The 72,089-nt window shown below is 43.6% G+C and overlaps 3 protein-coding genes and 1 long non-coding RNA gene across 5 annotated transcripts; 3 read left to right on the top strand and 1 right to left on the bottom strand.

Moving 5' to 3' along the window:
• Window positions 1-12,412: 12,412 nt before the first annotated feature.
• mmp2 (matrix metallopeptidase 2) lies at window positions 12,413-24,748 on the top strand. The gene is made up of 13 exons (XM_076993296.1): window positions 12,413-12,709; window positions 13,134-13,360; window positions 14,214-14,362; window positions 14,830-14,958; window positions 15,230-15,403; window positions 15,604-15,777; window positions 16,689-16,862; window positions 17,780-17,935; window positions 18,027-18,153; window positions 21,692-21,828; window positions 22,670-22,829; window positions 23,109-23,218; window positions 24,280-24,748. The coding sequence occupies exons 1-13, from the start codon at window positions 12,554-12,556 to the stop codon at window positions 24,378-24,380; spliced, it is 1,974 nt and encodes a 657-aa protein (XP_076849411.1). The 5' UTR covers window positions 12,413-12,553; the 3' UTR covers window positions 24,381-24,748.
• Window positions 24,749-24,990: 242 nt separating this feature from the next.
• On the bottom strand, window positions 24,991-31,562 carry LOC143497384 (uncharacterized). The gene is made up of 3 exons (XR_013125869.1): window positions 31,280-31,562; window positions 27,160-28,285; window positions 24,991-26,822 (listed from the first exon to the last, which is right to left on the bottom strand). It is a non-coding gene; the product is annotated as an uncharacterized LOC143497384 (long non-coding RNA).
• On the top strand, window positions 25,897-33,821 carry lpcat2 (lysophosphatidylcholine acyltransferase 2). Its single transcript, XM_076993297.1, has 14 exons — window positions 25,897-26,036; window positions 26,417-26,559; window positions 27,145-27,362; window positions 28,009-28,121; window positions 28,580-28,640; window positions 29,256-29,314; window positions 30,240-30,274; window positions 30,784-30,838; window positions 31,311-31,393; window positions 31,524-31,649; window positions 31,954-32,107; window positions 32,221-32,319; window positions 32,512-32,653; window positions 32,895-33,821. Exons 1-14 carry the CDS (start codon window positions 25,929-25,931, stop codon window positions 33,032-33,034), a joined length of 1,536 nt encoding a protein of 511 aa, XP_076849412.1. The 5' UTR covers window positions 25,897-25,928; the 3' UTR covers window positions 33,035-33,821.
• Window positions 33,822-41,335: 7,514 nt separating this feature from the next.
• On the top strand, window positions 41,336-68,216 carry slc6a2 (solute carrier family 6 member 2). 2 transcript variants are annotated; one of them, XR_013125863.1, is made up of 16 exons: window positions 41,336-41,627; window positions 42,033-42,575; window positions 43,497-43,628; window positions 43,873-44,110; window positions 54,777-54,915; window positions 55,234-55,368; window positions 55,716-55,819; window positions 56,754-56,878; window positions 57,255-57,367; window positions 60,313-60,441; window positions 60,885-60,984; window positions 62,498-62,598; window positions 64,367-64,534; window positions 64,775-64,846; window positions 65,480-67,221; window positions 67,382-68,216. XR_013125863.1 is itself a non-coding variant. In XM_076993280.1 (15 exons), the coding sequence occupies exons 2-15, from the start codon at window positions 42,272-42,274 to the stop codon at window positions 65,501-65,503; spliced, it is 1,884 nt and encodes a 627-aa protein (XP_076849395.1). In that variant the 5' UTR covers window positions 41,336-41,627; window positions 42,033-42,271; the 3' UTR covers window positions 65,504-68,216. The 2 variants fall into 2 exon arrangements, 1 of the variants encoding a protein (XP_076849395.1); XM_076993280.1 differs by having other exon boundaries at window positions 65,480-68,216.
• The last annotated feature ends 3,873 nt before the right edge of the window (window positions 68,217-72,089 follow it).

Genomic DNA, 72,089 nt, shown 5'->3' with positions numbered 1-72,089 from the left:
TATGGATATCATGTACATGTGTAGGGCAGCCTGGTGAAGACGAAAGATGGGGAGAATGGGTCGGAGGACAGAGTGAGACAGAGTGAGACAGAGTGAGACAGAGGGAGACAGAAGGAGCACTTTCAGAGTAAGGGAATGGGGTATGAGGAGCGTCATCATGTAGTGGGTGAAATGGGAATAGGGAACATCAGAGAACATCCGGGAACATCCAGGAACATCCGGAAACATCCAGGAACATCCGGGAACATCCAGGAACATGCTCCACGCCTGCCAGCGTCCGGAAAAAGTGCAGAGGCAGCCAATAATTCCCTGCTCATTCATTACGGTGCGGAAGTCCCGTCCAGCTGAACAAAGCATCGACTTTGGAGAATTGATGGCTATAAAAGAAAACGTCGGGGCAGAAAGGTTTGCGTGTCGGCGTGGGGGTCCACATGTAGGAACTGACAGCCATGATTGATCTGACACGGCCGGCCAGATTTATCTTGCAAATGGAATAATTAAAAGAGTGGCATAGAGGCTGGCGTGTGGAGCAGCTGATAATGCAGAGAGAGAGAATGCGTGTTGGGGAGCCAGCCCCAGAGGAACCCGTCTACGCCGCCGAAGATCCGCCTGAACTGTTGTGGAACAGACTGTCCCGGTCAAGGGTATGATGCAGTCATTCGTCTTAAAGAGTGTGTGTGTGGCATATTGTGTCCCTCTCTACCCCAACCAAGTGTGTGTGGCATACTGTGCCACCAACTCCCCCCCCCCCTTCCAAAAAAAAAAAAAAAACAAGACCAGGCCTCTTCTGAAGGTGACTCGATGATACAGACTGGCGAGGGTAATTATTTATAATGGGAGTTTACGGAAGTGGGACAGTGAACAGGAAGACTAGTGTGGACAGACAAAAGAAACAAACACAAATTGAGTTTGTCGTCTTGGTTGGTTGTGAGCCCCTGATCGTCAATTCCACCGTATTCTGAAAAGCCCACATGGTAGTGATTTCAAAAGCAGTCAAGTTCAAACTCAGCTCTCTGTTTTTCTTTCGCACACATACACACACATACACACACACACGCACGCACACACACGCACACCATGCAAATGCATAATGCGTCGTCTCAGAAGAGTGGGTTTTCATCACAGACTGGCGCCCTCCTGGTTCCGCTCAGAAAGCTCACCAGTCTCCTCTCCATCCATTTATAATTGAGAACGTGTTCCCAGAAATCGACATCGTAAAAATATCAACAGGATTTCCACATCACAACATTTTAGCTTGGGTGTTGTTGTTTTCTAGGACCAGGGGAATAAGGTAATTCCTGGGGGTTGTCTCTGATAATGTTTTGTTTATAAAACTTTGAAAAAAATCTCAGGTCTCAGAGGACAGAATGTGTATCCCAGGTACCCATCATTCACCTGTCAATCTGGCCAGCACATTTCACACTCCACCGATAAACACCCTGGCCTCACGTGCCCAACACTTGTTCTGTCTTCTCTTTTCTTTTTCTCTCTAACAGACACACATACCACTCACTCTAACTCAAACACACACACCACTCTAACTCAAATGCACACACCACTCTAACTCATACACAGCACTCACTATAACTCACACAAACACACGACTCACTCTAATTCATATACTTACACACACAGCACTCACTCTAACTCAAACGCACACACCACTCACACTACAAATACTACCTTTATAGGAATATATTCCAGCTTCTTTCACCAAAACATTTGTGACTGTATGTTGGAGGGAAAAAAAAACGCGTTAATACCATGCTGTGCAAAACCAGCTTAGAATTTTAATGGACAAGTGCACACTTGAAAATCAAACACATCATCATGAAAACTCAAAATAACGTAACGACATTTCATTTGGACGTCCTGTAAAGTAGAGAGGCCTTGTGAGGAAAGCTCAAATTCTGAGGCATGATGTGTAATTGTGTCATTTCAACATGCTTTAGTGACAAGCCTGTCATCACCGTTGCTATTCTCTAATCTTCTGCATGTGGCTTCTTCCACGTCTTGGTGTCAGCGGTCGTTCACGAGGCGTCAGACGTATTACCGTGATCCGCTGCGTCCTCGTCTGGGGCTGCCGTGGCCAAGAGGAGCGCTGCTCAGCCAGGAATCTCACACGAGGATATCTTAAACCTGCTTTAGCCCTGCTCACGTTTCATCTGCAGCCGCCTCTCTAGCTGAGACGCCCCCACAGGCCTCGGACTCCATCTCTCTGTGCTGTTCTCCGCCCTCCTCTCCTTGTGGGCATAAACCGGTCAGGAAGTGGCGTGAATGGTGGAGTGAGCTGGTGTGTGTGCCAGCGGAGCGTGGAGATGAGCGCTGACCTTGGACACAGCCTTTGGAAGGAGAGACAGAGGCACAGAGACAGAGAGACAGGGAGATAGAGAGACAGAGTGTTCCTCTGAAGGAATCCCATGTAGGACACTTAAATCCTGCTGGAGCACAGTGCGGAGGTCCCTCACTGGGTGGAACAGAAAGGCTTCGTGAGCAGATTAGGAATATGAACAGTAATATTCCTGCCGGCAGCATCTCCATGCACCGTGGGATTACAGAGCTCTCGGGAGATTACCAGCAGGGGGAAAAGGGTTACACGTCCGGAAAACTTTTCATCTTTGCCAGGCCATGGAGCTTGTGTGTCACACGTGCACACACACATGCATGCGCGCACACACACATAAGTGCCCAAATACACACACAAACACACACACACACACACACACACACACACACACACACACACACAAACACACACACAAATACCCAAATATACACACACACACATGCACATGCTCAGACACTCTTTGACTAAGACTCACAAATTGAGTGGTGTGTGTGTGTGTGTGTGTGTGTGTGTGTGTGTGTGTGTGTGTGTGTGTGTGTGTGTGTGTGTGTGTGTGTGTGAGTTTGAGTGCGCATCATGAAAAAAATATATAAATAGCTCACGTGTTCTGTCAGAAACAGCTAGAGTAGTTTATGTTTTTCCAGGGCTTAATCTGGTTCCATATGCAATGTTTAGACACAGTGATTAGCACCTCCGCCTTGCCTGATGTGCACACTCCAGACCCCTCCGTCAGACGCAGTCCGGGCCCCAGCAACAGAGCCCATGGCCCCAGCAACCACGCGAGCCGAGCAAGCACAGGAAATCATCGCCAGCAGGCCCCCTGTGGCCCGCCAACTCCTCAATTTCCCTTCACACACCTTCCTTGGGAGGGAGACACACAACACACACGCACTCCATTCAGCCTCCATGTGCTACTGATCTGACACCGTAATGAAGACCATTTGGGCGGCGAGACGCTTGGTGCTTGCTTGCGCATGTGTGTCTGTGGACAGCTACACCCTGGGGGGCTCAGGCATCCATCTCACCACCCACAGGTAAATAAGACTGACATTTTGGCACACCAGATCAAGAGAAAGGCAGACAGACAACGGTGTTTCTACTGAGTCATAATCCGAAAAGCTTAGGAGAGAGAGAGTTAGGCAGAGAGAGAGAGAGAGAGAGAGAGGGAGGCAGAGAGAGACAGAGACAGGGAGAGAGAGGGAGAGAGTTCTCTAGTGTTGAGGCATTGACACTCCACTCAGCCCTGTTTTTGTAGCTGCGTCCCAGGGCCCCAAGGTCTCACGGGAGGAAGGAAGGAAGGAAGGAGGGATTGAGGCGGCCCGGCCCGGCCCGAGCCACGTGCTGCTAAACCTCCAGTGTCGCTGCTCCTCCGCAGGTTCAAAGAGCGCCTATAACCCCCCTGTCTGGGCCTTTCCGCTCAGCCTGTCTTCCACACACCCGCCAGTGATCAGGCAGCTGAAGCCCAATGCTTGCAAACACGCACAGGTGTGCACACAAATACACCCAGTGTTTAGGACTCGTGGGCCCCTTAATACGACCTGACGCCCCACGCAGACACAGACGCCACCCTTTCACAAGCAAGAACACACATCTCAGAATAAATAGCCAAGAAACTCTTTGTCCTCTGTGCACATTAGCAGGAGATCTGTGTCCAGAACGTCAACGCTGCTTTGAAGGGAAATATCTTTGTGGTCAAAATGTGTGACTGTTCAGGAAGTATGCTGTTTTAAGATAGTGGTGTTATGATGGTGATTTGAAGCTGGATTAAGCACACCAAACCACAAGTCACAATTATAGGTGGTTTATATCATTTGTGGTATTTTCACTTTTGATATAGCTCCCTAATATGCAACCAGGTACCATACATGTTCACTTTAGCATTTAATCTTACTTATCACTGCCTTTCTAAATACATTGATCCATTAAAGAAATAAATAGACCATTCAATAAATTACAGAATTTAGCATTCACCATGTGCTACTGACTCTACCTCAGGTTTTAACTAGTAAGGACGGCGTTTTCCCAGTCAACTCACTCATTACAATTTGAATATAATTCGCAGTGTGGTCTCTTTGCCACCACAAGAACCTCAGAGAGCAAAAGTGCCCAGTGAGGCTTCCCAAACGCCGCTTAAATCACCATCAGGGGAAACATCTCCGCTCATAATCCTGGACATATATCATGATTGAGATGGCACAGAGGATGAATTACAGCACACGGGCGAGCTATGCGGGCACTGACCCAGGAACAGCTGGGGAGGGTCTGAGGAATTCATTTTCATAATGCACACGGTTGCCTTAGTCACCACGCTTTATTGTTGCATGGAGACTCCCAGGGCAGGACCATGCGGGGGTGAGTCACCAGGCAGGAACATGGAGCAGGCCTGTGCACCGCCGCCGGACCGAACCATGCAAACACACACCACACCTCACCACCAATCTCAACATTTCTGCTATCAGCACTATTACATCCTCATCCTCACATCGCATCAAAGGCCAACGTGTGTGTTGTTATGTACTAGAAGGCATATGGACATTTGAAAATGCATATCAGAATACACGAGATCTTTGGCCTCAAGTCAAACAATTTTCATGATGCTAAAATCTATTGTGTTGAATGATATTCCACTCTGGCGCTCAGTGGGTCATTAGGAACTAGGTACTATTCTGCGTCTAATCCCTCTGAACAGGAATCATACAATAACACACATGGAAAGAGAATCTGTTACTAAACAATAGGTCAAAGTGCTCTGGTGCCACAGCAACTTGGCTGTGTTGTGACAAAAAGGATCAGTGGATGAAATATGCTACTTCCTGTTTTGGGTCAAAGTACTTGCTGAGCTGCTGTGACTCTAGGGATGGATATAGGTCAACATAATGGTGACCTTTGATTTGTCTATTTTAACCTCTCCCCCACCACCCCAATATACCTACAGAAACATGCACACATGCATACATACACACACACACATGCACACAGACACACACACATGCACCAAGTCTGATCTGATCCCCTTGGGAAGGGGATGGAGCTCTTAAATGATTTAGCACTGTGATCTGGAGACATGCAGAGCAATTTCATACGCCACTGATATTCACAAAGCAGCACATATGGGGTTTCAGACACACACGCGTACACACCCATACACACCCACACCCAAACCACAAAAGCCAGTCTGACACTGGTATAAGACGGGAAAATCACTGTCCCAGATACATTACCGAAATCTCGAGAATAAAGCAGCGGATTACGTCCCAACACTCGGCCTTATTTACTCAGACTTGTATTAGGAGAAACACCTGGCTCCTGCTCCAATAGGATCAAGAGATTAATCTTCGTAAGTCTTAATACATACAGATGGTCAGACAGGAAAAATTAGAAAAATATGAAATACGAATACATTCGTCTTGTATAATTTGAAATATGATTCATCTGCTTGGGAGATTACGGCTTGATGTATTGGTGTACTTAGGAAGGAGACAAAGTTAATTTCTTTATAGGCCAAATGTTGCTGGCAAGATCCCTGGAATAATAATGGTTCTTTGGGGAATATTATATAAATTAAACTACGGCCGCCTCTGCGGTTTGCATATTAATGGCTGGCGCAGCAGTGCTGGGCTTTGATGCATACGCTGTCACGTCCCTTGGCAGCTGACACAATGTGCTTCCCGTGAGCGCCTGACAGCTCAGGACAAGCTATTTATTCCGCACAAAACCTGTCGCGCCTTTACCGTGGGTGAGCAGGGAACAGCACGGAGATGGGGAGGAGGTCAGCTGCTCGAGGAAGGCCTGTGTTCACTCACACTTGGGTCCATGCCAGAAGAGCTGATCTGGGATCAGGATCTCGCTTTGTCCTTGTTCAGGTGTAGCGGTTCAGATCCGTTTTGTGAAAGTTGAATCAGAATCTGAATCAGTATCGAAGTACAGAGCAAACTGCTTCCTCAATTATCTCAAGATCTCAGTGATATTATATATTCTGGTGGAAGTGGAGTTTTTCATGTCAAGAAGTGATTTTCCTTTTTGTGGAAAGTAAGAAGTTGCCCCTGTGGAAGCGAGGCTGAGTGTGAAGGAGTTGAGCGTGAAGTGCTGAGTGGGTCTGTTTGTGGCTCTGCTCACCTCTTGGACCAGTCCTGACAGCTGAAAGGTGATCCAGTAATCTATCACAGTGGGCTCCGTACGGTTCATCACCCTGCAGGCCTCCCCTTCCTGAGAAAGGTCTTTCTCAATATCCTGAACGGAGCCGGCGGAGGTGGTGGGGGGGGTGGGTTTAGAGTGGGGGGTGTGGTGCGGGGGTGTTAGGGTGAACTCCAGCGGAGGAGGAAGGTGGCGTGCCAGGACGTGGTTAAAACAGGGGAAAGAGCCCAGCTAGGCCTGAATTACATCACACACTGCAGGAATCGAAGGAAGCAAGGCTTCATACAGGAACTGGCAACATACCTGCGTATCAGAGCACACACACACACACACACACACACACACATACACACAGACACACACACACACACACACACACACACACACACACACACATACACACAGACACACACACACACACACACACACACACACACACACACACACACACCATCAGTTTTATGCTAGAAGCATGTAGGCAAAAAAGAAACCCATTACACAGACAGAGGTGTAAGCCAGTATTTGAGTTTGAAGGCTGCAAGCATGTAACAGAACACTGTGGTAGTAATAAGGTGAGAGAGGAACCGTGCCAAAGCCTCGTGTTGAACCCTGATTGGATCTCACAGTCTTCAGGCCTCAACATCATCCCTCAGTGTTCCATCTACAGAAGAGCACATTCACTTTGGTCTGGAATTTGGGACAGATGACAGTAATGGATTGACACCTATAGGTTTAACAGAGAAAGTTTTGCTGAGCACTACAGAATGTGGTTGAAACTCAAGGAGAAAAGAAAAGTTCAAAAGACAGATTGCACACAGCTGTTTGCACATTCCATTTGATGCATACATGTGTTACAACCATTGACATGTGCCGTTTCGGTAGTTTGTGCTGGAAGTATCCTGGATGTCTCAACGTTATTTCTAGATCCAGTTATTTTGCTCAAATTCCAGGGGCACTGCAGGGTTAATTGGAGGAGGCTCTTCCCATTGCAAGGTTAATTAGTGTAGGCCCCTCCCATTGGAGGGTTAATTAGAGGAGGCTCCTCCCACTCGTCTGCCATCTACACTATCCAATTATGCTGCCATAGATTCCTGATATCTTTCCCATGTCATGTCCTGAGCATGTATCATTCCATGGAACATTCAGGATCGTTGTTTTGATAGCTTCTCTCTTTTTTACGTCAGGAAGGAGAAGTGTGAACAGGAACTGGAGCTTTAGTGGCTCCAATTAGTCTCGTCTCACTCTTCTGCAGTTGTCTCTCCTGCAGATGCTATAATCCATAGCGAGGCCTGAGGCTGGTGTGGTGTAATCTGGCAGTGGTGGATTATAACAGGACTTGAGAGCACGCATCCTGGATTAAACCAAAGTCACCTGATTATCGCTGTATTGGGGTATGACTGATGGTTGTTGCCACTAAGACTAATGAGGAAAACTACAGGGTGTGAAATGCCCAGTGTAGGAGACCCAGATGAGAAGGGTTAGCCCACATGGAGCTGATGAGGTAATCTACCTCTTACATGCCCATAAAAACACACGCTTACACATCTAAGAGGGAACACGTGTGAGCATGAATGCATTAAACCCAGGTAGAAAAGAACCCCTGAAGGGATAGAACACGCCTGCACTCTGTCGGCCTAGGAGAGAGATTTGAGTGCTCATGAAAAGAGGGGGGGAGACAGGGGGGGGGGGGGTCCGACTATATTCTGCACACTTCTCTCCATGCAGCCCTGTGTCTGATACCTGTGCAGGTGAGTTCTTCTTAGCCTACAAATGACATTAAAGTCATTAATATGACTCCATGTCTCCTCCTGTGATTGTGTGCGTGTTTGGCGTAAGCGATCAGGCGGGTCCCTGTGCCTCTTCAGCAGGGGTGAATCTGCACCGCTCTGACACATGCATCCCCTGTCAGCGTCCATATATTACTGCACCCCTTGAACACCTGGGTTTTTACAATAACTTAAAGCAATTCAGGGTGGCCATACATATTTCATCTGCATCTCCAAGCACATACTCTGACACACATATTCACAGACACAGCCCCCCCCCCCCCCCCCCCCCCCCCCCCACACACACGTCCTGACACATTTGAGAATAATCTGTCCATAGCTTGAAAAAGCATTAATATTTCAATTCGGTAAAAAGTAAACACAGATTCAAAAATGGCCATGAGTTGCTCCTCATTCTCAGAGCTAATTTCTTTCACTAAACCCGCCCTGAACAGACATCTCTGTACTAGCGCAATGCTCACTTTCACTATTAATATGGATGTGTCTGCGTTTAGATTAAAATCTGTTGCGAGCTAATCTAAATGTCAGTAACACTCTGATTGTTCTATGATTGAGAGCTCTCTCTCTCTCTCTCTCTCTCTCTCTCTCCTCTGTGTGAGTGTATGTGCGCGTGTGTGTGCCATGGCATGCAGTACACTGCCAGAGGCAGCACAATCAAGGCGGCTTGTTTAAACACACGCGCGTTGCGAAGTGCAGTCACAGAGAAGCGCGCGCTCCAGCGGAGAATCACAGGCTGACGCGTGTCCCCTAATGACACACAAATCATTTACACGCGCCTCTCATCAAAGACTGCTCCTCTCGTCTCCACCGAGACTTGCCGCCGAATCTGAAGGCTCCAGTTGCATCTGCAGACGCCGCGGCTAACCTTTGCGACTTGCCAAGAAATTTGATTAATTTTTTAAATACAGCTGTTGACCTATTATTGAGACCGAAAGCAGTCACGAGAGAGGCGCGACGCGTTCCCGCTAGTAATGAAACGCGTTATTCCATCAGTGTTTACAAGGCGCCGCTCAGAGGGAAATAGAGACGAGCAAAAAGCGTTAAATAAAAAAAAAGTTTAAAGTTGTTCTGGGTCACATTTGCGTACAAAACGTCAATAAAATTGCGCAGTCGGCCTAGATCTATCATGTTCTGCTTTCGCATCATAGTCACAACAGAAAGGAATGCAATGACACAACAAAACAACAATTACGCAGTAGGCTTTGGGTCCCTGCTCTGATTAACGCATTCATAAATAAAAGATGAACGATTCATGTTCAATAATTAATCATAATATTTCCATCACACGATCACAGCAAGGTGTAAATCCGCGCTGTTATGAAGTACTTAGCAAAATTAAGTTCTGTTTCAAACAGATTTATTGGACGTGCCAAAGAACGACTGCTTTGTTAAGTGTGATGCGCACTACATAAAAAGTGAATTTAAACCCCAGTCAGCATGGCTTTTAAGACCTCTCTCAAACAAAGTAAAACATGTCCATGGCAAACGTCCAGTTCCTGCAGAGTACTGGTGACTTAAAAAACTGCCAACATTTACTTTGTAGTGTAGACTGGTACTACATATATGCTTCGGTTCGCTTTGTAGTGCGCTCGCGTGCTCATCCGCGTTCAAACTGGAACGAGACCACAAGGGCTTCAGTGCAGCGCGAGCGCGTGGAAGCAGCGAAGGCGCACAATCCCTACGCAGCGGCACGAGCGGACACGCATGAAGCAGCGCCCGGACAGATGAGGGTTTGACACAGCTTCTAACATGACCCAGATGAACAGGCCAGCACACGCCGAGATGCCAAAAGCCCCTTCTGGCCCACCCACGAGCCTAGTAGTGCCAGTCCAGACTGGGATACGCAGAGCCAAAACAGAGCCTGGCGCTCCAAGAACACAGAGATGTGTTTCAGAGGTCTCTCTGAGTATTCCCTTTCTACCCTACACGTGCAGGAGTCCAAAATGAAACTGGCGCCATGGCAGCTTCAGAGACAGAGAGAGAGAAAGATAGATAGATAGAGAGAGAGAGAGAGAGAGAGAGAGAGAGAGAGAGAGAGAGAGAGACGAAGACCTCAGTTCAACCTAAGGAAACTCAAAATCACAGAATAAAATATAATTTGCATGCTAATCAAAGTTGATCAGTTCCATCTATTTTCACCTGTTCTTGGTTAGATTTGCATTCATAAGCTCCAAGGTATTCATATAGGCTCGGGACTCGGGAGCCAGTACACACACAGGATGCACAGGGAAACAGGAGATGAGCCAGAGACAGAGGCGGAGAGAGGGTGAGACAGAGAGTGGGAGATGGAGATGCAGCAGGAGATGAGAGCTTGTGTCCTGTCAGCTGCATGGCACAGCTGCATGTGATGGAGCATGAAACTAAGAGACACGGCACAGCCGAAAGGAAAGAGAGCTCGTTCTTCCGCGCGGCCTGCCGGAGAACGAACTCCCTCAATGCACGGAGATCTACAGGACGAGATAGGAGACCGAAATCCTGCCTGAGAGCGCTTTGACTGTTAGATCTCTCCGCTAAGTCCTCCGGCTTTCCTTCATAAAGAGTGCACATCAATATGCTGTCGAGTCTAATCCTCCGCGCGAGGAAAGAGAGAGATGTCAAGAGGAGTTAAAAGAAGTCCAGGAGCGGATGCGCAGGCCTAGTCAAGCTCAATAAGCCCTACTGATCACCCATCAAAGGGTGCATTGCTTTCGATTGCCACAAGAGGGCACCATTGACGTCTTTGTTCTAACAAATCACCAGTCAATCAAGCAAAAGACAAAAGTATTTCCAAGATGGATGAAAGATGAAACAAATGAAAGGTGGATCATAAATACAAGTTATAAAGATGTAGAACTTTTAAAATTAATTTACACATGTTTTATTACTTTAACAGGGTGATTGTGACACCACAGTGACAAAGTCAATGATAATATATTATCATCATCTCACAACCGTCATAATCATTCGAAAATTCTAATTAAACATGTAAAGAGGGGAAAGCTCATCCTTTTCATGGTATTACGTTACATACAATTCATTTACAGTTAGCCTTAAAGTGTCATTGTGCCACGCTGCTGAAGCCTGTGGATTAGGCTGTGCCATGTATTACTCGCATTATAGCAGTAATGGCTTACTCAGTCAAAACTCAGTCTCACATACTGCATAGGAATGCTCTGTAGCTGTATTAATGAATCACAGTATTCACACAGCCCAAGAAAAATAACACGAGACCAGCCTCTACAATGTAACTATAAGGGTTCACCAATGTCCGGTATATAAAAACAATGATTTATATCATTGCAATATCAAAATGCTAAGTAATCACAAAGTAATTGTTATTATGCTAGCAAATGCGCAGTATGCCTAACTATATGGAGCCAAACGTGTAATTTCGCTCATGTACCACCAGAGGGAAGCATTTTCCTTAGTAGACTGCTCAAGAGTTTGTGCAAGGCTTTTCCACACTAGTCTTGGACATGTACATCAACGGGTTAATAGATTTAAACGTTCCTTCAAATTGCAAAATCCTTGTTAAAATGTATTGCTAAAAATAAACAAGTTACTTTGACCCACAGTGAAATAATCCATCTTTGTCCAGTCACCAAATTTTGTTACATTTGCTCGTCCACTGGTTTGTATATGCAGTACGGTTAGTGATCAACAGGTGGCACTATAAATCAAACTTAATTTTTGCACGTCACCTTGGAAAGTCCAAAATGGCACACAAACAAACTGACTTTTGCCCGTTTAGCCAAATATATGAACAAGGGGGAGGGAACATGAGCATTTTTGTAGCGTCCTGTGCTGAATTCATGTTGTTTGTGTCTTTAATTCTGCACATATTTTATTATGTTTCCTTGACGTAAACTGGGATTTGATTGTGGTTAAAAACCGCGTCCAGGCGTTTCACTCTTGAGATGTTTACTATGTGGTTTAACGTTCTATTGTCATTTTCCTGCTATGCTAATGTCTGTAATCACGAGTCGTATCGGGGCTGTACCTTTGGCACATCTGTCTGGTGTGGTCCCAGTGTAGCGCAGCCTGCACGAGAACGCGTTAACGCACGCGCGCGCCTCCTATTTCAGTTTCCTCCTGACGACCAAAGCGGGTTACGGCGCGCGCGCTAGCCACTGAACCCCGCCGTATGTGAAAAGTGCGTGTGCAAGCACAAGTGTTTTCAGTCGAGCTCCCGGTCAGGATGTGCTACTGAAGACACGCAGTGCATACGTTTGGAGCGCGCGGTGCAAAGCCTTGTTGAAAAGGCTTCTCTGCCGTTAAAGTTCAGGATCTTCGCAATCGAGTCAAAATGAAGTGCTTCAGGGGTTTCAGCTGTAGACATGTTGTACTTAAAGTGTTTCTGGTTCAGTTCTTTGCTTTTTTGGAAACTTTCGCTGCGCCGTCGCCAATTATTAAATTCCCAGGCGATGACACTGTACCTCGGACAGACAAAGAAGTAGCACTGGTGAGTTTATTAACCCAATGTTTATTTGCTTCACTTTTGGGGTTTTTTTGTTTGCTTTGATTTTTAAGAAACGTTGTGCAAAAATCGCACATGTTTACATGAAATATCCATTAAAGGATAACACGATGCTGCTTTTATCACTTTCTAATACGATGCCAAAGGTATTTCAACAACTAAATTACCGTTATTTTTAAAACAGACGTGTGTTCTTGTGTTATACACGAAAACGTACTGTTTCTAAATACTGTATAATAGTAAACGACAATCTAAGTATTGTTTTTAACTTTAAAGTTTTAACACACTGGGGGTCCTGGGGGTCCAGAACACCGTATGCGGTGGGATGAGGGTCGAGAAGCTTGGAATGTGGGTATGAGCGTGCAGCTAGGTTAACTCTGTCTTTGTTCTTTCTTCCTCCGCCGTGAAGCACTATCTGAATAAGTTCTATGGCTGTCCTCAAGACCGCTGCAACTTGATGGTTCTGAAGGACACGCTGAAGAAGATGCAGAAGTTCTTTTCTCTTCCGGAAACAGGAGAGATTGACCAGAAGACGGTTGAGATTATGAAGAAGCCACGATGCGGAGTGCCAGATGTTGCAAATTACAACTTTTTCCCCTCAAAGCCAAAGTGGGAAAAGAATGATATTACATACAGGTTGAAAAACTTAGTAACTTTGTGTGTGTGTGTGTGTGTGTGTGTGTGTGTGTGTGTGTGTGTGTGTGTGTGTGTGTGTGTGTGTGAGACAGTGCTGAGCTAAGTCATTGCTTGTCCCTGTTGTTGTTTTTGGAGACAGTGGCCCTAACTCCATCCACTCTTTGATATCCATCACATTTCACGTGCTCATGTATATTCCACTTCAGATTTAGTCTCTTTGGTGGGTCATAGATTTATTTTCTAAACAAGAATAGGTCACAAAGGGAAGATCTGAATGACCAAATATTCAACACTCTTCAAAAAACAACTAGCCGTCAAACAAAAACAACATTAGCAGTGTTTAAAGGAAAGTCCTGAACAGGCAACATCTGGCGGGGACTGTGTTTGTGTCATTAGACAGTCCTGTACAGCAGTCCATAGTGCTATGTTAACACCTAGAGTACTTATTTAATTCAGATCAACACTAATGAACAAAGTGTAGGGGAGTTTGTTGTGTGTGGCTGTGTTTTAGCCTAAATGAACAAACATCTTAGGGGTGGTCATGAATTTAGGTGATTCAGTGTATTTTTTGTATGTGAGTGTATATGTTTCAAGTTAGAATAAATCAAAGTATTGCAGAGTAGTAGACGTTGTTGTTACTGGCTTGAGTAATAGCAGTTAAAATGAGCACTTGGCGAGTCTGGCCTCAGTAGCATTTCCTGTGAGTCCTGGCCACAAGTATGTCTCGTGAGTCTAACACACAGCTTTATCAAAGAGGCGCATAGCTGGTGTACAGTTTCAGTCCATGAACGTTCTGCTGCTTCTAGAAACTTCTGTTTGAACTTTCAAGGTTGACTGCTTCTTTCCTCTTTAGGATCTTGGGCTACACTGTAGATCTGGATGAGGAGACGGTAGACGACGCATTCTTTCGTGCTTTTAAAGTCTGGAGTGATGTTACACCTCTCAAATTCACACGCATCATGGATGGAGAGGCTGACATCATGATCAATTTTGGCCGCAATGGTATATGCGAGGATTCATTCTCTAGTGTGATTTTGTCTTGATAGGATCTTTAGTCTCTTCAGAAGCACATAATGCTAGATATAGGCTTGATATATTATAGCTAGACAAAAGTGTCAATCTGCACATTTTCAAACAAGTTTAAATGATATGGTGAATGGTGGCATCTGTAATGTTTACAGCAATCGCAGTTACCACACACGTATAAAAACACATGCAAATCACAGCTGAAGACCGTGTTAACTGATGACACCCTAGAACCTAAAGGATGGCATCATAATGACATCAGGTCGCGATCCAACTGGCACACAAGTCACTGTCTGATTTGAGGGCCTTTTCTCACACGACACAGAAACACTGGAAAAATGTTCAAATTCAACGCCCTTTGTGCTAACTGTCATAGCGGTGCATGGTTTTGCGGGATGTTGTGGGTACAGGGTATGTGCTGACTGCTGTGCTTTGATCTGTAGAGCACGGTGATGGTTATCCATTTGATGGGAAGGATGGTCTCCTGGCCCATGCGTTCGCTCCTGGCCCGGCGATTGGAGGAGACTCCCATTTTGATGATGATGAACAGTGGACACTTGGAGACGGACAAGGTATCTCGTCTTCATAAAGAAAATCTTCAGGAAGAAGGCACACTACACTGGTTGCTATATGAGCCCTTTATACCAAAATCTATTACAATTGTTATGTGATTTATTCCAAGCAGAACTGAAATTTTTCCATTATAGATCCAGAATATAGATACAGCCATGTGTACTTGAACTTAGCAATAGTTTTCCCTTGTGACACTAATATTCTCTCTCTCCCTCTCTCTCTCTCCCTTTCTTTCTCCCTCTCTTTCTCCCTCTATTTCTCCCTATCTAGTTGTAAAGGTGAAGTTTGGTAATGCAGAAGGGGAGTTCTGTAAGTTTCCCTTCCTCTTCATGGGTAAGGAATACACCAGCTGCACATCACAGGGACGGGACGATGGTTTCCTCTGGTGCTCCACTACCTACAACTTTGATGAAGATGGAAAGTACGGCTTCTGTCCTCATGAGCGTGAGTACGCTGCTGTCTAGAATGGCCTGTTTTACAACATCTAAGATTTTACCTCAAGCTCCACCAAACTTGTTTTGTTGTGTAATAAAATGGCAGCCACTGAAACTGACAGGGAAACCCAGCCAAGAATTGGGATTTGATCAAAACGCCTCACTGTGCATTGTTCGGATTCAACATGCTGTACCTTTCCTGTATTGCAGTGCTGTTCACAATGAGTGGGAATGCAGATGGAGCACCATGTAAGTTCCCCTTCATGTTTCAAGGGGACAAATATGACGGTTGCACCACCGCAGGTCGTGATGACGGGTACCGCTGGTGTGCCACCACCGAGGACTACGACAAGGACAAAACCTACGGCTTCTGTCCTGAGACTGGTAGAGCAAAATCTTTCTTCTTTTCTGTTGCCCACATGTTGTTATGATACATCGGAGACACAACAATATTAGTTTTTTAAGTCACAAAAATGGCACATCTGATTAAAAAAATTAATAAATAAAGGAAAATTTACATAAGATTTCGTGTGCAACTCAAGTGCATGTGTGCGACATCACCACACAGCTTCAGAAGTAAAGGCTTTTTTTTGTAGTCTTGTAGAAAGCTGTAAAACCCTCACCCTGCTTTTTCAATGTGGGTTGGCATAGGGGCTTTTTCCATTGTGTCAGGAGGCTGGCTAAGACTGCCCAGTAGAGAAGGCCTCTTCATCTGGATCTAATTCACCAGGAATGTAGCTGTGTGTGTGTCTGTGTGTGTGTGTGTGTGTGTGTGTGTGTGTGTGAGAGAGAGAGAGAGTGAGAGAGAGTGTGTGTGAGTGTGTTCGTTCATACTAAAAACTAATAGCACCACAGGAAAATAAGACCCTGCTATTTGAAGGTTTATTTTTTCCCTAAAACTTCTTGTTAATGTCTAAAGAATCTGCTAACTGATCTCTCTCAGTTTGAGTTGTCTTCTCATCTAGAGAGTATTCACCACATAACAGGATGGATTCTTTCTACTCTTTCTGACCTCTCACTCTGTTTCAGTTCCCATTGCTCCACTCTGGCCTAAAATACACCCTTCTTGTTAATTGTGGGTGCTTATTCGATTCATCTCACCCTGGATACTAGAATGCTCTAAATGTAATTCAATTTTTAGCATTTAGCATTTAGCAACAGCTAACAGACTAATATGACTTCTGCTACTCCACAAAAAACAGCCCTGCTAACAGCCTTTATCTTTGTTTCCTTATGCTACTCATTCTTAAGCGTTTTTAATGTTTCATGAAGCTCCTCCCATGTTCCTCCTGTAGCCATGTCGACGGTGGGCGGGAACTCGGAGGGTGCGCCCTGTGTCTTCCCATTCACATTCCTGGGAAAGACCTACGACACCTGCACCACCTCGGGACGCAGCGATGGGAAGATGTGGTGTGCCGTCACCAAGAGCTTCGATGATGACCGCAAATGGGGTTTCTGTCCTGACCAAGGTGACCAATCGCATGCCTTCTGTTGTTACAGATAGAACATAATATGCAAGACATTCTGATTGGCAAACAAACGTCTGGCCTAGTCATTCTCAATCTGAGAAGTGTTATTTGAACTCAAAGAACACCTTAAACCACTTGGGCACTTTTGTACTGCAACCATGTTTCCATGGGAGCAGTCCACTGGCAGGGCCTTGTGATGAGGAAACAGTGTTTCCATGACAGAATTGGTGATAAGTGACAGTCTCTTAAAAAGCATCCTCAGTCACTTGACACTCTCTTGTCAATGTAATATGCAATTCTTCACAAACAGCCTAATCATGAAGCCCAGTATTGTTACCTAACAGCCAAATGTTCAGCTTGGTGTAAGAATGCTCCTGCAACATTGTTCTGGCCCCTGTTCTCCAGGTTACAGTGTGTTCTTGGTCCCTGTTCTCCAGGTTACAGTCTGATCTTAGTACCTGTTCTCCTGGTTACAGTCTGATCTTAGTCCCTGTTCTCCAGGTTACAGTCTGATCTTAGTCCCTGTTCTCCAGGATACAGTCTGTTCTTAATCCCTGTTCTCCAGGTTACAGTGTGTTCTTGGTCCCTGTTCTCCAAGTTACAATCTGTTCTTGGTCCCTGTTCTCCAGGTTACAGTCTGTTCTTAGTCCCTGTTCTCCAGGTTACAGTGTGTTCTTGGTCCCTGTTCTCCAGGTTACAGTGTGTTCTTGGTCCCTGTTCTATAGGTTACAGTCTGTTCTTAGTCCCTGTTCTCCAGGATACAGTCAGTTCTTAGTCCCTGTTCTCCAGGTTACAATCTGTTCTTGGTCCCTGTTCTCCAGGTTACAGTGTGTTCTTAGTCCCTGTTCTATAGGTTACAGTCTGTTCTTAGTCCCTGTTCTCCAGGTTACAGTGTGTTCTTGGTCCCTGTTCTCCAGGTTACAGTCTGTTCTTGGTGGCAGCCCATGAGTTTGGTCATGCCCTGGGGCTGGAGCACTCCCAGGACCCAGGTGCCCTCATGGCTCCAATCTACACGTACACCAAACACTTCAGGCTCTCCGCTGATGATATGAAAGGCATTCAGGAGTTGTACGGTGAGGACAGAGACTTGCGGAAAAATGTTTTGCTGGCAATGGAGCCGCAATGACAGGGTATTCTTCAATACCTGCACTCCCTCTCTTACAGGTGTGCCTACAGACAAGCCCCTCCCTCCAACCTTGGGCCCAGTCACACCTATGGATATCTGCAATGAGAATATCATATTTGATGCGGTAGCCCAGATCCGGGGAGAGACCTTCTTCTTTAAGGACAGGTAACTGTCATGAACGTCTTCATTTGAGACATCATGCCAGAAAAACAGACAATCAATCAGGCTGACAGAATCTGAACTTTGAACTTAACTTTAACAAGTAGTGAAATAAGTTGTTTTTTTATTGAAGGAAGTAGGCCTGTCTGTATGGATGTGAATTTGAGTGTACATCTGTACCTATCCTCACGAGGTACTGCATCGTGCAGTCTTAGCACATATGAGATCAGTCCCATTACCCAACAGATTACTGATCTTATTCAAGCTGTATATTCTATGAAACACAAACACAAAAGGTGTCAGTGGTCAATGTAAAAAGGTCAATGATATATGAAGTTATTTCAGATCTTTATTATACACATGCACACTGATCTGAATTGAGTCCAATTATGGAGGGTTCGCTTCGTGACTCCAGGGAAACTAGAGGGGATTTTTTTTAGCTCAGAGCAAAGGCTTAAAACAAAAACCATTTGTGGGTTTGCATGCAGTTTGTGTCTTTGAGCATGTAATGCACGACACACCACAACTCAGAGCTGTTTCACACATCACTGCATCTGCTTTTGAATGACAAGTTTAGCATCTGTTTGACTAGTCAGAAAGAACTCAGTAAATAGGAGAATTGGAGATCTGGGAACGTGTTATGAAGGCACTGGGGGTCTTAATGACCAAGATCATGGAACATCTGACTGCCAAACTCTTCATCATCAACACATCTTTGTCAAAAAATACAATAATTGGGCCTGCTACCATGCCAGGAAAAATCTTCCGAACAAAAATTCAGAAACAGTAATGTACTAAATGCATTAGCGAGCAAGGGATGTTGACAGGGTCCCGATTGTGTGTACTAAGGTTTTTGAGGTGACTTGCATAGTAGAGGGAAATTGTTGTACAGAAGTGATTGTGAAAGTCACAGGATTTGGGTGCATAACTGATTAGCTGTAGTGTGAGTGGGTGTAAACTCCTTAATGCTGTGTGCGCGTACACACACACACACACACACACACACACACATCCTGGCCACCCCTCCACCACCCTGTCCAGATGCGCTCTCTTGGGATGGACTCTGCCAGGAGCAGCTGATCCTAATAATGCACTGCTCTGTGCAGACATCATTGGTGTGAAGACACACATACTTTCATACATACAAATCCGCTGCTGACAGAGAGAGATTGTATCTGATGGACTAGATGCTCACACACGTACACACACGCGCGCAACATGCAAGGTGGTGTCCAATGCCAGCAGCAGCGTCTGAGCACAGTGCTGTCATTGAGACCGGCTCAGGTCTCATCCCAGCAGAACCTCCAGAGCGAGGGAGCACACCACCCCCTCTCTCCCTCAAAGAGCCACCTTTAGTTTGGGTTACGTCATTACCGCTGCGTGGTTACCAGCGGTCAGGAGACCACACACACACAGATGAGGAAGTGTCTTTTGCTAGGAACCAACTGAGTGTAAAATTAAGTTTAGCTATGAAGGTTCATGACATGCTGCAGGCCTTATGGCAAGTATCCCTGGCCTATTGACTTCTAGACATTGTGTTGTTGGTGTTACGAAGGCATTTGTGGGTTCCTTTTTCCTTCTGGGACTCTTCTGCTGTGGTCGATGAGCTAATCAGCTTTCCGCACTAGTCTCACTTTCGTTTCCTTTGAGTATTTTGAGCCTGCCACACCTGTACGTCTAAGCATCAAAGCTCCACCCAGCACTAGGTGAAGCATCTTTGATTGGTGTGGGCATGTGACCTTCTGAACCCATCCATTATCAATGTTGCCCTGCTAGGTTCAAAAAGTTCTGGTTGCTAAAAACTTCTGAAAGTTCTGATCTACATTATTCTGATTGAAAGTATTGGCCTGTTATTAAGGAAAATACATTATTGGGTTAGAGGATTGTTTCCAAAAATTACTGGATATTTACTGAATTGCCCAAATGCTCTTTGAGGAAGCTATGATGATGAAGAGTGACACTATGAGTATGGAGGCTCAGTCTCCAGTCTCTCAGTCTCCAAAGGAGGGATGACCGAAGAGCAGTTATTCACGCAGCTGGGTCACACTTAGCAGCTGCTTAAACCATTGAGGAGTAGAGAAAGTTGGCCTGAAAGAGAGAGAGAGAGTTGCAGAGGGAGTGGGAGGGAGAGGGGAGAGGGAGAGAGAGAGGGAGATATACAGAGGTTGAAGATTCTTGTATGCCCATTGCCTTTGTTTATTTTTTTAGTTCAGTTGTATCTGCATAAAAAACTATCATCATTCATCCTGTGTCATAGTATATCATCTTAATTCATGAATACATCCCTCATCTGCAGTCACATCCTGGTCTTTTCCGTTGAGTCACAGCACGCCCGGCAGCCGCCCCGATCCAACGTGCTGACGCACAGGGAGAAAGTGCTGACAGCGCAGGTCTGGGTTCCCCGGCCTGGGCGCTAGCTCAGAGATCCCAGGGCGTGGAGCCTGGAGGCTAGTCATTTGATCACCTCTCATTAGATCCCCACCTTCTACTCCGAGCCCTGGCTGCAGGTACAGACAGATCCAGACCAGGTACCGAGTCTGAGTCACTCTGCAAACAAGGAGAGGCCCTGCTGTCTGAGCCGTGTATGCAGATTAGTTCTGTTCCTATTTTGTGTTTATCTTTTAAGCGCAACATAGTGCTCTTTATCAGTGTTTCTGTAGCTGCGTGTTTTCTCTGGTTAGATTTGGGTTATTCCAGGAGGACTGTGTGAGGGTTTGATTTCATTGGACTCAGAATAACCTAAACGATCAGGAACTGATTGGAAAGATCACCTCACCGCACGCTGTTCCGCCGCCATCAATCACGTCAAAGGTCACCACACCCTTCCCCCCGCATCCACAGTCCTGATGTCTGCAGAAGTCAGTAAAGACATCAGATCACTAGATGGACAGCTTAAAGGGAGTCAGCAGTAGGAACGCTTGGACTCGTGCTTCCTGGTTCGTCGCACTGCCTGTGACTCCAGGAATGGACGCACAGGGCCAGAGCTCTTTGTCACTTGCAAGCAAGTTTCTGCCCCAGGCCGGATTTGCTTTGCCTGGAAATGCAGCGGGAGGATCTGGCCTTTTAGAGTATAGCATTTTTTTAGCCTTTGAAAACTAGGTCAGTGGGAAGGGGGCTGGGGTGTTTGGGTATTGTTGGGGCGTTTGAGGCCTGGAAAAGCGGGCACGTTGGAGCCTGCACCACTGACTCCACTCTCTAGCACTGCCATAACGAGAAACAGATGCTCCAGTGAATCACCCCATTGTGGTCAGGCTGTATATCTGCTAATCCAGCCACTCTTTCCCTCCCTCCCTCTCTCTCTCTTTGCTCGTAAAACATAATCTCACTCCTTATCTCTCCTCCGTAGCCTTCGACTTCTGGTGGATCTTGTTCCCATTTCTAAGTAATGCTGTCATATTACTGTCATCCTGGGTTTGTCCATTTTGATTTGTTTATAATGGCACGCAACTCGAGTCATTTCTTGGTCTCTCCTTCTCTCTCTCTCTACCTCTCTCTTTCTCTCAATCTCTCTTTCTTTCCCTCCCCCGTCTCTCTCTCCCCTCAGGTTCCTGTTCAGATCAGCCAATCCACACAGTAGGCCAACAGGTCCCATGCTTGTGGCCACATTCTGGAGTGAACTCCCTGAGAAAATAGATGCAGCATATGAAAACCCTCTGGAGGAGAAAACAGTGTTCTACGCAGGTATGTTTCTAAAGGCATAAGAGGACAAATAACAATCCTTTTTTTCTCCATCTGTGGTGTTAACCTGTAAACTGTATTCATCTGTGCTCACATAAAAAGTGTCAAGAAGAAAGCAACATTCTTGTAACACATCAGTACACCTACTGCATGCTACATTCTCCTTTCTGAGTCTTGATGTCTTATAGTTGTCTTAAGTCCAGGCTTGGACGGCCACAGTCCAGGAAGGTCAGACAAACCTGCTAAGCGGAAGCAGATGTGTTAAACTAATATTAGTTAGTGTAACGCTGTGGTGTCAGAGCTTGGTCGGTTTGGACTTGACCTGATTCAGTGCATGCTGCACAAAGCTGCATTATGCAACATTAAGTGAGGATATTTCCTGCTGGACTGGGGTTTATTTATCCACACTAGCGGATGCGAGTGTTGTAAATACGTTTGTAAGCATTTCATGTCCTTAAGCCCTCTGCCAAACTACTCTCAAGAGGTTAGGATGGGTTCAAAAGTGCCTAGAGTCTAGAGATTTACAGCTAGAGCAACTTGTAGTGTGATTTTGTAAAGAGGTGTAATGTTAATAACATGAACATCTTGACTTACAATGAGTATGCGCTTAATATTTGGATTAAACACCAAAAGGAGTAAAGCAGAGATACTGACTGGAGGAAACAGTTACAATTCACTAAAACGATATGTAGCATATGTATATAAACAATATGTATAATGTATATGTACATAAACTACTCAGAGTTGTAAAAGAAGGTTGATGAAAGCAGTTTTACTTCATAGAATATGTATTCAGGTCAAAGATGGGGTAATATGTGTGTATGTGTGTGTCCGTCTGTGGTAGGTGATGAAGTGTGGGTGTACACGGCCAGTACTCTGGAGAGGGGCTTCCCCAAGAAGATCTCCTCCCTAGGTCTTCCATCTGACCTCCACCGCATAGATGCAGCCTACTCGTACCACAAGAGCAAGAAGACGTATCTGTTCTCTGGAGACAAGTACTGGAGGTACCAGACTAACTATGCCATTGAGATGTTTTCTTCAGGTCCTAACAACGTAACCAGGGAGGGCAGAGTGACTTCTGTATTCCACATCACTGATTTCCTACTTAAAACTCGTTTATAAACTTATCCAAAGGATTACTAGATTAAAGCAATGAATGCACAAGATTGTAAAATTCAGATTTAGTTATTAAAATGGCAAAATATTTTATTTTGAAAAGCACATTCATAGACCTTAATCCTGACGCCTGCCCTGAAGTAACTTGTGCCATATTAACTCCACAGGTACAATGAAGACAAGAAGAAAATGGATCCTGGTTTTCCCAAACTCATTGCCGATTCCTGGAATGGCGTTCCTGATGATCTGGATGCAGCGTTCAGTATGAACGGGAAGGGTAAGCTGCTCCTTGGACAGTTGCCCAGGTTACTGGGAAATATCATGTTTTTGTGTGATGTTGTTCAGCCTGACCAAAAAGGTCTTTCACAACACTTAACTCAGAGTTGCTGTAGCCCACAAACACATCTAACCATCATATTTCTGGGGTGAAATATTGTTATGTGGGAAATATGACACAGCTGAAGCGATCTGTGTTCCTGTTAATGTACTACCATTTTATGTGCTTGAAGTTGTTCTTAGGGTAAGTTTAACCCATGCTCGCACACACACACACACACACACACACTCACTCTAAGAAAACAGAGGTAAATGTGTGTGTGGTGTGTGAAAGGAGTGTCTGTGTTGCTAATGAACCAACCCAGTATGTGGAGTGCGGTGTGGCGTAGTGGTAACTCCAGGCAGTCAGGCAGAGTCAGTGCACACGCAGACCTTCACACGCAGACCTTCACATGCAGACCTTCACACGCAGACCTTCACCGGCCCCATGTTGAAGCAAGCAGCTGCTTCCAGTGCTGATTCCATTAAACCTCTGACTTCTCAGACCCCACGTGTCCATCTCCAGGATGTTCACACGCAGACATTACCACGTGTACTTATATGTCCAATGGGTTTCCTCAGCATATCGCACAGCAAATCCACAGAAACAGCAGTGCTACAGCAAATATACATTTGAATTGTAACTAATTCTGTGTGCCTTTCTAGATCACATTTCCCCAAAAATGGAAATGCTTGTTATATAGTGTTAAATCTTCAGACTTTTCCCCAAATAGACCCTTATTTAAAAGTGAGTTTATTCTTTTTTGTTTAATTGTGCGTTTTTAAGGTTCATGTTTTTAAGGTAGGTGTTTATAATGAAGGTGTTTTAAATTTAGGTGTTTTTAAAGGAGGTGTTTATAATGAGGGTGTTTTAAGGTAGACGATTATAATGAGGGTGTTTTAAAGATACTCGTTTACAATATGAGGGTGTTTTTCAGGTAGGTGTTTATAATGAGGGTGGTTTAAAGATGCGCATTTACAATTAGGGTGTTTTTAAGGTAGGTGTTTGTGTGTGTACTACAGGTAACAGTTTCTTCTTCAAGGACTCCCACTATTTCAAAATGGATGAAACCCTGAAAATCATCAAGGTGGGAGAGGTAAAAGCAGACTGGCTGCATTGCTGAGCAACAGTACAGCCTTCATCTGTAGGCACTTGGTGATGACCTCTGACCTTGGGTCAGCATGTCCTGTTTCACCACAGGGCCTTCCCTAATGATAGCACTCAGACTGTATCAGAGTGTTCTCTCCTTTAATTCCTGGTGAGTGCTTTCTTTGTGGTGAATGCTAGGTCTTAGCTAGCCCCTGAGGGTTTATCATAGTCATTAGACTCAGGTTGTTTGTTTAGGGCCTAAAATCTGAGCATCCATAAACCCATTGTATATCGCTATACTGTGTGATATTTGCTGTTTATTTTCAATGATAACGGTTTCTTTAAAAAAAAAATAGCTGGCCTCCTTAAAGGAAAGATTTTGTGTATTGCCACATTTGCAAAGACATCAGGTATGTCCCTTCTGAACACTCATGCAGTAATATTTGGTTGTAATATAGTTATTTTTTTAGATAAAATGGATTCAAATAGGACTGCAACAAACATACAATTATGAAAACAGTTTTTCACAAAATGTGCCCGCTGTTTTGAAAAGTGTTTTTTTTTTAAGCTCAAAATGTCATTTTTTACATTAACAGTTGAAAAAAAATGCAGTATTTTATGTATTTTTTTCTTTTGAAAATGTATATCAGATACAGGTTGTTTTACATTTCACAAGGGCATGCACTTTTGTACATCGACACTAACTGTGTTCTGCAGAAGCACGAAGCCCAAACGTATCAGCAGCACATCATCTATGGTCCGTTTGGCTTCTCGTCAGGGTTTGACTTCTTTCATGGGACTTTGGGTGAGCAAGGGCACAGGTGGCCTGAGAAAGTTGGAGGTGTTACATGATGGACTCATGACAAGAACGTATCCTGAAAATACTGCTGATTAATCCTATGTACTATGATTTGTACCTTTTGAGTCGGCATTATCAATTTGGGTTTTTTTCCATTATTGGCTTTATGCACTGTCACTTCATGTAATTCAGAAAATTCTGAAAAATAAAGACAAATTGTTCTGTACCCCCTATGTAAAATTATTATTCTTGTGTATATAAGTCTTTTTGATATGCTATTTAACTGTTAAATACCAAAAGTGCAAAATGACAAAAGGCTATGCAAAATGCAACATTTCGATAAACAGAGACATCGTGTGGCTGCGCAAGGGAACTGTTTACGCCAAACGTGCGCTAACAAACTAGCTTCAAACGAGCAAAAAACATCAGCGTCATACTTCACACATATTTGTCAGCCTACTGTAAATAAACGTCCTCCAGTAATAACCTCTCACGCGCACTGCAGACAGCTTATAGCCTGTGCATCGACATCTGAATACCTATCGTCTGATCTGGACACAGTGAAACTTGATTCTGCAGCTCAGGATGACTGTTCACCAGAGGTGGGGCACTCTGAATCGGTGTTGACCTAATAGGAAGGAGCCCGAGGTGTCGTGAGAACTATTACGCAATGGACGAAGATGCACAGCCGGGAAGTGTATGGTCTGTAGGTCTGTAGGGGTAGTGGTATGTTGGTAGGTTACTGAAGTAGGAAGGCTGCGTCCGAGACAGTGACATCTGAAAATGTCTCAGAGAGTGTTCGCCCTGCCTAGACAGCAGTCTCTGTTTCTGCCGGCCGTTATCAATCCGTTTGTGCAAGACATTAAGCTGACCAGAAGTGAGAAGATCAAAGTAAGTAGTGGTTTATGTTATCGTTCGATCTCCTGCAGTTGTGGTAATCTTAAATGTATATAGACATCATCCGATGATAAATAGAGAACCAGAGTAAAGGCTGTCTTGTGTACTGGTGATACTGTATGCATAATCGTTAATCAACCATCTGACCATCCTAACGTGTTTCCGTGGAGGTATTTTAGCAGTTGAGACACGTATACATATAAACCACACGGACATTGCTTTACGTTACACATACAAATTAAGTGAGCTTATTTTTACCTACGAAATCACACTGGAAATAAAAATGCATTTAAAAAACGTGCAAATATTCTGCAGCGTCAAACTGCCGAGACGCGCAACAAGTATGAGACGTTCGTGTGCTGGTGTGTCTGCAGTGTGTTCTTCTTGGAGTGCTCCTCCTGCCGCTTCGCTCGCTCTTCGTGGCTCTGGTGCTCATGACCACATGGCTCGTCGCTGCCGTAATAACGTTCAAGCGTCCTCTGAAAAGAGACGTTGGTCCCATGAAGGGCTGGAGGAGGTAAAGGCAAACTTTTCATCATCCAACACTTCGGTTCGCCTTACATATGTAGCCCAACGGTTCTTCATGACCATCTCGTTTTGAGTACATTTGACTTTATATGTATCAAGAACCGACCTGCCTTGTGCACGTATTCCTAATGAATGAGAGGATCATATTTGTTCTACAGTTCACAAAGATGATGATCCTCAACCAGCCAGTCTGCCCTGGCGGTTTGTGCTATCTTGATGTGATCCCCTGTGGTTAGGGTCATCAGATAATCTCTAGAAGACAGAAGAGAGAGCCATGCAACTCAATCCAAGCTGTTTGCAAGCACATGTTCTATTGGCTTTCACATGTATGAATGCACAGGCTTTCTGTAAAAGCAGAATGTAAATGCACATGGCCTTGCCCATCGAAACCTGTTATGCTTGTTTGGGTTTGATACAATGTGCTCAAAATTGGTGCCTTCTCAAATTTAAATGCATGAAACCTACCAGTCTAAGTGCAGTTCTGTGTAACAAGACGTTAAAGCCACCTATACCTTTTCTACCCTGCCTTTGTTTCTGTGTGTCTTCTGGGTGCGTGTGTGCGTGTTGTGTACAGACTCATGTGCCGTACGGCGATGGTGTTCCTGGGCAGGGTCTATTTCTTGGGGATGGGGTTCCGTGTGGTGGTGAAGGGGAAGCAGGCGACTGGTAGTGAGGCTCCCATCCTGGTCGTGGCTCCACACTCGTCCTTCTTCGACGCCATCGCCTGCATCGTGGCCGGCCTGCCCTCCATCGTGTCCCGCTCCGAGTCCCTGGCCGCGCCCCTATTTGGCCGTGAGTAACAGACAACTGCAAGCTCTCCGCTCTCGCACAGCACTGATACTGGATCAGTGATGCAAGGCCAAGCAGATATTTGGGAGGCTGTTTTGAAAGGTTAACCAAATAGCTGCTGATCATTCAGACGATAAAAGGCCCCTTACGTTAAACACAAGGTTCATATTTTGAAAGCCAGGAGACTATTACCTCTATTTTAGTGTGTTGTATAGGGTTTTTGTTTATGTAATTAACCTGCAAAGTCACAAAGCTCAAAGATCATGTCAGTGGGAGTAAATCTCTCCCACAGAAAATACTTCTCTCAGCTGCTTGACATACCTTATGGGAAGTCCAGCCCTTTTGATTTGTTATAATAATGACACTATCTTGTTACACAATTCTTATTGCCTATTCACCAGCAACAATGGCCAAAAAGGTGTGGGCGAGCCAACCAATCAGCACAATGGGTTTGCTAATATATGCAAAAGAGAGCAGGGTTTGTTTTGTTGTTTAAGTGCTCCATTCAGCACTTTAAATTGTTATGGTAATGAGAGAACGTAAAAATGAGGAATGAGAATCTGTCAGCTCATAAAATAATCTATTTACTTCAGCTCTGAGATTGTGTGTGTGTGTGTGTGTGTGTGTGTGTGTGTGTGTGGTCTTCCAGGGATCCTACGGTGCATGCAGCCTGTCTTGGTGTCACGGAAGGATCCAGACTCTCGCAAAAACACCATCCTCGAAATAACCAAACGGGCCCGGTCTGGGGGCCACTGGCCACAGGTGAGGTTCAACCACTCCATGGGCCTGCCGATGTGTGTCATATTTCCTCGGAAGTTTTTAGGGACAATGATGAAACAGTAGTTGCACAACTTGAGTTGAAAAGGGAATTTCAAAGTTTTGTTGAAGCATTTCGAAAAGCAGGAAATCACGTTGACCCTTTCTTCCTGTGTAATAAGAAAGGTAGCCTTTCTTTTACAACATCTCCTTTTCTACCAAGAGCAGTTCAAAATAAATAAATGTGAGTAATTAAGTTATGTAAATGTAAAATTTGTGGTGATTGTTTTCATTATGTTTTTGTTGACAATTTTTCTCCATAAAGGGGAAGAAGTTTAATCAGGTTTTTTTGTTGTTGTTACAAACACTCTAATGGAATTAGATTTGTTACACATAAAACGGTCAGTCCTAACCAGCACTTAATGAAAACATCATTTATGTTGTGCATTATCCTCATTTTTCAGATGTTGATTTTTCCTGAAGGGACGTGCACAAACCGCACCTGTCTCATTACTTTCAAACAAGGCAAGCACATTCATTATCACCGTATTTCTCTATTTGTCTGTCTGTCTGGGTCCACACATTTATGCAGACAAACAGTCTGTAGCACATCAGCCTGGCTGTCACTCTGCACTCTACACAAAAGGCAAAGCCTTCACATAAATGCTTGCTCGCAACCTTTAACTGTGCAATGCACGTGTATTTTTAGTAGAGTATGAAAGTGACATTGCATGCACGTTGCACCACCCATAATAACGGGTACACTGAGTTTGCTGCATGACAAAAAGATGGAACAAGAAGGATTCTTGCAAACCAGTTTGACTGCAATGCAAATGTGCAGCAGGGCAGGTGGGCAGTTTGAGGGGGTGAACGGAATGTTCGGGTCACATGCTGTTTGCATTTCACTGACAAAAGCAGCGCCAGCGTCTTTCTACAGAGGTTTCGTCACATTTTTTATAGGTGCACCACATATTTCCTTCCCCTTGAACACTGAGAAGGAACTACAGCTTCAGTTACAAAAGTAGTAAATGAATAACAATGTGAGAAGGGGAATGATAGAAAAGTCTGATCTGTAGCCTTTTCTGTTCACAGGTGCCTTCGCGATAGAAAAGTCTGATCTGTAGCCTTTTCTGTTCACAGGTGCCTTCGTGCCTGGGGTCCCTGTGCAGCCGGTGCTGATCAGATACCCCAATAAGCCGGTGAGTGACGCACACTCACTTTCCTATTTAGTCAGTGCAGATGCTTATTCCACTCATAACCTGATTAGGTTTGACGGCTTCAAACTATCTTCAAACCTCAAGTTCCATCTGCTAAATGCCATAAATGTTAAAAATCAAGCTGGTCAGTATTCAGCACAGAGGATATCCACGATTCTCTGTTAAATGTAAATGTGCCATTTTGTCAATTGTGATTTTTCACCGCAATCAAAATTTGTCCTCCGCTTTTTACCCATCTGTGCAGTTAGAACACACACACTTGTGATTACTAAGGGGCTGTGGATCACACGTGCCCAGAGCGGTGGGCAGCCCGGCGCCCGGGGAGCAGTTGGGGTTAGGTGCCTTGCTCAAGGGCATCTCAGTCATGGCCTCAGGTCTGGGATCGAACCCACGACCCTCCGGTCACAAGACCAGTTCCTTACAACCAGGCCATGTGGGCAGTCATGGCCTGGTGGTTAGGGAACTGGTCTTGTGACCGGAGGGTTGTGGGTTCGATCCCCAGACCTGAGGTCATAACTGAGGTGCCCCTGAGCAAGGCCCTTAACCCTCAATTCCTCACTTGTATAAAAATGAGATTAAAAAAACGTAAGTCACTCTGGAAAAGGGTGTCAGCCAAATGCCATAAATGTAAATGTAATGCTTTCAGTCGTTGTGGTTGAGGTGAAGTTGGTGATTTAAATAAAAGGACTAAAGAAATGTTTTGCCATAGCCATTATTGCTAAGTGGTCAAAGTAGAACTGCAACATCTATTTGCTAGGACAAAATATCCAAAAAACTACAGTCCCCACGACCCTTGTCGGTGTCTTGAGGAAGAACCATAGAGTAACTGTATTTGAATGCTAAACTTTATCTGCAAACCCTCTTCTACTTACCATTAACCATTTTTTCACCATTGTCTGCTCTGCAGGACACAGTGACATGGACATGGCAAGGACCCAAATCGTAAGTGATGAACATTTAAGATCATTACACAGATAGCAGAGCTAAAAGACCAAAGGCCTCTGTATCTTAGTCTGTAATCGTATATGTGGATCCTGTATTAAGTATTAACTGGAGATATGAATGAACTGCCCATTTTGTTTAAAATACAAATCCTTTTTGTGCTGAGTCATCTGACTAGAAAAACAGGAAGGTTCCTCATTTAGAGCCAGCCATGCTTTATGTTGCCCTATTTACAGCCATGGTGTCTCCAAACCTGCTCCCCTTATTTCCACAAGTTTCCACCTAATCCAAAAATCAAATTTTCAACCAAACCAGTCATAAACTAGACACAAACCTGTCATAACCCTGCTTAAAGATATTCTGATAGGCCCAAGTCTATCTTCTTAATCTTCCCACCAGCTCCAGAATAAATGTCAGTCCTGATTTAATGCCACATAAATGCTTTTCCACACTGATGTGAGTATTTAGCCGAATGGTTCCTGAGCAGTTCATGTTGCTTCCTGCTGCAGGTGGACTTTGCTTCTGCATACACTGTGTCAGCTCTACACCACCGTGGAGATTGAGGTTAGCACCTCTGCTGTGAACTTCTGTACTCTGGTTACAACGTCTGTGTCTTCCTTTTCTATGGCCACATGAAACAAATGTCATGAACCGTCTGACAGAAGCTTACTTTACTGAGAACCTCGTGGATGTTATGAGGACACACGTTTTCATTTTCAGAATTACCTGACCTTGGAAATTGAAACTGAAAATCTAAGACACAAAAGCAACAATTGTGTTAAATTAATATTCCTGTATTTTCTACCTAATCTCAGTTTACCACATTTGTAGTGCATTGTGAGTCACCATGGTGGTAATACACGTAATTATCTGTTGTAATTAACTGACTGTGATGATTCACAGCTACATTATTTTCAGTACAAAAAAAGAGTAATTTGTTAAGCCTGCTATATCCTTGGTATTAACCCTGGGTGAATGTTCAACGTCTTTTTCAAATGAACTTACAGTTTGTGTGCTCTCAACTCACGTGTTGCAGTTCCTGCCTCCACATATCCCAACAGAAGAAGAACAGGCAAACGCCACCAAGTTTGCTCAGGCTGTCCGGGCAAAAATGGCAAGGTGGGCCTGGTTTTACGTGGCCCTGCCCCATCAACGCCAAATGCAGGCTTGCGCAGGACATGTCAATATGACCACATCAATGACCTCAGCACTCACTGAGTCCACGTTATCGATGATCTTGTGTCCTCAGGTCACTGGGTGTCCCGGTAACGGATCACACGTTCGAGGACTGCCGACTCATGATCTCAGCAGGGGAGCTGACCCTGCCCATGGAGGCGGGGCTAGTGGAGTTCACCAAGATCAGCAGGAAACTCGAGTATGGAAAACACGATCCCGTCCTGAACTGCATCCTTTACTACCCAACACTGTATTCCTTCACTGTTCATGTGGTGTGATAATAACTCATTAGGAACTTACAGATTATAATTATTATTGTCATTAAAATGAAGGTGATATTTTATTACTATTTGATATTATTACTAAAAGCACAATTTGGGTGTAAACTGAAGCTCTGTAATCAAGTGGAAAGTATTAGAATTATTCTAAGAAATCCTTATAACCAGAGCTGTAATGAGAGTTTCTGTGGAATTATTCATCAAGTGTCTTATTATCTTGTTTAGTCTGAAATGGGACAATGTGAAGAAGGAGCTGGAGAATTTTGCTACCATCGCTCGCTCGTGTAAAGGCGGCCGGATCCGGATAGAGGAGTTTGCCCGTTTCCTCAAACTGCCCATCAGCCCTGCCCTGCGGGCTCTGTTTGCTCTTTTTGACAGGGTACGTGCGTGCATGTGATTGACCAACCTAATTTAAGATGGTCATTCTGTCTCAAAGTTCAAATAAATTTGGAGAGTGACCGGACGATGTTTTTTATTTTACTCTCACTACAGGATGGCGATGGCACAATTGATTTCCGAGAGTATGTCATCGGTGTGACTGTGTTGTGTCGCCCAGCTAACACAGAGGAGGTCATCCACACAGCATTTAAGGTGAAACATTTTCTCATGGATGTGCTTGATAAATATTATCTATACATGTCTCTTTTAGAAATGTTTTATTATTATTCAATTTCAGTTTATTACTTTGGGACTAGAGCTGTAAGTTAAATTGTCTTGCATATATTTAGCATTTTCTCTTATATGCTAACTGTAAGGATGTTACCTTGTGATGTTTCGCCTCAGCTGTTTGATGTAGATGAAGACCAGTGCATTACTCGTGAGGAGTTCACCAGCCTGCTGCGCTGTGCTCTGGGTGTGAGTGATCTCAATGTCGCCAAACTCTTCAACGAAATTGACGCAGATGGATCAGATCACATTACATACGGTGTGTGCACGATTCACCTCAGTAAACGAGCTTTACTCTGGTAGCTGTACTGAAGGCTAACCTATGGAATCAAATGATACTGTAAATTTTGTGAATAGTTTTATACCACACAGCATATATATTGCATTTACAATCTGAGTCCATTCCCATACTAGACACTTATTATGGGCTATTTTTATATTAAATGAATATTCATAGCCTGTAAGTAATCACTTTGTTTTTTGTCTCCTGTAATCATTAGATGAGTTCCGCACCTTTGCCATCACTCACCCAGAGTACGCTAAACTCTTCACAACATATATCGAGCTCCAGCGATACCAGGGCTTCCAAGGGGAGGAGCCAGAATCTGAAGACAGCATCTCAGACAAGAAGGATAACTAAGTGTCATGGGAAAACCACTGCACTGTGGGTGTTGGGAGGCAGGTAGAAACCACTGGAGAGCTTAGGTCAGAGGTCAAATGGCCTTTTGATTGTTTTTTAACACAGTGATACTATTGGATGAAACTCTGGAACTATTTTCTTAACACATACCATAGACGTGTACAGAGTAATCACCTTTGACAAGGATGCAGGAAACGTTTCAGCAAAGGTTGCAGAACTCCTTCACGTATGATTCAGCCGCCCCCACCTGGCGTCCCCATACTGTCATCAGACATTGCATCAGAAGTTTTATTTAAAGCATTGCATTACACTGTGCTGCATCTTGCTGCTATGGCTAGGGCAAAACGTATTACGATGTTTTGTTTGCTGTTTTTGTTGCTTTCTTTTATTTTATCTGGTGCAATTTTGTTTTTTGAAGTATTAATTGCATCCAGTTCTTAAAGCTTAAATGTTGCAGTCTTGTGCCACTACTGTTATACAGATGTTCACATCAATACTGCAAAGCACAATTTCTAATCATTATTCTGGTATAATATGAACAACAAAAGTAGGTCACAGGGACGGAGGGTGCTAGTACACATTTCTCTCTCCGCTTCTCCCTCTCTCCCACTCTGATGCAGAAAGTTTGCGGTGTTCAAAGGTTTTCACCTGATGTCTTCTTGTATTTGCATTTATAATGAGAAAAGATACTGCTGGGTTAGCGTTCTGTGTCTGCACTGCAACACTGCAATTAGGACATCTTGTTAATACACCTCTGTGCTTATTTTGTAATAAAACCATGAAATTACAGGTTTCTCAAATAACTATTTCTATTTAATATAAATAGTCTTTTGTGTTCCACCTCATGAATATTTATGAGAGGGGGGCGTCAGTGGAAATTCCTGAGCAGACCAAGAAACGACGATGTTCTTGTACTGAACTCTTCCACCAGGTGGCAGCAGTGGACTGTTCACGCTACGTGAAGATCAGCATGAGTAGTGTCAGTTCTGTCCGGTAGTGCCCATCACAATGTGGCTCAAAGCATGGCTATTTTTACTATATATTTGTCAATTTTTGACAAATTTGTGTCAAAAATATATATTTTTTGACAAATAATTTGTCAAAAATTATTTTTATTTTTGACAAATATATTTTTACTATATATTTGTTATATATATATAATTTACTATATATTTGTGTGTGTGTGTGCGTGCCTGCGTGATTTCTAGAGCAACAGGTTAAAAAAAGGTAATTTATAGTGCACATACACTCACCAGCCACTTTATTAGGTACACGTTGCTAGTACCAGGTTGGACCCCCTTTTACCTTCAGAACTGCCTTAATCCTTCATGACATAGATTCAACAAGGTACTGGAAACATTCCTCAGAGAGTCTGGTCCATATTGACATGAGAGCATCACACAGTTGCTGCAGATTTGTCGGCTGCACATCCATGGCGAGAATCTCCCATTCCACCACATCTCAAAGACGCTCTATTGGATTGAGATCTGGTGACTGGAGGCTATTCAAGTACAGTGAACTCATTGTTGTGTTCAATAAACCTGAGATGATTCACGCTTTATGACATGGCACTTTATCCTACTGGAAGTAGCCATCAGAAAATGGGTACACTGTGGTCATATAGGGATGGACATGGTCAGCAACAATACTCAGGTAGGCTGTGGCGTTGACATGATGCTCAATTGGTACTAATGGGCTCAAAGTGTGCCAGTGCGGTCTTCTGCTGCTGTAGCCCATCCACCTCAAGGTTTGATGTGTTGTGCGTTCAGAAATGCTTTGCTGCATGTCTTGGTTGTAACAACTTGTTATTTGAGTTACTGTTGCCGCTCTTATCAGCTAGAACCAGTCTGGCCATTCTCCTCTGACCTCTGGCATCAACAAAGCATTTGCGCCCAAAGAACTGCCACTCACCTAGACATGGTTGTGCGTGAAAATCACAGTAGATCAGCAGCTTCTGAAATACTCAGACCAGCCCGTCTGACACCAACAACCATGCCACATTCAAAGTCACTTAAATCACCTTTCTGAGTTGCTGCCATGTGATTGGCTGATCCGACATTTGTGTTAATGAGCAGTTGGACAGATGTACCTAATAAAATGGCCGATGAGTGTATGTCAAAGTTATAATCTTCAATTTAAACCCGATGAACCATGTGCCATATTCTGTTAAGCAGAAGAGGTGCGCATTATAAACACCACTTCTGTCAGCACACAGTAGAGACCAGCGTAAAGCATCAGGAGCACTTACTAACAACAGACAGTAAATAGCAGTGTAAAGCATCATAAACACTCCCTGTTAGCACAGTAAAGACCAGTGTAAAGCATCATAAACACTCTCAGCATACAGTAAAGACCACTGTGAAGCATCATAAACACTGTCAGCACACAATAATGACCATAATTATTCTTAGCATCAGCACAGTAAAGACCAGTGTAAAGCATCATAAACACCGTCAGTGCACAGTAAAGACCAGTGTAAAGCATCATAAACACCATCAGTGCACAGTAAAGACCAGTGTAAAGCATCATAAACACCATCAGTGTACAGTAAAGACCAGTGTAAAGCATCATAAACAATCACTGTCAGCACACAGTTAAGACCACTGTAACGCATCATAAACACTTTCAGCACACAAGAATGACCATAAACATTCTTAGCATAAGCACAGTAAAGACCAGTGTAAAGCATCATAAACACCATCAGCTCACAGTAAAGACCAGTGTAAAGCATCATAAACACTGTCAGCACACAGTAAAGACCAGTGTAAAGCATCATAACAACTCTCAGCATACAGTAAAGACCAGTGTAAAGCATCATAAACACTGTCAGCACACAGTAAAGACCAGTGTAAAACATCATAAACACCATCAGCTCACAGTAAAGACCAGTGTAAAGCATCATAAACAGTCAGCACACAGTAAAGACCAGTGTAAAGCATCATAACAACTCTCAGCATACAGTAAAGACCAGTGTAAAGCATCATAAACACTGTCAGCACACAGTAAAGACCAGTGTAAAGCATCATAAACACTGTCAGCACACAGTAAAGACCAGTGTAAAGCATCATAAACACTGTCAGCACACAGTAAAGACATCATGAACACTCACCATCAGCACAGTAAAGACCACTGTAAAGCAAAGGCTGAAACCCAGGTTTAAGTCACTGTAAATATCAAGCCACAACATACACATGTAGACCTGCGTCGACTGGAGAGTGGTTCATATTCTTTTTTAAATTGAACACTGCAGTATGATTGCATGATCATGTGATTTGTACATTTTGATTTTCTGCCTATTTAATAGGCAGAAGAGCTGAAGTTAAGGTTAGGGTTAAGTGTAGGCACAATTTACTGACAGGACTAGCAGAATAATAATACAAAGCTCAGTGTGTGCAAGTGATTTTCTAAGGAGGCATGCAGTGGTGTCAGTGGCCGGTGAAGATGATGATGATGATGATGATGATGTTCTCTTTCGTTAAGCTCAGGCAGATGAAGAATGGAGTGACGCTCACTTCATTATAGCCCTGCTGCGCTTAGCAGCTGCGATTTCCACCGTCGATTTGTTTTAACCTTTTCAGACGAGAGGAGCCCATTTCATTTTAATCACAATTGATGAGAAGGTATGGAATCAATTAAGTAAGATCACTGCCTCCCTCTCTCTCTCAGTCTCCTCTTTCTCTTCCCTCTTCTGCTCCCTCTCTCCTCTCTCCTCCATCTCTCCTCTCTCCCATCCCTCCTCTCTCTCCTCTATCTCGACTCTCTCCCATCCCTCCTCTCTCTCTCCCTCTCTCCTTTTTCCTCTCTCCCTCTCTCCCTCCCTGCTCTCCTCTCTCTCTCTCTCACTCCTCCCTCTCCCTACTTCTTTACCTTCTTTTCCATCACGTTGATATTGGTGTATCCATTTTGAAGCAGCCCCAGGTGATGTCTGTCTAGTCAAATCGTAATCGATCAACGGTCACTAATCGCGTTTTATTTGCACCAGCCTGCGAGAGAAGCCGCTACGGGGGCAAGAACGAGCCGGCGTCTGCCCACACAGATGAGGGAAGGACTGATCAGACTCACGCCTGCAAAAGGTCAGACAGGCCGAGTTTCTAATTAATGATGGGTCAGGCAGTGGAGTAAAGCTGTGAAGCCTGCTGCACCCAGGACCAGGGACCATGTGAGGGACCAGGGCACATGTGTGGGACCAGGGCTCATATTTGGGACCAGGGCACATGTGTGGGACCAGGGCACATGTGTGGGACCAGGGCCCATATGTGGGGCCAGGGACCATGTGAGGGACCAGGGCCCATGTGAGGGACCAGGGCCCATATGTGGGGCCAGGGACCATGTGAGGGACCAGGGCCCATATGTGGGGCCAGGGACCATGTGAGGGACCAGGGCCCATGTGTGGGACCAGGGCCCATATGTGGGGCCAGGGACCATGTGAGGGACCAGGGCCCATATGTGGGGCCAGGGACCATGTGAGGGACCAGGGACCATGTGTGGGACCAGGGCACATGTGTGGGACCAGGGCCCATATGTGGGGCCAGGGACCATGTGAGGGACCAGGGACCATGTGTGGGACCAGGGACCATGTGTGGGACCAGGGCCCATGTGTGGGACCAGGGCACCTGTGTAGGACCAGGGCCCATATGTAGGACCAGGGCCCATGTGTGGGACCAGAGCACATGTGTGGGACCAGGGCCCATGTGTGGGACCAGGGCACCTGTGTAGGACCAGGGCCCATGTGTAGGACCAGGGCCCATGTGTGGGACCAGAGCACATGTGTGGAACCAGGGCACATGTGTGGGACCAGGGCACATATGTGGGACCAGGGCCCATGTGTGGGACCAGGGCACCTGTGTAGGACCAGGGCCCATGTGTGGGACCAGGGCCCATGTGTGGGACCAGAGCACATTTGTGGGACCAGGGTCCATGTGTGGGACCAGGGCACACGTGTGTGACCAGGGCCCATATGTGGGGCCTGGGCCCATGTGTGGGACCAGGGCTCATATTTGGGACCAGGGCACATGTGTGGGACCAGGGCACATGTGTGGGACCAGGGCTCATATTTGGGACCAGGGCACATGTGTGGGGCCAGGGCCCATGTGTATGTGTCAGTCTCTCCCAGAGTCATACATGCTTTCCCTTTCTGTTTCTAGTTCACAGGTTGTAGGAGGGGTTAATATGCACTATAGCAATATGCAATATAGCACTGAACAGCATCTTGAGTCTTGTGTAATGTGTACTCACATGTCACACTGCTGTGTGTTTGTTTGTGTACAGATGGTATAACACAGCCTTGCAAAGTCAGTTTCCCCAGTCCTATTCCTCTTCCACACACACACACACACACACACACACACACACACACACACACACACACACACACACACACACACACACACACACACACCACCTGCAGCACTTTGACATCGGTTTGATCTAAGGAAGACTCCTCAGTCTGGCCAGAGATGACAAAAGCTCCCGCGTCATGCTTGTGAGCGCAAGACACAAACACACACAGCACTCCATTGAAATCCTGCAAGACGCGATGCTGATTTGTTCAGTACTACTCCTCTGGACAGGATAGATGATCTGGTAACAGAACCAGTTTGAGGATCAAAAAGATTATGAAAACAAAACGAAAAGCAGCTCAGATTTCACACATGTGTTTCACCTCTTCCTGTTTGTACTTCACTGAGGACCGCGGTCCTCACATTGCGTCCCCAGAAGTGTGTTTCTGTTTTGATTGTTTTTGTCTCATGGATCAAAGTCAACAAAGATGCTCTAGAATTTCACCCCACTAACAAATTAGACTTTTCTAAAGTTTTATATATATAAAACGTCATCCAGAAACAATTACTTTCAATCATGCTTTATGATTAAGCCATAATTATACCCTCATATAGGTTAGCAAGCAATATTGCATCCATGGGAACTATCAGATGGGAATAAACTGTTTGGAAACACAATAATATGCGTATAAAGCCAGGAGGTGTGACCTTGTTTATATCCAACCTCCTCACACTGTTTTAAATAAGTTCCTAGAGTATAGAGTGTGGTATGCAGTGGTCCTGAGTTGTGTGGTATGCAGTGGTCCTGAGTTGTGTGCGAGCGGTTCTCTGAGTCACTACACCTAAAAGACTCTGGAATGTTGACTCTGGCCTGAATTGGAAATGTTCAGGAAGGGACAGGGTTAAGTGATGTTACTGATTATGAAACGTTAGTAGAACAATAGTAGAAAAGTGACTGTGATACATTAATAGTCATGGGTAAACTGTATAATGAATGACTCTTCAGTTTAAACAACTTCAAAAAGTAACTAATTTCTTTACCATGAAAATAAGCTTGACATGAATAAACTTGATTTACACAATTTTACCATTACAGGTAAGGTGAGGTGTTCTAGTATGTTCTTAGGGTAAACTCAAGATTTCCAGTAATGTCCATGTCTAGTAATACAGTGAACCTCAACCATGACATCCTTGGTACCCATAAACCCACCCACAAACTGAAGAACACTGAATTCCAGGAATCAGGTAGGAACAAAAATGTGGACTGGATTCAAAACACTCTGCAGAAATCATGAGGGCTTCTATTGTTTCTCCATGAATGAAGACAACTAATTATGTTATTGGAACGGCAAAATGTATATATTTTTACATATGCTTTATATGTTTCATATGCAGTTCTTATATACTTTAAGAGGCAGAAATCAGTCCAGACCTGTCATCTGTTTGTAGGAGATGTGAGCAGTAGTCAGCACAGGAATCATCCTTAATAACAGAAATAATGTATAGGTTTGGATGTGCTGCAATTAATTGGATAATGAAACAAGTCTGACTACCTTATTTGTTGAGCCTAATGAGTGACCTATGACCCTTAGCCTGAGGTTGTCCATCACCTGGTACTTATATCATCCCCTTAGGAAACTCCAGATGCCAACAGTTCCATTTCCTCCTCATACAGCTCCATCTTCTCAAGACTCAGAAGCTCCTCTTGCCTTTAATTTTCTGTGTTTTTCTCACTTTATGTCTGTCTGTCTATCTCTCTCTTCATTAATTCAATAAAACAACAAAACATTAATATTTAACCAATGTTTTTTTTTATTACATAAACAAATTAATAAACCAACTGAAAAACATGTCTTAAATATCCCTAAAATACACCTCACACTCTCTCTCTCCTGCTCTGTTTGTCTTCCCCCACTCATCCAGAGCTAAGACTAACCTTTCGAACTGGCAGGTTATACGAATCTAAACATCCACACAGCACACACGGTGAAAGCCATAAGCAAGTGCCCAGATCAAGAGGCAGCAGGGCTGCTATGTCAGCGTGGAATCCCTCGTGCTCTTTGTGGTTATCTCTGATCATGCTTAGCTAAGGTTTATTTCAAAATTGCAAGTTGCTCTGGATAAAATGTCTGCTACATGCAGTAAATGAATAGCCAGTATAAACGCATGCCTATCATGCATGTTTAATAAGTGGCATTTCTAAATAAGTGACAGGTGGTGATAAATGCTACTGCGTAAAGAGGCACCACCTCCAAATCTGTTCACTTTATGAGTTTTTATGCAAAAAGACAAGGTCGTATTGAACAGCATTAGCACAGACCTCAGTATAATAGCAGCTGCTCACAGGATAAAGCGTTGTGGAGGATGCAAGCGAAGGGTACAGAGATCCAACCTGTTTGTTGGGGTCATCTATTCCGACCTGTATGGCAACTTCCTATAGCAAAATCCAGCTTCCAGAGAAAGAACGAAGCCCAAATGAATGCATAAATCAGATTGTGTAACCAGATTTCTTACTTTTATTATCTAATCTTTGCTGGAGTATCAACAAAGCTCCTCAAAACAGGCCTGTAAAGGTTTCATAAAAGAAGAGCTGGAAAGCTTTAAAGGGACATTCATTGACTTTAATGGGATGAACTGAACGTCTATATCTAATAGAAATCATAGCCGTCGGCTAAAGCTGCGCGTGATTCGATTACACACGGAACACAATGCTTTTACCGCTTCTTAGAAAACGGATAATTTAATCCATGCAGAAGAAGAGAAGAGAAACAGACAATTACAGGGAAGAATAAACATTTTTTTAAACTCTACTGTTTGTTTACTTATTTTCCCTATAAAACTTTTGCCGAACATTTTGGCGCTGGTGCAAACAGAAACCGTATTATTGAATATGCCAAAGCATCACTGAATATGCCAACTAATATAAAAAATACACGCTTTATACCAGATGAAGGCTGTTGCAAAGTCTCTGTAAGTTTTCACCTGTCGTGACTTCACAGGGATAACACCAGCAGTTGGTCGACACTGCCTCCCTGAAGTCTAGTGCGCTTACATAACGCTGGAGCAGCCGCGCGCGCTAACGCACGCGACCCTATATATCTGCGTGGATAGAGGTTCCCAGTGGAATGGAGGGGGGGGCTCAGATCCAAAATATCACGTGGAAAAAGGAGGACGTGGAGTTAAATACTCACAACTTATACTGCCTCTAGATGCAAGAGAGGGAAGCCTTAAACGTCTTTCATAATGGGAAGTCTCTCATTCGCATCTAGACTACAGGAGCAACCAGTCATGGACGAGTCTTCTCAGTTTGACAAGTAGGGATTAGACTCATCTTTAAATTTTACTTTTAACATAGCTCTAATAAGAACAGGAATAACTACAGAGGGGTTTACCCCGTTTAGATTTATGCGTCGTGTAAATGTATGCACTTATTTTAGAAGTTATTGCTGATCTGATGTACAAGGTTCAATCGTCCGAGCGCGGCGATTCGCTTTGCAAAGCACGAGAAGTTATCGCCACTAAGGCGCCTCGAGATTCATTAACATGAATGTAGTATTTTGCCGTCACAACCTTTAAACCACACATTTTACAGTTTGGCTGTATTTAATTTTACGCATTAACTAAATATGTTGTCTGGTTTTAAAATACTGAAACTACATCACACCCTTTTGCTTTCTAAGTTACTTTGTAAACTTTATCTTTGTACGCTTGTTCCACAGCTGATGACGCGGAGGAGATATCTCCAACTTATCAAGACAAAGAACTGTCTTAACGGAGGCACCTCTTTTTCATTCTTCTCATTCTCCTCCTCATCATCATCACCACCACCACCACCACCACCATCATCAGTATCATCATCATCATCGTCAGCGCGAATAGCAACGGCACAGGTCTCACCCTCGCCACATCATCGGGGCCGTGAGAGCACGAGGGTGGCGAGCGTCGAAGTGTCGCCAAGATGAACATCCAGGTGATGCCGGAGAATAAGCTATCGTCAGTGGCCCCACTCAAGACGTTCAATGTTGAAAAGAAGGACGTGGAGCTGATTCTGGTGAAGGAGCAGAACGGAGTCCAGTACACCAGTTCCTCGATCCTTGCCCCTCCTGGATCCCGCACGCGCACCCTCACTTCTAGCTCCGCGGAACAAGAAGACAGAGAGACTTGGGGCAAGAAACTCGACTTCCTGCTGTCAGTCATCGGTTTCGCGGTGGACTTGGCCAATGTGTGGAGGTTCCCCTACTTGTGTTATAAAAACGGAGGAGGTAAGCTGCTGCGCGCGGCCGTGGGAGCGCGTCTCTTTAACCTACTGCTAGAATGATGTTATTACACGTCGTAAAATATGTTTGTCTAGCACGGATGAAAAAGAAAAAACCATGACTTTAGTATGCAAGCGACTTGTTACTGATATTGCGAGGAAACGGAAATATCTTAAAGTTTAGATAGATTTGTTCACCACAGTAACAGAAAACTCGATGCAAATCACCCTGATCCATTTACACAGCTGAACAACTGCCCAGCGCTGACGCTGTTTCATAGATTTGCTGCAAAATATTAATGGATAGATGTATCCGTGGTCAGCTAACTAAGCCTAATGTAGCGTGAGTTCTCCGCTGTGGATCAGTGTGGCTTTGTATAATGCATACGGGCGTAGCAGCATCAACAATGTATTCTTCTGTTCTTCCACAGCTCTAAATGAACAATTCTGAAAGAACAACTTTTCTGAATTTGTAGGGCTTCAGGGGACTAGAAAACGTTGCTACTAACCTCCTAGACAAAGATGCTTCTCAAAGAGGTGTTTTATTGACACATATTTCATGTTTTTAACAGCAGCAAACCTGGAAACCCTCCTCGTGCTGTGAAGCATAGCATTATTCAGTGTGATAGAAAGTTGGCCTACGCGTCACTGGCAGCGCTGAAGCCCCACAGCGCTTGTGCACTGCGATCCCTTCAGCATCATGCAACCATAAATCACGCCTTAACGTCACATAAAACGTGACTTAGATTTTTAAAAAAAAAGTTGTAGAATTCCAGCTGCTCACACGATTCACTTTTTTCAGAACATAAGCTGTAAAATTCAGTGTAGTGGACTTTTGTCACTCTTGTCTCTTCTCCCTCTTCCTCTCCCCATTTTCCTCTTATCTCTGCCTCCTCAGTAATTAGACCCATACATTTTATTCCTCTAGGGGCATTTCTGATTCCATACCTCCTGTTTCTCTTCATCGCCGGCATGCCTCTGTTCTACATGGAGCTGGCCCTGGGTCAGTATAACAGAGAAGGTGCCGCCACAGTGTGGAAGATGTGCCCTGTGTTCAAAGGTATGTTTCTAAAAAAAAAAAAGAAAACACACACTCTCTCCCTCTCTCTCTAATCCAACCTCCATCTACTAAACATGAGACAGGGGGTCAAGTAGCCAGCAGAGTGCATTTCAAAATGAAACACTTCATTTCCATGCTTACTGTGCCCACATGTATTGGGTTTTAAAAACAGACACATTCCTCAGTGTAAGGTGGCATCGTGTCTACACGAGCATTCACTGGGATGTGTTTCCTCCTTGTGCAGGTGTTGGCTACACCGTGATACTCATCGCTCTCTATGTGGGCTTCTACTACAACGTCATTATAGCGTGGTCCATCTACTACCTATTTTCCTCATTCACGAGGGAGTTGCCTTGGCAACACTGTAACAACACGTGGAACAGTCTGTCGTGCGAAGAGTACAAGTTGTTCAACAGGTGTGCCACTGTGGTCAACGCCCCCTATACCAAGCACAAGTGCACACCTGCTGCGGAGTTCTATGAGTGAGTACTGAATCTCCGTGTCTGTTCTCCTAGTTCTGAGTGTGTCCTAATTCCCAGTGACTATCATCCTGATTCCACTGTAACTTCTGCTGTTTATACACTTATTGTACACTATTCATGGCCAGCCCCAGTGCTGGGGGACAGTGCTTTGATGTTACTTGGCTTGTGAGATCCTGGGCACTGCAGTGCACGGGTTACACTCCTGTGATGTGCGCCAAAGTGAGGCGTTTCTCCAGGTCCGTGCTGGAACTCTCTAAAGACTGTAGCATTTCAAAGACGCTAAATTAGTCAGCAGCTGTGGTCTCTGCCCAAATGTGGGAAGCATGTCGCTTGGGCTGTAGTGGGGATTACATGGGTACATGTTTTCCAAGTTCCCTAGATTTGTTGTAAAGCCTATTCAAATGAAAGGCTTGCATATAAAAAAGTGTTCTCCATTGCTGATGCATTACCAGTCATTGCCATATTAATTAAAGAAGTAGTGGTTTTCATATATTTATATATATTTTGTGAAATTGTCATGTTGCCATAGTCACTGAAAGAATCCCACTACAGCTGATGGACAATTGCACCATTGTAACTCACCGTTTGTTTTCCATCTTTTATCTGTGGCTCCATTTTGCTTAATATTGTTTTTCTGTGCTAGTGGGGGTCCTGTAAGGAATCTGCACAATGCACAAAGTGTGTGGGAGGAATAGTAATATAAAAAAAGCACATCTGTAACATGGCCGTTACTTTGGATTCTGTGGAAATGGATGAAAAGCAGGTTTAAAATTGTGTCCTTAATGGGACACGGTGAACAGCTCTAGGTATTAATCATTAACAGTCAGAGACGGTGAAGGGTGCCATAAGATACAGTGCCCAGCCAAAATCAGCAGATCTTCCAGCCTCAGTGTGGTGTGGAAGAGGAGCAGGTAGCTCCCAAAGACCTCACGCTTTGTTCTGTGTGAAGATCCCCCTGGACAGGGAATGACTTTTCAGATGTCAGCCAGGAGAGACTTCTTAACATTTAAATTTACGTCCAGTGGTCCGTCACTGCAGGATTTTAGTGGATGTCTTACACAGTCCTGAATTAAAGAAACATGGGGTATTTATAGGGGTCACACTGAAGAGGTTTATCTCACAATATGATTTAACACAGACATCAGTCCAGACGTTATTGTCATGCAGAATCATTTTGCAGTGTTGCTAAATGAGACCACTGAGAAATGCACCTACGTCCTCTTCCTGACTTCTCATATCACGTTCTGATGTCTCGATCCGTTTTTGATAATCCTAAAATCATCTCATGTGTATTATGTAATGCTCCTGTCAAAGGAAGCCGCCTGTGTTTTTTATTAGAATGGATTGCACACGCATGTTGCGTATTATAATGCTTTTAATATACATTTACACAAAAGATTTATATATTTTTAGAATGCAGTCTGTCGGTCCATCTATGGTCTTCTTACAGTCTTTATGAGGCTGGAGCTCTATGTTTCTGCTTCTTTTGTTTCAGCAGTCGAGCAGTTGTGGTTTAGTGTGGACATTGTGAATAGTGTATATATATATATATATATATATATATATATATATATATATATATATATATATATATATATATATGCATATTGTCCAGTGTTCAGTGTGCATGTCTCACTGCACCACTCTGCTTTTAGGCAGACTAAAATGAGAGGATGTGGGAATTCCAGATATTTAGGAAAATCTTCAGGTATCAGATGATCAGAAACAGATAGCCAGGATGGTTTTCTTCATGTAGCACAGAGTTACTCAGCAACACTGATTAGAAGCTGTGTGATCTGTCTCTTCTTTTGAAGCGTTTTCCCGTGCATGCCTGTCGCCTTGCACATCTGAACAGTGAAAGTGGGTCACTACCACGAGCATCACTGAAACTTCAGCTCACTTCCAAACCCTTGAAACCTGCTGCTTCCAGCCCAACGCTGCATACGCCAACGTTTGAAGTAGACGAGAAGAAAGCCATTCGTTTTACACTTCAAAGAAAAGCATCCCCAAATGCCCATGGAAGCAGGGTTCTTCAGTTCCAGAGGAACCCAGAGCCAAGGGTGGGACCATGCAGAGCCCTCATATTTGAGCTGCAGACAAAACATGACCATGTCCTGACAAATGGTTAGCAGTCTGTATAGCCCCTTACATTCTCCCCTTAAGAATGGTCCTGCTAAACAAGCATAGTCATTAATTCTGTGTTTTTAAGCTTTCCTGTGTGATGTGCAGTAGTCTAAGTAAAATCTCCCTGACACGCATCTCTCAGTTTTAAAACAGGCCAAACAGTTTTATTTAAAAATAAGAAGGGCCCTCCCTATTTCAAACAAACACCATCCACACTATATTTAGCTACTGTCTATTGTTAAGCATTCATATACACTTCATTTCTAATCATTTATATTCTTACACATAACCATAGACTAAATGAGAATGACAATTCACTAGAAACTTTATTTGGAGAATCAACCCAAGTGTAATTCTTGTAATAGAAAACCAAAAACCTTTGGACAAAAACTGTGCCCAGATAAATATAGTTTGTTCCTAACACTGTAACATCAAGCTCTGTGCCTGGGAAGCTGATGTTTGATGCATTTGTTAAACTCAGTTCAAAACACGTCACAGTTAAGCAGCTTAACATGTGAAAGGTAGTGTAAATCAGAAAGATAAACTTTAGTCTTTTAAAGAGAAAGCCCGAGGCAGTACTACCCCTGCACGCAGAGACAATAAAATACATCCCCTTTAGAGCAGATGTGCAGAAGTGCCTGCTGGTTTACACACGAGCGCTAGCTGACTTCACCCCCACCTGCCTCTCCACCTCCTCCACCTCTCCTTTGCCCTGCTCTACCTCCACGTGCCTCCGCCGTATTGTTTTAACCCTTTCCCCACTGCTTTGCATTTCACTTGTCTGCTTTGCTTCTGTCTTGCTGTGGCTGTCCTGCCCAACACCTCTTTGAAGCATGATCTCCTCGGGCTCCCCCATCTCCCCCGAGAGATGTGGAGGTCTGTCTCCCCCCAGCTCTGTCTTCCCTCTGCTTCACTCTCAGCCATGAGCTAAGTGCTAAACCCTGACGTCATCTGAATACACAGTGCCCCAGTGTAGCGTTACACACAGCAGGTGTCCTATACAGTGAGCATCAGATAGATTAACTCACCTCACTTATCCAAACAGCCAACAAAGGCATCTGCTGCTGTTTCAGAGACTCCTTTAAGCCAGTTCCTTGACTCCACTGTTGGAGTGTGATTGGAAAATCCTAAGTGGTTCAGTGATGGGTGCAATTTTCTGTAACAAAGCACGATTAAATAGAACAATCTGCACAGTGGCCAGTGCCGTATAGTAAAGGAACAGGAAACAACACACACACACACACACACACACACACACACACACACACACACACACACACACACACACACACAGCAACTAGAAAACTGAGGAAGATTCTCACTGATTCCACTAATGTTTTCATGTCACCACAAACTCCACTCCAGTAGGTAATCAATCACTGCAGCTAGACAAAGGCAAGTGTGATGTTATATGACATCCTCAACAAAAGAAACTTTCACCAACTAACTAACCACCCACATGTCTTTTCAGGGCATTGTTGTGCTAGTCAATCTCTCTTCTTGGTGAGCAGATTAATAGCAGTTGTCATCAAAACATGAAAAAAAAATCTCAATGGGACTGCCTTCCAGTTTTCCCTTCTGCTTCATCTTCAGCTTCATCTTCATCATTTCATCTAAATTACATTTCATTCTACTCTGGAACATCATTTTTAACACAATCAGAAAAGATATCCTGATTTTAGACTATTAACTGATATTAGTGCATGGAAAGTTAGATAAGTGAAACACATCCTGCTACTGAAACAATACAAGGTGATTAACTGGTGTGACGTGTCTTGGCTCAACTTAAAAGTTTTCTCGAACAACAACACAAAACAGATTAAACTGCAGCCGAGTGCTTTGTTTTTAGTTTGAAAGCACATGGTTAGGTCAGAACTGGCATTATGAACCGGTGCCATGCTGAGCCTGTTAACCTGTATGTGCAGGAGCACAAGGCGTCTATAAAGCGACATGAGCAATGCAAGGGATTTAAATTTTCCACCGACTCCGTCACAGCTGCTAATAAGTTTGTGTCAGCATGAATACCTGCACCTCAAAACCTCTTCACACACGTGCCCAAACTTCTCTCCTGGTGGAAATATTCTTACATTTTATTGGCATGCCCCTTTTGGTTCATTGATATGCAGAAGGGATTTGAAGTCTGCCGCGTGCGATCATGGGAAACGCGGTCCACTCATGTCCTGTATCCATCACAAGGGGGTATGGGGGTTATCACCAATTACCTCTTACCAGAGGGTGAAGAAACTTTAGTGCCTTGCATGAATCTCACTCCCCATTCGTGCAGATGTCACACACATCGTCGGTTTTCACTCACGATCTCATTGCTTTATCTAAAAAATCAGAACAAATGTCAAAAGATGCAATGCAGCAGACTACAGAGTAATGGTCATGAAGTAGAGAAACTGTATTTAGATCACAGGAGTTGCATTTTAGTAATGATGATTAATATAGACTTATCACTGGACCTTTATTCATTCATTTATTCTCAGCTTTGAGTAGAATGACTACTATTTCTAATTAGGTAATTTATAGACTGATAGGCAGAATAGGCGGAGATATGTAAATTAGTTTGTTCTTGGTGGATCAGGGAAACTGTGTTTTTACATATATTTACATATTATGACGGGCAGGGGTGAGCAACGAAAAGGAAGCGATCACGCCAAGTCTCAGGGAAAAATGATGGTTTAATAGAAAGTGTGCAAACCTAAAACCCGTGCACTATCTCCAAATTAAGGATATAATGACCAGCGGTCAACTGGTACAAAGACAAGACATATATAGGCAAACAAACGACCCTCAGGTGAGACGGATCACGGGCTCCGCCCACCTGAGGGACGCACATGACGTCACCAAACAACAACAACAACAGCCGCTGTGGACAGAGGCGGCCGGTAGGGGGCCGCCTCACCGTGACACATATTACTTCAGAATTCGTCATTTGATCTTTGAAATGTTCTTCTGAACACTATATGTTAACAGAAGCCTGAAAATAAATTAATTTTACTTCCTGGTACTTTTGTCAAGAGCTGAAGCCTCAACTTGTGTCTTTGGGTTAAGCTGCATGTTAAACTCATGAGTGACTCAAGGCTATGTTTTGGGGCCTTAACCAGTTCCCAGCAGGTACTAATAGCTGTGGCAAGCCATCACACTCTGGGAGTTTGTTGTGTTGAGGAAACAAAACTCTTTGAGCCTACAGTCTAGATGATTTGTTAGCTTCTCAACACTCCCTTGCTGGCTATCAGAAAGGGTTAAAGAAACGATTAATTAATAAGCCATTCAACTGCGGAACAACAATCGCTTACTAATTGCACAAATTATTAATGCAGAGCATGTCTGATGAGCATGTCTAATATGTTTTAGATTGTGTAAACAAACATCTAGAGGGCACTGGATGTGCATAGAAAGTTTGAAGTTCTGTAATCAGACCTCTACAGTTACAATGTCACAAACACAGTTAAACGCTCTAGATCACATATGATTAGCAATTGTGTTCTGTTCCGTATGGATTCTAAGAACAACATGTACAGTATCTGCTGTTTTAATCATACTACAAATGATGAGCATGTTGACACAGCTGTGTTCAATTTAACACCCAGCCTTGATGGATAGCTTTCATCAACATTCAAGGCATGCTCAACTTGATAATTAGCCAGTGTAATGTTCACAAACTCAAACAGTCAGTAGCATTAGTGAACGCATCTAATGTTGTCCATGTAGTTGTGCAAGAAATGCTTTGAAATCATTTTCCTTTAGTTCTAATCATAACCATTCCTAATAAAAACTGTGTTCTCTACAGGGGTTTTGGGGGTAGACAGAGGAATAAGGACTTTATGTCAGTGTAGACCTCTGCAAAGAGTAAGAATGACTGGTGTTAGATGAGCATATTTGTTAGACGAGGGTCACAAATGAAGGCAAGAGTTTAGGGGTACAGCAGGGCCCGCAGCCTAGACTTCCCCTGTGACGCAATCATCACAAATACAGCAACACAAGACACTGCACAAGTGCGTCACTCTGACAGAGGCATGGGGGACCAGCGTTGATCTGGGACTGGGGGGCAGGAGGGGCCATCAGCTTCCCTTTATCAATTTCATGACTCACTTCCTGTGGACTCCACAGCTGTGCTTTGATCATCAATGGGACAGGACAGGCTGAGCCCCCTGACAGTTTTTCATGCACCTCAGACCAGACAGCCACTAGCTTAAAAGCTGCAGTGTAAGCCAGCCATCTCAAATAAGAGCACGTTAACTAAACCTGAGGATCAGCACCAGATGGAATGTGTTCGTATTACTGCCCGACATCATCAAAGGGAGACGCAGCATAGGACCCACCAGAGCTTGGAGGATATATCAACTGATGTGGGTCCGGAGAGAGACGGAAACTAGGAAAAAGCATGAAAAGAGGAAAAGACTAAATGACGCACACTCTTGTCAACTGTGGTCAAAATAATGTGATGGATTTCAAACCCCCCAGCTGTTGAAAGTTTAGCTGAGAAAGATGAAGTCTGTTTCAGATTAGGAAAGAAAGACCTGCCCATATTTCACAGAGAACCCAAATTAGCCAACGTTTACACAGCAGAAAGCATGTTCAGACACAGTGACCAGAGAAATGAAGTCTTAGGGTTGTGACTTCTTAAATCTATAGATATGACAGGAAGCAGTGATGAACACTTGCACCATGAACATTTTTAAATATTTCCTTTTCTTCTGTTTACAAAGTTACAGTCTTCCCAAAGTTGTCTTTTTAATGAGTTGTAGTCTTTTCTAATCTTTCCCGTTTATAGTCTCCTCTAAAATGTCCTGTTTTACTTCATGCATTGCAATCTATAAGCAAGAAAAAAATATCTTCCTGCACAAGTTCTTATTTTGGAAGGAAACGCTGTATACAGTATGTTCCTATAGTGCTTTGTTTATTATTTAAGAACAAAGTCTCATTTTTTCCCCTTTAAAGTTCTGAGAATTACTGAATTACTGGCAGCCAGAAGCACCATTCTTAACAGTCTTTTATCAGGGGGGTGGGGTCAATATTTTGCTCTGACACAGAAAGAAAATGCAGCGAGAATAGCATTTATCACTGGAACGTTTTTCATTCTTTTCTATTTACACAACCATAAAATGTCTTTGAAAACCCCACCACCTAGAACAGAAAAGAGCCCAAGAAAACAGAGGGCTTTACTGTAAAGCACTTTACTTTAATGCTGGTAATCCTCTCTGTCAGATCGCCTGTAGAGGATGACAAAGGTCTTGTGTGTATATGTGTAGAGACTAAGAACTGAAGTCGTAAAATACAGATCCATGTCCTCTTGAGCATACATCTCCTCACAGATAAAACAAAGATCAGGTTCATGTAAAATCCCAAACAGTATCCCAGAAAGAATCTATCATGAATTTGAAAATAGTAGATGCATTTCAAATTTAAAAAGTTAAAAATATTTTTTTCTTCTATTCTTTATGTTTTTATTATTATTATTATTATTATTATTATTATTGATAAGAGACAGACTCAGCTATTAGCACTAGCTGAACTCATAAGCAGCTCATAAGGTTTAAAATGCTTCTTCTTTTATGCTGCTCAGATTTTTTGTGAGATTTAGCTCAGTGGCTAGAAAGGCTCTAGAAAATGTTTGATGGCCCAAAAGTTCTGTGGTCCATGAGCCATTTTTATATACATTTATAGTTATGCTTTGAATGCTTTGGTTCATTGGCTTGTCTTGATCCTGTCTTGTCTTGGCCACCTGGTATCTGATGGAATCCACAGTGTCATGTACTTGAACATGATTTCATGTGGTTTAAAAACATGACCCACATTACAGATCCACTGGCAACATTTTCTGCATCATGTTCCTTGTTACTTTGTGCCATCTCTGATATTTGTTGCCGGAAAGTTCTATTTTTGTTACATCAGACAAACAGAACCTTGTAACAATGTTCCAGCGAGCTGCAAGAACTTCTGTTTGTGGTTTGAAGCTGACTCAGAGTCTTTCCTCAAGCAAGCTGTCCACACAGTGATCTTTGGAGAAATATTTGACTCTCACACCATCCTGCTGTCTGTGCAAGGGGGCAGAAATACACTTAAGTTCTCCTGTTATTTGAAACTTCTTATTTAACTTACTTATTTATGTAGACAGGCATAAGTTTGAAGCTGTTTTCATAATCATTTTCTGATGTTTGAAAGTCAGTAATGTATTTTTGGTGTTCTGTTAGTAATCTCACTCATGCTGATGGATGACAAAGGTAGTTTGATTGCGTCACCTTCTATTTACGCATAAATGAAACAGGATGTTGTTGATGACCTCATTTGATTGGTCACATCTTTACATCGTGAGCTCAAGCTAACGAACAAGAAAAATATTTCCTACCCCCTGTTTGTTTATATTTTCCAAGGATGCCCAGAATTTTGGAGGTCGTACAGCTTGCAAACAACATCGAAAGAAACAGTGTCTGGTTACCAGTAGCGAACCGTGACCATTAAACCTGGGCCCGCTCCCCCCCCCCCCCCCCCCCCCCCCCCCGGAAAAAAAATGTTTCCTTTCCTAGTTAACTACAATAAATGAAAATTAAGAAACTGAGACGACAGTACAGCTTTAGAAACGCAATAAACAATAATATCTGTACTAGATAACTTCTTAAGCAAAATAAGGTTCCAACAAAATAAGGTTCACAGCTCCGTGTTCCTCGGAAGCGGAATATGTAAACAACGTGCACGAGGACATCAAAGGAATGAATCGGATCTAGCTAGCGGTGGTCGCCACAGCGGGCGAAAATTATCATACAGTTAAGCCCGCCCACTAAGAGGGAAGATATGATTGGTCAATTTTGCTGTCATTTGATACTGGTATTACGCTGAATTATAACTGCCTGGCCCTCTGTAAACGAACAGCGGGCATCACAGTCCTGATAGGGGGAGACACAGGCTCACAGGCTTCCACTTAACTTAACCCCTCACCTTCCAACACAGATTGAATACAGATTGGTGAATAATTTATTTGCTTATATTTCTGTAATTGTTTAGATGTCAATTGTCAAACTGTAAGTAGATAAAAAAATTTTTGAAATTATATATATTTATATTTTACGAATATTTTAGGCTCTATGAGAGGGCGTAGAGGGCCCTGGCGTTTCCCCACTGCTGGTTAGTTTTTGCACTGAAATGCTTGCAAGCATGAGATGAGTGACATAAATCAGTAGTGCCTCATGACCATGTACAACATGCAAGACAAATGATCAAATATAGCACCTGTATCTGTACATCATAAAACCATGAATGTATGAAATACTTTTTAAATAGGTTTTCACAAAACCAGATCCCAGAGACAATTTTATATTTTATTACCTTCCAGGGTTGCCAACTTTTCAAGATCGCTTGGAGTGAGATTTGAACCAGGAGGGGGGTGGCGAATGAAAATTTTTGACATGGGGGGGGGGGGGGGGGGGGGGGGGGTGAACGCAAATTGTTACCGGGGCGGGGTAAAATGGACACAAATTAAGTATTATATCGCAATCGATCGATCGCCAGTGGTTGGTGCCAGAGCGAACTAGTAACTCATTGAATCATAGATGTGGATCAGAGATAAATAAACTTGATTTTTTTTTCCGGCGTGAGAAATCGGAAGTGTGGCGTGAGAGCGTGTGAAGACGGTCAAATCCGTGTGTCTCACGCTCAATGCGTGAGAGTTGGCAACCCTGTACCTTCATCATTTAGCTTGTTAATGGACCATACTGTTACTGTTCAGGATTACAGACTTGCTATCCAGAGTAAGCAAACTAAAGCCAACATATGTAGACAAGAACTATAAATAAGAAAATATGAATATGTAAATGACATGATGTACCCATGATTTTCCCAGGTTTTAACATATGTTTCAGGTGTTTATAGTCATGGCACATTGTGTGTGTTCAGACCTCCACAACATCTCACCATTTTGAGCAAATGAGCTGTGTGTATCTGTAGCTAGACACCATAAACGTTTCTCCGTTTTTTTGAGGTGCTTTGGATTAAAGGGGTTCCTTAAGCTCCTCTTTCTTTACAGATCAAATGCATGAATGGCTGGAATTAAATTAGACCAGACCTGACCAGTAGAAAACATTCCCCTTTAACTCCCTCATGACCTCTGTCCTGGTGGTATTTGGCGGAGTAAGTGTTGTCTGCATCGTTGTCTTACCGGTGAGTGAAGTAACCCCACTGAGTCTGGAGCAGGGAGAGGTTTAAACAGGCAGATGATATGTTTGTGTAAATATCTTACTGCTGTCATCATCACTACAGATGAGTCACAGCATGAATGAACATAAACAAAGTGGTTATTGGGGTGTCCACACATGCTCAAAACCACTGTTACCTCCTGTTACCACCACCTCCCATGACCAAAACCACTGTTACCACCATCTCCCATGACCAAAAACCACTGTTACCGCCACACACCAATGATGAGCACGGTCAGCTCGACCCACACTTCACCATCATGTCAACAGTAGTTTAACTTCACCTCATCTGCAAAACATTTAACCACAGACAAAATTCAACTCATGACGGCTTCCCTTTTGTTTAGTCGTGAGGTATTGCACATCCATGAAAGTCACGGCATCCATGACCTGAAAGAGCCTCGCTGGCAGCTAGGACTCTGTCTGGGTCTGGTGCTCTTCATCCTCTACTTCAGCCTCTGGAAGGGCATCAAGTCCTCGGGAAAGGTACCACAACCCTCCAGCACACCGCAAAGCATTTATTGCACTGGCTGACAAAAAAAAAAAAAGTTTCCCAGAAAAAGTGGCAATCGATTAGGATATTACACATGTCTAGGAGAGTTGCTGTGGTACAGTTCAAATAAACAGTAGGAGAACACAACATGGCTGCTTATGGGACATCTTTAAGTACTTTTGTTTTTCAATCCAGCTTTTAATGACTGTATAACTTTTAGTGGTGGACGTTTTGGAGTGGTGTGTGTGTGTGTCATAAGGCATTGCTGTGTGTGTGTGTGTGTGTGTGTGTGTGTGTGTGTGTGTGTACAGGTGGTTTACATCACCGCCACCATGCCCTACATTGTACTGTTGGTTCTGCTGGTGAGAGGGATCACTCTCCCAGGTGCGATGAATGGAATCCGGGCTTACCTCCATATTGACCTTAACAAGCTCAACGATCCTCAAGTGAGTCTCTGACTGATTGGATTTACGTCCACAATTCCTGGCAATGTAACATACCAGCTAGATTTGTTGTTGTTTTAGCAGTGGTATTATGGACATATATAATTATTCATGTTTTTTTATTAACACAAAGTTTCCAGAGACACAGAACATTTCAGACAGAAGGTCCTTCGTCAGCTGTACAAGCAAAGTGCCTTTCACACACACACACACACACACACACACATATATATGTACATACATATTTTTATACACACACATACAAGTTAATTTCCTTGGTCTGTGTATGCTAGAGGGTTTCCGATTGCTCTTTGCAATTGAGGATCTGTTTTACTGTTTTTATGGTGCAGGTCTGGATTGAAGCCGCCACTCAGATTTTCTACTCTCTGGGGGCGGGATTCGGAGTCCTTATCGCCTTTGCCAGCTACAACAAATTTAACAACAACTGCTACAGGTAAGACGCATCTCTGCTGCAAGGTGTTGGGTTTGGATATCTCTGCTTTCATCACCAGCCCCGCAGCATAAAGGACAGATGCATCATTCTCATGCCCACCTCCCTGCTTCATTATGCAGATAACAGTCCAGGTAAATGGTGCCCATCTCCTGGGTCCCCCGTCTAGCTGTTGCTTAATTGAATTCAGTGCCGTTGCCACTGGCAAATTTCTGCTTGGGGTCAAGCCAGTGTGTCTGCACTGTGATGCTCTCCAAAGAGCATGTCAGACACAAGAGAGAATCCCTGCTCTGTCTCCTTAATGAGGACGTGTGTGCTGCCGTTAGGTAAATGTCTTATGCAGGTTTATGCAGGTCCATTGCACTAGCAGCTGTAACTAAATGGATTACATAATCTTTTTGAAAACAGTGACCAGTAACTGGACTCATGCCAGCAGACAAGCAGAGTGCACTTGCCTTCGGATCACATGATAAGTCACAGTTCAACTAAAAATGTCTTTGAAGACCTAGTGTGTGAGCACATCAAACAGTTCACACACGAAAGGCTCACACAGGACATGGGAGATATTACATTTTGATGCAACAACCATCACAGAGAGGTGTTGGAAACAATTGTCAGGTAGATGGTCAGCTTTTGTTCCTGGATTACAGTATTATGTCACTTTTCACATTGCTTATGTAGTTTTGTAATGAGGACTAAGCAAAGTTTTGTTAAGATGGCAAAGCACCTTCATTTCACTGAAGCCACCAACTTTGCCTTTAAACAAACAATTTCAAGAGAGGAGTACAGACCTAGAATTAGCTGTGTTTTTCTTTGCAGGGCTTTGTCACTGAGAAGTAAACACCAGCACTGATCTGAAGACATCACTCTTCCAGTAGGGTTCTTTTAAACTGGACAATGATCCGAGGTATTCTGTTGCTTTATGTTCTTTGTGCAGGGATGCTATCATAACCAGCACCATCAACTGCATCACCAGTTTCTTCTCAGGGTTCGCCATCTTCTCCGTGTTGGGTTACATGGCCCAGGAGCATGGTGTCAACATCAAGGATGTGGCCACTGAAGGTATCGGTCTCACACCCCCTCCCATTCTCACTAGGTTCTCCTAGGGTTCTTGCTGGATGTCTTTTTAAATCAGCATTTTTTTTGCCATGCATTAGCATTTGCTCATTTATCTCAGCATTAATTAACCATAAGTATTGCTAACAAAGTGGTCAACACTATTACAACATTAAGTGTCCTGCTGCACGAACATGGAGCTTTAGTGCAAACAGTGATGTAAAGATGTTCATTAATTTAACATTATTTATGAATGAATAATTCGGTTAAATGTGTTAAATAAGGCAGTAAATAAGATTAATTAAGTGCATCTTATGTAAATATGTAGCTGTATAAAGCTTCTGTTCCTGGTACCACTACTGCCCATGGTTGTCTGTTTCAGGGCCTGGTTTAGTGTTCATTATCTACCCTGAGGCCATCTCCACACTTCCTGGTTCAACATTTTTCGCTATATTCTTCTTCATCATGCTCTTGACCCTCGGCATAGACAGTTCAGTGAGTGTTATACTGGATGGAATATTATTCAATGCTTACTCTTTATATCTTGTGGTTTAAAAGCAAGTGTGATGCACTAAGAAGCTGAAAACCAATCAACTGTGATCCACTGAGAAGCTGAACCACAATACTCAAGCAGAGGGAGCCTGCATGAATACTGCCTCATTCTGTTATTGTTTCTAGTTTGTCTGTCCATTCATCATACATATTACACATAATCCAGTCGACACAATTAGGTTACATTCTATCAGTAATGTCCTTTATCAGAATGTTATAGAAGCGATGGAGAGAATACATTCAAGACAGTTAATGACAGATATGAAAACATGAGACACTAATTTAATTGGATGGCAAGGATTTTAATGACATGACAAGAAAAAAATTATAATTTTAAAGATTTTTTCCTGGGTTGTTTCTGTGCTTACTACAGGAATGTGAACTTTAGAGGTTTGTAGGCTGCTAAAGAAAACACAGGAACAAATTACACAAAAACGGAAGTTCTGATATGACCTAAACAAAAGTTGTTAACAGAAAAGTCAGATAAGCAGGCACCCACATAGTCACTACTGCTCACAAACATGCCCTCCCAGACACTCAAACCTGTGTCTCACACACATGTCCACCCAGACACTTAATCCTGTGTCTCACACATACATGCCTACCGAGACACTCAACCCGGTGTCCAAAACACACACATGCCCACAGACACTCAACCCTGTGTCTCACACACATGTCCACCCAGACACTCAAACCCGTTTCACACACGTGTCCACCCAGACACTCAACCCCATGTCACACACATGCCCACCCAGACACTCAACCCCATGTCACACACATGCCCACCCAGACACTCAACCCCATGTCACACACATGCCCACCCAGACACTCAACCCCGTGTCTCACACATGCCCACAGACACTCAACCCCGTGTCTCACACACATGTCCACCCAGACACTCAACCCTGTGTCTCACACACATGTCCACCCAGACACTCAACCCCGTGCCTCACACACACGTCCACCCAGACACTCACCCCGTGTCTCACACGTGCCCACCCAGACACTCAACCCTGTGTCTCACACACGTGCCCACCCACTCAACCCTGTGTCTCACACACATGCCCACCGAGACACTCAACCCAGTCTCACACACACGTCCAGCCAGACACTCAACCCCATGTCTCACACACACGTCCACCCAGACACTCAACCACGTCTCTCACACACACGTCCACCCAGACACTCAAACCCGTGTCACACACACGTCCACCCAGACACTCAAACCCGTGTCACACACATGCCCACCCACACTCAACCCCATGTCACACACACATCCACCCAGACACTCAACCCCATGTCACACACATGCCCACCCAGACACTCAACCCCGTGTCTCACACATGCCCACAGACACTCAACCCCGTGTCTCACACACATGTCCACCCAGACACTCAACCCCGTGTCTCACACACATGTCCACCCAGACACTCAACCCCGTGCCTCACACACACGTCCACCCAGACACTCACCCCGTGTCTCACACGTGCCCACCCAGACACTCAACCCTGTGTCTCACACACGTGCCCACCCACTCAACCCTGTGTCTCACACACATGCCCACCGAGACACTCAACCCAGTCTCACACACACGTCCAGCCAGACACTCAACCCCATGTCTCACACACACGTCCACCCAGACACTCAACCACATCTCTCACACACACGTCCACCCAGACACTCAAACCCGTGTCACACACACGTCCACCCAGACACTCAAACCCGTGTCACACACATGCCCACCCAGACACTCAACCCCATGTCACACACACATCCACCCAGACACTCAACCCCATGTCACACACATGCCCACCCAGACACTCAACCCCGTGTCTCACACATGCCCACAGACACTCAACCCCGTGTCTCATACACATGTCCACCCAGACACTCAACCCCGTGTCTTACACACATGTCCACCCAGACACTCAACCCCGTGCCTCACACACACGTCCACCCAGACACTCACCCCGTGTCTCACACGTGCCCACCCAGACACTCAACCCTGTGTCTCACACACGTGCCCACCCACTCAACCCTGTGTCTCACACACATGCCCACCGAGACACTCAACCCAGTCTCACACACACGTCCAGCCAGACACTCAACCCCATGTCTCACACACACGTCCACCCAGACACTCAACCACGTCTCTCACACACACGTCCACCCAGACACTCAAACCCGTGTCACACACACGTCCACCCAGACACTCAAACCCGTGTCACACACACATCCACCCAGACACTCAACCCCATGTCACACACACATCCACCCAGACACCCAACCCCATGTCACACACATGCCCACCCAGACACTCAACCCCATGTCACACACACATCCACCCAGACACTCAAATCCATGTCACACACATGCCCACCCAGACACCCAACCCCATGTCACACACACACGTCCACCCAGACACTCAACCACGTCTCTCACACACGTGTCCACCCAGACACTCAAACCCGTGTCACACACACGTCCACCCAGACACTCAAACCCGTGTCACACACACATCCACCCAGACACTCAACCCCATGTCACACACATGCCCACCCAGACACCCAACCCCATGTCACACACACGTCCACCCAGACACTCAACCACGTCTCTCACACACACGTCCACCCTGACACTCAAACCCGTGTCACACACACGTCCACCCAGACACTCAAACCCGTGTCACACATACATCCACCCAGACACTCAACCCCATGTCACACACATGCCCACCCAGACACTCAACCCTGTGTCTCACACACATGTCCACCCAGACACTCAACCCCATGTCACACACATGCCCACCCAGACACTCAACCCTGTGTCTCACACACAAATGCCCATACAACCTCTTATCGCTCATCTCTGTGTCATTTTTGCTCCAGATGGGTGGAATGGAAGCAGTCATCACTGGGCTCACAGATGACTTCAAAATCCTCAGAAAAAACAGGAAACTCTTCACCTTTATTACTGCCTTTGGGACCTTCCTGGTTGCCTTACTCTGCATTACTAAGGTGTGTTTCACCTCATTTCATAACACTACTTTACCCCACTTTACACATAGCAGAACCTCTGTTGGCAGTGTTAATACATGAGAGAGGCACTGCAGACCATAAACAGAAAATGTGCTATGACAGGGCAGCACTGCATGTGATGTTATGTACACCTATATACTTTATATGATTCTTTCATACTTCTATGTACTTTATTGTGATCAATAAAGTTTAAGGAACACTTCTGACCCTCAAATCTAAAATACTGCATATAAACATAGGATTGAATTAGTTCTTGATCACTCAGAGATAAATAATTTTAACCGAAAACGGGTAGATGATTGGTATGTACCGCTGGTGTATGATGGACCATTCCGTCTTTCAGGAAGTGCTGACATGTCTTCTGGTCCTAAGCTTTCCACCAGTTGCTCTTGTCCTCCTTTGCTTAATCTCTGTGTCCCCAGGGAGGTATGTACGTCTTCCAACTGCTGGACACGTATGCAGCGGGAACGTCCATACTGTTTGGGGTTCTTGTGGAAGCCATAGGAGTGTCCTGGTTTTACGGTGGGTGATTCACAGTCATTTCAGAGTGCTCACACAGAGAGAGGAGTGCTCACACAGAGAGAGGAGTATTCACACAGAGTGTTCACACAGAGAAAGGAGTCCTCCACTTTTAAGTCAGGCCAAAATCAGCATCCATCAAACCACATTTACATAAACAAGTTTATTTCTACAAAATACCTAAACCACAGGGAATTCTGCAGCGTCCAGTCCCTAGACTTATTGGAACAGCAGTGGTTCTTTACCTGCATCTCCCAATCACAGTGCAGTATATGGGTTATAATTACACTGCTTCATATACTTCAGGTCTATATATGGGTTATAATTACACTGCTTCATATACTTCAGGTCTATATATGGGTTATAATTACACTGCTTCATATACTTCAGGTCTATATATGGGTTATAATTACACTGCTTCATATACTTCAGGTCTATATATGGGTTATAATTACACTGCTTCATATACTTCAGGTCTATATATGGGTTATAATTACACTGCTTCATATACTTCAGGTCTATATATGGGTTATAATTACACTGCTTCATATACTTCAGGTCTATATATGGGTTATAATTACACTGCTTCATATAGTTCAGGTCTATATATGGGTTATAATTACACTGCTTCATATACTTCAGGTCTATATATGGGTTATAATTACACTGCTTCATATACTTCAGGTCTATATATGGGTTATAATTACACTGCTTCATATACTTCAGGTCTATATATGGGTTATAATTACACTGCTTCATATACTTCAGGTCTATATATGGGTTATAATTACACTGCTTCATATACTTCAGGTCTATATATGGGTTATAATTACACTGCTTCATATACTTCAGGTCTATATATGGGTTATAATTACACTGCTTCATATACTTCAGGTCTATATATGGGTTATAATTACACTGCTTCATATACTTCAGGTCTATATATGGGTTATAATTACACTGCTTCATATACTTCAGGTCTATATATGGGTTATAATTATATATCTATAATTATATAACTATATAATTATATCATATAGTTCAGGTCTATAAGGAAAGTGTCAGCAGTTTTGTCACATCACCCAAGCTGATCAAAGATCAAAGACTGAAGAGCTGCAGTCTCCGTTTGGTTTTTGTACAAATATAAATATTTAGTACAACGATTATGTAAAGAAAAGGATGTTGGAGGAGTTGTGCTGATCACAGAAAAATCCTTGAAATTATTCACGGAGACAGTGTGCTAGCAGAAAATATGAGAGAATATGAGAATGTGAGGGAATATGAGAATATTAAGGTGTGTTGTCAGAGTGAAAACAGTGTGTGCAGATTACACATAATGAAATAATGCCAGGGTTGTGTGTGATGTGATGTGTGTGTGTGTGTGTGTGTGTGTGTGTGTGTGTGTGTGTGTGTGTGTGTGTGTGTGTGTGTGTGTGTGTGTGTGTGTGTGTGTGTGTGTGTGTGTGTGTGTGTGTGTGTGTGTGTGTGTGTGTGTGTGTGTGTCCATCCATCCCAGGTGTGGACAGATTCAGTGAGGACATTGAGCGGATGATGGGTTTCAAGCCAGGACTCTACTGGAGGCTGTGCTGGAAGTTTGTCAGTCCTGCTTTTCTGCTGGTGAGTGAGAAAAGCCCGTGAGGCAAAGGTGAAACTTTAGACCCAAACATGCTTCATATCTGAGAGCACAAATGAACCTGTCTCACCTCCACCTTCAACAGCATTCTCAACCCAGTAAATGAACCTGTCTCACCTCCACCTTCAACAGCATTCTCAACCCAGTAAATGAACCTGTCTCACCTCCACCTTCAACAGCATTCTCAACCCAGTAAATGAACCTGTCTCACCTCCACCTTCAACAGCATTCTCAACCCAGTAAATGATCCTGTCTCACCTCCTCCTACAACAGGGTTCTCAACCCAGTTAATTATCCTGTCTCACCTCCTCCTACAACAGGGTTCTCAACCCAGTAAACATCCACCAGATACATTCTTCCTCCATTCCAGGACCTGTCACACCTACACCACATCTAAAAATCTGTGTTTCCCAAGTATGATGCTTACATGAACATAATGTACACCCAAATAAGTACACTAGTTTAAGTGGCACTCATGTTTAATCTATACCCCACAGTTTTGCTGTTCTGATTTTCAAATTAATCTGGTTATGTATTAGGTTTCCACTCCATGACTATAGCAGCAACTCCGCTTTATTAGAGGCGGTATTGCAGCTTTTGGAGCTAATTGCAAAGGCTAAAATGGTGTCCGTTTACCTTAATATACTGAAGTACTAAAGCGTTAAGCACTTGGCTGTGTAACTAAATGATGCTAAATTAATATTATCTGCTGCAGAGACACTTCTGTTCCTCTGCCTTGCTCAGTTTTGCCTGGGCAAGAACTCAAATTCCCTCTGACCTGCTGTGAAGAAAAATGTAACCAAAGCAGTTCATGCAATTATTACATTCTTGCCACTAAAATATAGTCCCATTTAAAATTGGTACTGTTGTATTAACTAAACTGTACCGTATTTCCTGCTGGAGTCATTTTATGCACATCAAAAATTAATGAAGGTACATTAGAATGCTGAACCTTCAACCCTGAGCAGTTCTCGTGTGTGTGAGGAATGTGGAATGTAGATGTTGGTGTCAGAAGGACTCCATGAACAGGATCAGGAGAATCACATTATTCTTTCAGGGTAAATGCGGTTCCACAAGGACTCTGGTCCATCAAGACAAAGTTCAGACATATGACTCTTCCCACTCTCCTTCTTGCCAACAAGCTTGTCATCTTTATATAAAATGTAGCACAAAGAGAAGAAAAGAAAAAGAACATAAGTAAGAAAAAACAATTCCAAAGAACATGACGCACAAGATCACTACATCAAAACACATTTTTCCTTACGACCCATGAAAGTTAGCATGTAGCACAGTGTTTCGCAGATAAGCTCACGTGCAAATGAGGGGAGGCTGGGGCGGCCCCAGTGTGAGCAGCTTCAGGAATGATGGTGTTTATCTAGGACATGGTCTCAGTGGTCACTCTGATGCCGTGGCATGACGTCTGCCACCTTGACTCGCTTTTTTTTTACCAACGTCAGAATTAGCACAAAACAAATATATCAGCAGAAACAGAAATATCACAGTAAAGGTTATGCTTGCTCATACACCACTGGCGGGTGTTGTGAACGTAGATTAAGTCAAATCATAACACTGTTAAATGTTGGATGTTGTTGGTGAATAATTTGAAGAGGACATCTGTGTCTTGGGAAATCAAACATATGTCCCTAATCTGTCCACCTACCTATTTTCCTTGATTAAGTGTTCACTTTAAAACAATGGTGCTGAATGACTGATTGTGAAAAGTGACTGTTTACCATCTCCTCTCTTTTGCAGGTTGTGGTGTTAGCAAGTATAGCTACTAGAGGTGAGTTTAGATATGAGGACTACACCTACCCAAACTGGGCTGTCTGGATAGGCTGGGGCATCGCCATGTCTTCTATGATCTGTGTGCCCTTGTACGCCCTCTACAAGTTCCTCAGTTTGCCAGGCACCTTCAAGCAGGTGAGTCTGTAATGTCCGTAATGTTCCTCACAAACATTTTTTCATAGATCAACCCTGTGCATAGTTTCCAAATGGCTCTTCTGGCCTGCCGTGCCACGTTAGATCATCACGCTCATGCATGGCCACCTGTTGAAAGGAGATTAGAAGCGAGAGATTTTTTTTGGACTAAGTGATTCATATTCTTGCTTTTTTGGGTGTTTTAGCCTGTTTTAGCTGTAATTGTGCTGCTCTCCATTACAGAGAATAGCATACTGCATCACTCCAGAGCATGAGCATCACCTGGTAGCAGAGGGCAACGTCAGGCAGTTTAAGGTAAGACCTGCCTCATAGGTTCAAACCTGCCTGCTGTGTGCCCAAGAGCCACAGGACTGATTCACAAGGGGCTCTGGGTCATCTCCAGGTTCCTCACCTTAGAAACCACGTACGGGATGAACATACATTGAGACCCGTCAACACAGTCTCACAGCCAATGAGCACTGTGGACATTGTTCATCGCTCCATTCTGCCCAGATGTCAACATGACTACACAGTGCTTAGTACTGTTATTCTTGGTTTTTAGGAGAGTCATAGAGCCAAATGTTTGGCTTCATGACAAGGGAAGCCGATGGTGATAAAGTATATACAAAAAAATTCGAACTTTCCTTATATATACTGGTGTAACACAACACTTAAGATAAGAAAGACCAGTTAGTAAAAATAGAACAATACAAGAAATCTTGTTAGAAGAAGTTGTAGGCTAATTCTTCAAATAGTCCCTGGTAGTGAAGCAGCACATTCAGTCACAGCTGCTTTCGTTATCTACATTTCCACTCGGCTCATGACTGCTATACATGTGCATTAAATGTATACAACAGTACTGGGCCCAGTGATCCTCCATACTGGTAAGGTCATTAGTTCTGCTCAACATCCCTCAGCACTTAAGTATTGTACATTTTTGTATTGCAGCTCAAGCACTGGCTGGCTATCTGATGCGGTCACTGGGCCTGAAGGACCGTGGGGGAGATGTGCCGTAGTGTGTGTGTGTGTGTGTGTGTGCGCATCTTCTGCCAGATGGACAAAAAGAAGCAATGATGTCCATGTGTTTCTGAACCACGTGCCCTGCAGCACGTGACCCTTCACGCCGGTCCTGTGGCTGACTGCGTGTCCATTACACAGGCAGTTCTTCATCTATACTGTTCCTTTGCATTCCATGAGATTTATTTTATGTTGATATTAAACCTCTAAAACCTCAGACAGCTCCCCAAAAGGTGCCATTCCAGGACACTGCAGGTATTTCTCCAGTTTTCCATGTGTCCCCCCCCCCCCCCCCCCCAACTCCCTAAATTGTGCTCCATTCAGTGTTCATAAAGATGAAACCAAAACACACTAAAGAGTGTGTGCAGTTGTGTGTGTGTACCTGTGTATGTGTCAGCAAGAATGACCAGTTATTGGCCAGTCCATGTCTAGTTAACTAATAATATATTGCTGTTTAAATTAGGTAAGAGGTGAGGGGTAATTCACACAGGAAAGGAAGGAAAAAGATTTCATTGTGTACATTGTTTAGGGGCCAGACAGGACAGGACAGGACATTGTAAGACCTGGTGTCAGCTGCCTAACACCCCCTCACATTCCTTCTGGCCCATAATTCTGGTGTAGTAAACGTTAGCTTACATGTCTGACACTGCATCACTGTATTAGTGCCTTACCTGGAAACCTCCTAGAAACATACTTTGCTAGTTTTCCTCATAAACCCAGAAAGGGTGCTCACTGTGACCAAAGCATTCATTCACTGGAAACGTCAACATACACAATGACAAGGGAACATTGTGATGTCAGTTTCCTAAATTAACTGAATTACAGTTTCCCTGATGCACCCAAAAACGATCATACATCTCCCTCATTTATTTGATGACCCGAACAAGAACACTGCCTCAGTCATTGACTGTACTTTCTTCCAAAAGAAACCTTTGATCCCCAGTTCAATATGTACAATCATCCAATTAAAATAATAGTACATAATTAGTAAGACATTAGCTATTTCCTGAATTACATTTATTAAATTAGGTTCATGTATTAATGCTTTTTTTCATATGTTAACAAAGAAACTGACGGTTGGATATAAAAATAATAATTTAAAGCAAATGCATCAGTACTGATTTCATAATGTCTTCTATAATATGCTCTAGCTAACGCTGTTAATGACTTCATGAATTATTGTCTTATTGCATTTTAATGCACAAGTAGGCTATAATACAGCATGCTATCTAAAGATGAAGAAATCAACAACAAAAAACTTTACAAATTAAATTTGGCATAGGTATCAAGCTTTAAAAACACAAATATTTACATACTCAAAATGGCACCATGTATGTCCAGAGCTTTGAAAGGGGTGCAGCCATTTGTTCTTTATAACCTTGGTTCAGTAATGGATCCAATAATGTAACTAGTGTGGCTTACACCTTTCAGTTACAACATGTTTAATTAACCAAGTACAGCCCACTGCGTTTGTTCTCAGCACGTCATTTATGCAGCTATTATGGGCATAATGCCTTAATACCAGTGATGTGTGCTTATAAATATAAGGTCGATGAGTTAATCAGTTCTAAGAAGCAAAATAAGGAAATGAGATGGAAGGGCCTAACAGGACGGAGGTGAGATGCACATGCAGATATATGCAGAAATATGCTGGTATATTCTGGTATATGCAGGTATATGCAGGTATATGCTGGTATATTCTGGTATATGCAGGTATATGCTGGTATATGCTGGTATATTCTGGTATATGCAGGTATATGCTGGTATATGCTGGTATATGCTGGTATATTCTGGTATATGCTGGTATATTCTGGTATATTCTGGTATATGCAGGTATATGCTGGTATATGGGTCTTTTTTGGCTGGTCTCTATTACTGTGGAGGGGACTGGGGGATAGCAGCATTTAGCAGTACAGGATCTGATATGTTCCCTCACGATTTATGTACTGCAATGCTTAAAAATATTATACAAAAACATTTCCTGCATCACCCCATTAAGACACACAGTAATTGTAATGTATATTGCTGCTTTTGACTGTGTGTGTGTGTGTGTGTGTGTGTGTGTGTGTGTGTGTGTGTGTGTGTGTGTGTGTGTGTGTGAGACTATTAGTAATCCACTGAATGTCCTAGGTCAAACTCACATTAATGTCGCTGTCTTGATGCAACACTACTTTGTATGATTCATTTTGAACAAAAAAAGTGTTTCAAAATTTGTTTGAGTGCAAAAATTCTTCCCCGTTATTACCTTTTCAATCTTTATTTATTAGAGTGGATGTCCATACAGATATATAAATGACATTATAAACATCGTAACTGGTCATAAACAAGCCACAGATGTGGGTTACTATATATTTACAAATATATTCATTTGTTATATATCTAATCTTGTATTTATCAGATTCTTTATAATGAAACGTGAATGTAAAGTATTTTAAATGTAGGCTGTCTACTGTTATATCACGTGTTTAATGTTGGTAAAGGTAAAACTATACAAAACTTCTGTGTAACTGGGGTTACTGCCATGTGAATGTTAACTGATAAGTTTGACATTTCAGAGCAATGCGCACAGACTGGGCACAGATACCAACGTCCTGTTGATCACGAGTGATAGTTATCCATGATGAATTAAAATATGCACACTACTACAATAAAGAGCTAAAGAACCTCATACTGATGACATTGTGAATGCTTTGTCTCTGGGGGAAAAGGGGGGCTGGCAGAGATGATACTCTACTGATTTCCAAATGCATTTCAACTCAGTGATGTGAAGTGATCAGGAGGATGAAATATATAACATGGTTTTAATCATTTGCTTTCAAACAACTCTTTCTAAATAGGCAACACATGCAGGCAGGAGTGCATGCACACACACACACACACACACACACACACACACACACACACACACACACACACACACACACACACACACACACACACACACACACACACACACACACACACACACAGAGAGAGAGAGAGAGAGAGAGAGTTCTCCCTACATAACCGATCAGCCCACAAACCATAAAGAGGAAAAATACCTTTTAATTAACAAGCCATCTTACATAATTATTGCAGGGAAATCACATCTGATTAAATATCTTTGAGAGGGACCATGGGACTCTAAATAACTGAAACCAGTGTCACTAGGCACCGCCCCTGGGACAACAGGCCAGTCCCACACTGCGCACAATGTGTGTCCAGCATGTCAGCGACACTCTTATTTATATTCGGCTTGAATTATCGCCTCCACATTTTCAATTCAAACAAATCTGCCTGCATGAAAAACAATTCCCCACTGTAACGGGAACACAGATCCAGCGAGTGTAGCATGTGCCTTCACTCCAGGGATGGGTGTGAACATCTGAACCGGAGTCTGATGTTTCTCAAGGTTTTTCAAACAACAATATAAGCCAGGTCACCAACACTTTGGAAAATCACTTTCTGCAGTTGGCTGAATACAAAACTCAGAGAATATATTAATATACAGTATCTTCATTGTAGTTCAAACCTTAAACCCTGTTGTTTGAATAAAAATAAAAAAAGACTTCTCCAATATTCTTATCTAGTACATCAGCTTACACACAGCACACCCGTGACTGCAAACACAAAAATGGGAAAAGAATGTTAAGCATTCATCCGTAAGGCTGGTGGCGGAAAGTATTCCGTGTTCTCCCGGAATACTGTTCATGGGAAAAGTTTGTGTTTTTTCCACATTGGTATGGGACAGATGTGATATGCAGCAGCTCCGTGTTAATCATTAAAGCCTGTTCAAACTTCTGATCATGATGTGAAGCTGACGAACATTCAGAATACCGTCCAGTATCACAATGTACATGCAGCCGGAACAAAGCAGAAATTCCCTTTGCAATACGCATATTTCCAACATCCCTGATAAGCCAGAGCACGCAGGCTAGACACAACCATCCCCGCTTTGGACAACCATAAGCAGTTTAACTCAAGGCCTCACTAGCATGGCTGCATTTCATCACAGTACCACACGGATAAACAAATTTGGGCAGACTTACATTTTGATTCAGTGAAAGGGTTAACTGACTGATGTATTCAAAAGCCATTAGCAGAGGTGACCTATAGTGAACACTAAAGCATCAGGTCACAGTACACTGCAGAATACCTAAAACGAAGACACAAATTGAGGGTACAAGAGAGAAATCACACATTTTCCATAAGTGACATCCCGAACGGCCTGCAAGCATAATAATGGAAATGATTTCTGAAGTAGCCAATCAGTGATCCCTACTAACAGTCAGACAACATACACTTAATGAGTCATCCAATCAAGCGACCTAAACAATCAAACCACATGTCTCTTACACTACTCGTACACTAGCAACCAGGTAACGACCCCATTAGCACTGTATTAGCTGTTCTTCCAAGCACACACAAGGCCCATTACACTACTTCTGGTAATTTATTATTATAGATATGTAATGTGGTTTGGTAATAAAAGAAGAATAAAGTCAATATTCCACACACACGCACACACACACACCCCAGTTGTGTGTGTATGTGTGTGTGTGTGTGTGTGTGTGTGTGCGTGCGTGTATCATTCAGACTGATTTCTTTTAACAATAATGCATAAGCACACATGCAGTTTGTCTGTTCATTTGTTATTACACTACGGGATGAATGTTCTGTCATTTCAAAAGAAGGTTGAATAAATGTGCTTGACGCTACAGAGATTAAGAGTGTGTAGTTGTGGCAAGCAAGATAAGACCTGGATCCAGAGATGGAAGATTCTGAATGCAGATCAGAGGCCACAGGATCTTCCTGAAAGGCTTCATGTGTTGTTGTAGCAGTAAAGCGAGAAAACATGCAGCGTGTATACTGGACATTTGCTCTGGTTTCCCAGGGATGATCCCTGTATCCTACTGCATCCTATACACTGTAACTAAACACAAACACCAGTTTGATCGTAGTTCTCCAGACCAGAGAAGCCGACCAGGTACACTAGTGCGACGACAGCCACGCTCGTAGAGCTGTCATCGCTGTAGCTCCATCTCTTTTAACTCATTTTTACGGCCTGCGTGTCCTCTCGGGATGGGAGGAAGAAACGACCTCAGGTTGCTCTGAGCTGACACAGACTCTGTTCTCCTGCTGTTCCTCATGCACAGAGATGTTGAGGGCAGATAGAGACTTCGAGTCACCCACGGCCGTATCTGGGCTCCTCTCTACCTCACACACTCCTGCCCCGATCCCATGTTCCCCTGATCAAGCTCTCTGCATCCCTCTTTCCATAGTCCATTCCTATTTCTCTCTCTCACCATTACTCATCCTTAACAAACCAAAAAGGTCAGAGCCTCAAACTTTTACTAAATGTATTTAACCAATAAGAGTTTGGCCAGCACTCCACCCAGAGACCTTTAATTGCCACCCCTGTGCCGCCGTAATGCGATTGAGAGCTTGGGGAGTTTTAGGCTGCTCTCCTCACATCCAGGGCCTTTTTCGCTTCCCGTAATCCAATTGCCAATGGCTAATCCATGTGACCGATCAGATAAAATCCTTCCCTTTTGTCAGAGGTTGGGACTACAAAAAAAAAACACAAACTAGTGTTTGTTAGAGGGAGGATTCATTTACAGGTTGATGAAGGACAGAAGGAAATTCCCAGAGCTGGCGGGAGACACTGCCCATGAGGATAAAGCAGCTCAGTGGTCCTCACATTATTCTGGATTAAGCAAAAGGTCAAAAAAGCCACTGTAAAGACAGACAAAACCTGCGGGTCTCCTGCGTGGAGGTGGAAGTCTGGATCAATGCTGCAGAAGGCACAGATAATAGAGCATAATGGAGAACCTCTGTACGAGAGTGCACCAGGGCAGATTCAGTTCAGCTCATCCTCTCTGTAACTTTTACACAGTTCAGCAGATTTTAATCACTGGCATCCATTTCAAAATAATCTCAAATTACCAAGAGTGATGGGATTACTTACTCTAGTCATTCAATAAACAAGAACAACTGCTGACTGCGATCCTGGAGAAAAAATAACAGGAAAGCAGGATTTCTAAACAAATGTGATCTTCTAATTGATGGATTGAATCACCTTGTTTTTCATCATTTTTTCAACAGGTTTAAAGCGGAACAAGTAACAGAATAAGCAGTTTTTTTATTTGGTCATACTGTAGCTTCTCTCTGTGGAATTGGTAATCATTATTATATGAATGAAATATATAAATCACACACACACACACACACACACACGCACACACACACACCGTTTTCCAAACACCTGGACTATACATAATAATGCAAGATGCATTCTTAATATTGCACACAACCATAGAATGTGTGACAAAGGTTTGGTCATTTATCTCTGAGCCTGTCCAAACGAATAGCCAGAGTGCATCGTGTGTGTGTGTGTGTGTGTGAATCCAATCTGTATATTTTTGTTTTCATGCATTTCTTTCCTAGCAGGAAGCTTCTCTGTATGAATGCTGAGTGTATCTCCGATAGCCATCAGGCTAATATTAGAGAGCGGGGTCACTGCAGGACGCTTCCTCCTCGAAGGGGGAGTGATTGGGGTGGG

The sequence above is a fragment of the Brachyhypopomus gauderio genome, unplaced genomic scaffold, assembly GCF_052324685.1.
Source record: "Brachyhypopomus gauderio isolate BG-103 unplaced genomic scaffold, BGAUD_0.2 sc108, whole genome shotgun sequence".
Taxonomy (NCBI): domain Eukaryota; kingdom Metazoa; phylum Chordata; class Actinopteri; order Gymnotiformes; family Hypopomidae; genus Brachyhypopomus; species Brachyhypopomus gauderio.
Note: the sequence above shows the minus strand (reverse complement) of the source record. Positions and strands in the feature narration are given on the sequence as shown.

Excerpts from the sequence above, each read along its gene's own strand:
- mmp2 (XM_076993296.1), top strand. The coding sequence starts at position 12,554 with ATGAAGTGCTTCAGGGGTTTCAGCTGTAGACATGTTGTACTTAAAGTG. Across the intron at positions 13,361-14,213 it reads AAGAATGATATTACATACAG|GATCTTGGGCTACACTGTAG; the intron begins GTTGAAAAACTT and ends TTTCCTCTTTAG. Across the intron at positions 16,863-17,779 it reads GGGTTTCTGTCCTGACCAAG|GTTACAGTCTGTTCTTGGTG; the intron begins GTGACCAATCGC and ends CCTGTTCTCCAG.
- lpcat2 (XM_076993297.1), top strand. The coding sequence starts at position 25,929 with ATGTCTCAGAGAGTGTTCGCCCTGCCTAGACAGCAGTCTCTGTTTCTG. Across the intron at positions 31,394-31,523 it reads GTCCGGGCAAAAATGGCAAG|GTCACTGGGTGTCCCGGTAA; the intron begins GTGGGCCTGGTT and ends TTGTGTCCTCAG. Across the intron at positions 32,108-32,220 it reads TGTTTGCTCTTTTTGACAGG|GATGGCGATGGCACAATTGA; the intron begins GTACGTGCGTGC and ends CTCTCACTACAG.
- slc6a2 (XM_076993280.1), top strand. The coding sequence starts at position 42,272 with ATGAACATCCAGGTGATGCCGGAGAATAAGCTATCGTCAGTGGCCCCA. Across the intron at positions 44,111-54,776 it reads CCTGCTGCGGAGTTCTATGA|TCGTGAGGTATTGCACATCC; the intron begins GTGAGTACTGAA and ends CCTTTTGTTTAG. Across the intron at positions 62,599-64,366 it reads TCAGTCCTGCTTTTCTGCTG|GTTGTGGTGTTAGCAAGTAT; the intron begins GTGAGTGAGAAA and ends TCTCTTTTGCAG.